Genomic DNA, 70,969 nt, shown 5'->3' on the forward strand with positions numbered 1-70,969 from the left:
GTCTAAAATATCAACGTTTAACCCTAAAAAAGAGATTTACGTCTGAGTTACCAAAAAAAATCATAGATATAATCCATATTTGTTTGGTATTTAAACTTTTTTGACATCGGTCATTTTCTATAAAAAGAGACGTGTCGACAAACAATATTTGTTTATAAAAATAAATATTTTGATATCATTAAAAAATAGGTATAACTATTCTTGAGAAGTTGGGCTTTGCACCCACAACCGATAATATGATAAGATGGGTGTTGGACCCACATCATTTTTTTTTATATTTATTTTTTTGTTTTATTTTTTTTTTACACGCAAGAAAATTTAAATACAAAATAAAATAATGTTATAAATCTAAAAAAAAATTACCTGAGTGCCACTGTATAGGTAAAAGATTGAAATACTCTCGGATTTCTCGAAAAATTACGAAAATGCCACTGCCGGCGCGTGTGGCTCACGCGCAGTTACTGTTGGCGGCGGTGAAATTTTTCGGCGAGATTTTTGGCCAACCGATGGTCGATTCTGGTAGATCTGAAGTCGAGGATTCTGATGGTGGTGGTCTCGACGGCCGTTTATGGCTGACGAAGGAGAATCGACAACTTGAAGCTTCGGTGACCAGCGACGATCGCGACCTTTTTCCGGCCAGATGAGGCAGATAAAACGCTGAAAAAGGCCTAGGTTTTGCTTTATATGATGTTGGTGACCTTTCTGTGGTGTTTTGGAGGCTTGAGATGGCCAGAAATGGGAGATCGGAGGAGAGAGAGAGAGAGTCGTCGGAGAGAGGAGAGAGAGAAGCTCTGGGTTTTACTACGGTGTGAACGCTAGCATGGTACACCGGTGCAGCTGAAGGATATGAGTCGTTTGATATCTGATGAAATGATCGTGCGGCTGTGATTGGCTTGATCTGCAGGTTGATCGGACGGTCCAGATGAGCAGAGCTGTGATCTGGTGTGGCGCGGTTCTCCGAAAGCTCGGTACACCGGGTGACGTGGCGCAATGGGATCAAAGGGCAGATTATTTCAAAGGCAGAGATGGGTTTGGGTTTTGTTATAGTGTGGTAAACCCTATTGTATCTTATTAAATCAAAGGTCTAGAACTAACACTATTGAATCAATGGTTGGGATATTTTTGGTATTTTTCAAATTATTTTTTTTAAAAAAAAATATATCCTACTTTCAAGAAGAAAAACTAAAAAAATATATGAATATTGCACTCTGTTCTCTCTTTCTTTTTCTTTTTTCCCCCTCTACTCTCGTAAGCAGTGAACAACACATTTAATTCAAACCTACTATAATAAATTTCTAAATTATTAATTTTGTTTTATTATATAATAATAAATATTTATATGGGTAAAACTAAAAAACTTAAATCAGTATTAGAAAAAGCCCGTTTCAACCGCTAACACAAAAAAAACATTTGATGAGTATCAACCCGGTGAATCAGGTTTTGACCGAAAAATAATGGTTTGACCCGAAAATGACAGTTTCAACCCAAAACGTCATGAAAACTCATTTTTTATCCTAGTCGACATGGTTTGACCTGTATTAACCTAATGGACTTGGTTTTGATAAAAAATGATAGTTTTGACCGAAAATGACAGTTTTAACTCGAAACGTAATGAAAACTTATTTTTTACCCTGATCGACATGGTTTGACCCGAATTGACCCGGTGAAATTGGTTTTTATGAAAAATGACAGTTCTGATCGAAAATGACGGTTTTGACTTGAAAAGTCATGGAAACTCATTTTTTATCCTGGTCGACATGGTTTGACCCGTATTGACCCAGTGGACTCAGTTTTGATAAAAAAAATAACAGTTTTGACCGTAAATGACGGTTTTGACCCGAAACGTCATGAAAACTCATTTTTTACCATAGTCGACATGGTTTGAACCGTATTGACCCAGTGGACTCGGTTTTGATAAAAAATGACAGTTTTGACCGTAAATGACAGTTTTGACCCGAAACGTCATGAAAACTCATTTTTTATCCTGATTGACATTGTTTGACCCATATTGACCCGGTAAAATTGGTTTTTATGAAAAATGATGGTTTTGACCGAAAATGACGGTTTTAACCCGAAAAGTCATGAAAACTCATTGTTTACCCTGGTTGACATGGTTTGACCTGTATTAACCCAATGGACTCAGTTTTTATGAAAAGATGCGGTTGACTCGAGAAAAATATATTTTTGAATTTTAAACTTTTTTCTTAATTTTTTTGAATTTTTATAAATAATAATAGAAATAAAATAATATTCAAGAAATCTTAGTAAATCAAAAATTGGGTTACAACAGAACGTATATTTCTTAGAAATTTTATGTTCTCTTTCCAACATCGATGAAAGGTTTGCAAGAATCATTGATTGCTTCTTCTTTTTTTCCTTCTTTTGTCCATTTCATTGACAAGGACTCATCAAAAGCTATTTTCTGTGTTTTACTGCTGGCATGATGTTGCACTTGGTATCGACTCAATGGGAGCTGAGAATGGCATATCTTTTGCCAAGAAATGTACCAAGCGCTAAAGGACTTGCTGGTTTTGCACATATCTCTAGAAGTTCAGATTTCCTTCAATACAGCTTGGTATTATACGTCGTGTTTTGCACAGTTTCAATAATGGACTTCAAGATTTTGAGACTTTCGTAGCAGCAGCACCGCAGTATGCTCTACATTACTCCTTTCATTCCATATGTGATAATTACATCTGGAGAATTTAATGATTTCTCGAGAGTCATTTATTAAGATTATAAGTATTAATTAAAGTTGCTACTTATAACTCTCGATGATTATCCAAAAAAAAGTTGCTACTTATAGGGCATTGATTTTTAGACTCCAGCGGGTTAGGATATAAATATTCACATGGACCAACATATATACATAAAAACAAAGATTAAAGTGGTTTTTGATAGTCGTGTGTACAGAACTGCATGCTACTCGCCTTCTCTCTATTACCTTGCCTTGCCTTCAATCCCTTGACCGAACACCATTTAAGTCAGCCAAGAAAGTAGAAACACTGCCTGCATCTTACATGGGATAGTCCTCCTTCTTTCGGGTTCCTTTTTGTTGATAATTATTAGAAACATTTCAAAAGAATCAAAAATGGTTTTGACTGATTAATAAAAAGGGATTAACCATAGTTAATGATGCAGGAGATTTTCATTAATTGCGTGGTTTTATGCTAACAATCTAATTGTTTCTTATCTAAAACTTGTAGAAAATTCTAAAAGTTTTGTTTTTTATAGACATGAAATTTTATATTCGAAGGCTTTTAAGTTGTGATTCAAGATTTATCATTTTTTTCTTAGTAGATCTAAATGATTTTTTTATAAGTTATTTTTCTTTTCTGGTGAAAATTCGTTTGGACAAAAAAAATTATGTTGTTTTCTTGTATATAATTAAGAAGATGAATGATTGCATCTATCTTTGTTTTGAGTAAAGGAGAAGGCCACGTTTTTATTATTATTATTAAAAAAAGGGATGGAATTTGAAGTATCTTGCTAGAGGGATGCCATGGTGTAGCTCAGTGAAGAGTCCCTCGTTTGTTTAGTTGCCTTTTTTTTATTAGTCACGCATTTGCTACTCGTGGCGAGGTAAATCCTCAACTGTATTAGCGAAGGCAGGTAGCAGTCCTCCATGAATAAAGCTTCTTTGAAGACAGTTAACGTTAATACCTGGCCATCAAACTAACACGCATACAAAAAGATAGTTCGGGGGACATAGTTAATCCAAAATTACAGGTAAGATTAATACAAATATTCCTATAAATCTTATCCATAAAAACTGTCCATAATTAATAGGATCAAATCATTGATTTATTCCAATAATAAACGAGGAGCAATTGCATGAAGTTTTGTTGTTAAGCTTCCGTCTAGATTAATTGATGGCTACGAAGTGAAGTTAGATGGCTTCCAGGAAAAATTAAAAGGTTTGGTGCCAGTTAATTAATTAAATTAGCAGGGGGAAAAAATTAATACTTCACATTGTATTGGATATGGCCTCTGATCAAAGTTGATCTGCATACTGTAAAATGATTAGAGGCTGATATAAATTTCAGAATCAAGAAATTAATTAATTATTCAAGATATAAATCTTACTCCGAGATATCATCGCTTTCTTTACCCTTGATTACAACATGGATGATTATATATTTTCTTACAATGATCAATGCAGTTTTTACGGAGAAGACATTAATGGCGCAACCAAATGTGAAGATGTACTCTTTACCTTTGTTACAACATGGATGATTATATATTTTCTTACAATGATCAATGCAGTTTTTACGGAGAAGACATTAATAGTGCAACCAAATGTGAAGATGTACCTTATTTTAAGAGCTCCTGATGCCAAATGCGGTATATATAATACTCGTGAGGCAATATATAACAAGCAAGTAAAAACAACAGAAAGGAAATTTAATTCGGAGAGCGTATGAAAGCAAGTAAAGGGCCCTATATTTCTTACAAATTTTATATTCTCTTTCCAACATCGATGAAAGGTTGGCAAGAATCATTGATTGCTTCTTCTTTTTTCCTTCTTTTGTCCATTTCTTTAACAAGGACTCGTCAAAAGCTAATTTCCGGTTTTTAATGCTGGCATGATGTTGCACTTGCGAATTTACACAGGGGAGATGAATGTAGGAGACTTGAAGGAAAATGTGGGAAAATGTGTCTCTGGTCATAACACGCATAGTTTTTAAATCTTATTTGGCACAATTATTGTGTTATGGGTTGGCTATATTCACCGGATGAATCTAAAAAAAAATAAATTAAAATGCAATGTTTATAGGAAATATCTAATTAATTATAATTCAATATTTACATAAATTAAATTTAAATTTTAAACCAACAATAAAATTTTAATTATATATCCAAAACACAAACCAAATATAAATTCTAAAAATACTAAAAACAAAATATTTAAAAATATAAATTATAAATCAACAACATATTTATTTTTGTGAAATGACCCCATTGAATTTTTCGGTTTCCATAAGAACAAATTTTAATTTAAATATCAATGTAATTGAGCCAATCTTGTTAAGACCTAATAAAATACCGTCATACTTCTTTGTAACTTTATTATCATAATCATTTTTAATCTCATTAATATTTATGAAATCAACATTTAAAATGCAATTAATAAGTAAATATTATGTGTTAAATAATGCTTTGTTTTGAATAATATTTTTCACTAAAATATTAATTATTAATTTTAAAAATTACTAAAATTTTAAATAATTATTAATTTTATAATCCATAAAATTACTTGAGATAAATAGAATAAAAAGTAACATAGCCAAGAATTTTTTTGTCCCTGAGATATTCCTTTCTTGTGACATAGAAAAGCTGTCGATCAATCATTCGATGAAATTACTCTAAAGAAACATTAGTAGCTAGAAAGACACTTTCATCCCATTATGATTATCATGCCTCTCACACGTCTGTTCGTCATAGAGGGACGCTTTCATTTTATTCTAATTATCATGCCTCTTGCACGTCTCTTTATCACCATTAGTTTTAAATCGTTTTTGAAATATTACTATTAAAAATATATTTTTTAAATAAAAAAATTATTATTTTAATATATATTTTAAACCATTATACACCATGCTTACAAGAAACCCAATAGACAACTACTATCCACATACAGTCACACGCACTCCCAAAAATCTCATGTCTGGCTTATAAATTTTCACTAGTTTCTTGGTGAAATTAATTCCTACCATTTATGAGGCATGTAAAAAAAAATTCCTTGATATGCTTGGGACATGGCCAAATCAACTCCACTACTATCTGATGAATGCCACGTCACATATCATGGCATAAATTGAGAGAAAAATGTTAAATTTGCTAACTGTGTTTGACAATTTAATTTTTATTTAGGAAATTGAACTTTAAGATGGTTTTTTATTTCTTTTAAGGTTTATATATTAGTACTATTTTTTTTTTGTTACTATTCAATATAGAATTCGTTCATTAATAGAAAGATTTGGAATTAGTCTTAATTGGGAAGTAGATGGGTCCACTTTACCAATTCAGAGAGAAGTGTCCTGATTCAATGGAAGTTGCTAGGGAGCCCACGCATTCGCCCATGACTCGTTGAAGTGTCTCAGGCTCTCAGTGACGTGAAGTGAGTACTACTGTTCACCTAAAATGTAGTTTTCACATCATGGGCAAGGAAAAAACAGATGAGCCAATTGATTTTGCAACCCAGCCGTGCATTTTTCTAATCTCATATGCAAAAAGAATGGATGACTTCTCCCCAATTTTCTGAACCCAGCCTTGCATTTTTCTAATAACATATGCAAAAAGTCGGATGATTTATCACAGCAGCATTAAAATTATTCTAATGTAGTTATGGTCATATCTTGGCAAATTAATATCAGATGTACACGAAATGTAGAATCTAAATTAAATATATCACAACATCATTCCATTTCCCATGTGCCTAGATTTAGTCGGTAAGCTGTCCTATCTAGATATCAATATTCGTCAATGCAGTAGTTGTGCCTTGTCTGTGCACGAAAATTATTATATAAATACTCCCAATATACAGAGTCATCTTTGTCTTTCGATATTTATCCTTCATCCTTCACAACACATACAAGTGCATGAAATATCCTTCTTTGATTATATTCTCACATCAAATCTTGTGTAACTAATGGAATTGGGAAGTATACTGCAGTTTCTTGATAACAAGACCATTTTGGTCACGGGAGCCACCGGTTATCTAGCAAAGAGTACGCATCTTCTCTCTACCTTTCTCTTTATGGAGATTTTATGTTGAATAATTACCATTTTTGTTTAATGGGTGCAGTTTTTGTGGAGAAAATATTGAGGGTCCAACCAAATGTGAAGAAATTTTATCTCCTTCTAAGAGCTGCAGATGCCAAGTCTGGTACTGAACGTCTCCGTGATGAGGTACTAAAAATGTCCCTGAAATGATAATCAAAGGAATAACATCGAGAATCATTGAATTTCTAACGATTATCCGTGTCCAATTCCACTGCATGAACAGGTCATTGGGAAGGACTTGTTTAGGGTTCTAAGGGAGAAACACGGTGCAGGTCTGCATTCCTTTATATCAGAAAAGGTAACTCCTGTCCCTGGTGACATCTCCCACGAAGACCTGGGAGTGAAAGACTCTTCTTTGAAGGATGAAATGTGGAGAGAAATTGACGTAATGCTTAATTTTGCTGCCACCACCAACTTTGATGAAAGGTAAATAAACAAAACTATGGTAATAATAATCTATGATCTCCTTCTTTATTAGAATGCTAACACAAACTAAGTCTTATGTTTTTTTCTGTATGGACGTGCGTGCTCCTGAAGATACGATGTTGCACTAGGCATCAATACACTGGGAGCCTTGCATGTTTTAAACTTTGCAAAGAAATGTGTTAAAATAAAGATGCTTGTCCATGTATCCACCGGTAAGTACAGTTTAATTTAATTAGACAGCTTCGTCGACTTCTCATTAATTAGTTTACGTTATGTTCAGCTTATGTGTGCGGCGAAGATGCTGGGCTTATACTCGAGCAACCATATCATATGGGGATGGCCAAAAAGGGGGACGAGAAAATTGATATCAACTTTGAAAAGAGAATGGTGCAAGAAAAATTAAATGAACTCAAATTAGAAAATGTTCCAGAGAAACAAATTACTTCAGCTATGAAGGATTTCGGCATTGAGCGGTAGTTCTTTCTTCCTTCTTCTTTTCTTTTCATGTGGCGGGCTATGAAATCTAGATAGATATTCAGTAAGCATGCAAATTAATGAACTCAAATTGAGATTTTCTTTATGTAATTTCTGTCTCTTAATCTGATATTGCAGGGCAAGGCTTTTCGGATGGCCAAACACTTACGTATTTACCAAGGCAATGGGAGAAATGCTGTTAGTGAATTTCAAAGATAGTTTGCCATTTTTTTTTTGAAAGAAGCTGTTATTATTAAGTAATGCAAAATTGTGCAATGCAATCATTACACAGAGAAAAAGTTTGCTGAAATAGCTAGCAAACCTATTTAACATAAACCCTACAAACTCAATAAAAACCTTCCACCATCTGGTTCCTGCATAGGAGCCAAAAGAATGCCCCAATCAACATAATCTGCATTGGATTAAACAAAGTACCGATAAATTATCTATGAGGGTCATAGCCAAGCCACAAAATCAGATATTCTGTGCACTCCTTGTTTAGCGAGATGATCTGCCATGAGATTGCTTTCCCGGTAAGAATGAGAGTAGGTGATTGAATCAAAACATGAAGCTAGCCTCTGAGCTGAAGAGAAGAGTTTATGATGAATCCAAGGCCTATTATAAGAATTATTCATCCAGCTAATGACATTGGCAGAATCAGATTCGATAATAATATGTTTATGATGTAAGAAGCAGTTAGAGGCTGACAATTCGATAGCTTTGACTACTGCTCTCAGCTCAGCTACATTAGAGTCTAAGATCCCAATCGGCATAGAAAAAATACCTAAAAGTATTCCATGATGATTCCGCAAAACACCACCTATTCCGGAGGGGCCAGGTTTTCCGATAGAGGATCCATCAACATTCCATTTGAATCTATTCGTCATAGGGGGAGACCACATAATACCAATCCTCAACTTTTGAGAATTAGTCCACCGAACCAGACCTTCAGCAGATCGAAGCAAATCTGAGGAGGAGTAGGGAAAATCCGGTTCAATAGCCTTTAACCATAAGCAAAGCCGAGTAACAATAAGGAAGAACAAAGTATCATAATCTGGGATCTTCTGCTTAAATATTACATCATTGCGAAGAAGCCACATAGACCATGTCGCAGAAAAGAACAACATCACCCATACTTTTTTCTGAAATTTGCCATAAACCAAAGAGTCCCACTGAGAGAAGAGATTTGCCAAGTTCCTTGGACAACACCAAGCTAAGCCCCACCAATTGATGATTTTAGACCAAATGAGCCAGTGCTTGTAGCAATGAATAAAAAGGTGGTCGACCATTTCTTCCTCAGCCAAGCAGATCGGACAGATTGCAGCTGAGATATCCAGTATGCCTCTTTTAACTAACATGCTGCGGGTGTTGATTTTGTTGATGATGGCCATCCAGCAAAAAACCTCTACTTTAGGTGGGACGAGACCTCTCCAAATCCCCTTAAAGGAGAAGACAGTGTTCAATGGAGAACTAGGAGATAAAAGCCCACATAGAGATTTAACCGAGTATCTTCCTGTGTTATTGGCTTTCCAGACAAGCCGATCCTCTGCTTCTTTGTCCAGTTGCATTCTTGACAGAATAGCGTACATTTGAGTAAGAAGTCCAGTATTCCGGCCTCTCAAATCTCTGATCCAGGAGAAAACCCAGCACCATGCATGACCATCCCACATTCCCATCTTTTCTAGGCTGGCGTCTTTATCATTGGACAACTGAAATAGAGTAGGGAACTTCTCTGCCAATCTGCCATTGCCTGTCCAGTCATCAAGCCAAAACTTAATCCATTTTCCATTGCCAACTAGCATCACAGTGTTATTAGTCACAATATTCCGCAATCTAGAATCTTTGCCACAGTAATTAACAAGCCGAGACCATGTGCTTCCAGCACCTGTGATATGATCCTGCGGTATAAGACTGTGGTATTTAGGATTGTAAATGCTTGTAATCACATCCTTCCACATGCTCGACTCCTCAGAGCCATACCTCCATAGCCATTTGAATAGTAGAGCTTTATTTTTGTTTTTGCAGAGATCCAATGCCAAGTCCACCAGCACTCTTTGGCATCGACACAGTTGGCCAGCCAACATTGCATATAGACTTGCCTTCCTCTTTTCCGGACCACAAAAAGCATCTAAACTTCTTTTCAATTGCTGTTGATACCGCCACAGGCATAGGGAACAGAGAGAGAAAGTAAATTGGCAAGTTGCTAAGAACTGATTTAATTAAGCATAACCTTCCCCCTATCGATAAGAGCTTCCCTTTCCATGCAACCAACCTAGAGCTGATATTTTGAATGATAGGATTCCACATCAGAAGTCTGCAGGAATTTGCACCAATGGGGAGGCCAAGATATTTGAAAGGGAGGTGCCCTTGCTTACATCTTAGTGTCTGTGCAGTGTAATCACACACGTGATCTTCTATACCCACACCAAAGATACTGCTTTTGGAGAAGTTAACTTTCAAGCCTGACATGAGCTCAAAGCACAATAGTATGCGCTTAACATTCTGCATGCTTTCTAAGGAGGCTGAACTAAAAATGAGTGTGTCGTCTGCAAACTGTAGATGAGATAAATGAAAACCAGCCTGCCCGATGCTCACTCCCTCAATCAGCCCCAGATCACACCCTCGTTGTAGCATGCAGCTCAACCCCTGCACCGCAATGTTGAAGAGAAAAGGAGAAAGAGGGTCTCCTTGACGAAGCCCTTTTTCTAAACTGAATTCCTTTGTGGGGGAGCCGTTTACCAGCACAGACATCTTGGCTGTTGATATACATTGCATAATCCAGCCTCGCCATCGACTTCCAAAACCCATACTGGCCATGACTTCATTCACATAGTCCCATAACACTGAATCAAATGCTTTGTGGAAGTCTAGTTTAAAGAGATATCCTTTGCCCTTTTCCTTCTTCATGAAGTTAATTGCCTCGTTGGCGATCAACACACTATCCAGAATTTGCCTTCCTTTTATGAAAGCATTTTGGTGGTCACTGATGACTTCAGGCAGAACTCGTTTCACTCTGGATGCTAGCAGTTTTGAGATAATTTTGTAGAGGCTGCCTACCAAGCTGATAGGCCTAAAATCCTGCAGCTTATTGGCTCCTTTTACCTTTGGGATAAGTGTGACAAAAGAGCTGTTGATGCCTGGAGGAAGAATATTAGTCCGGTAAAATTCATCCACCATTTGAACAATGTCCCCGCCAATGATGTTCCAAGATTTCTTGATGAAGAAGAAGTTGATACCATCGGGACCTGGTGCTTTGTTTCCTTCACAATCCCACACAGCAGTTTTGACCTCATCAGCAGAGAATGGCAGTTCTAAAGCAGTCGAGGACGAGGGCTGAAGCTTTAGGAAATTTAGATTATTGCAGGAGGCTCTTGGTCTATCTGTAAAAGAGTACAACTTGCTGAAGAAATTGAATACAGCCATCTTCACATCACCAGGTTTCGTCAAAGTGGCTCCGTCAACATCCAGAGAAAAGATTTGATTCTTTTTCTGGCGTGTTGTAGCAGATAAATGGAAGAAGCGGGTGTTCCTATCTCCAAGTTTGCACCACTGCACTCTTGACTTTTGATGCCATGCAGACTCTTGCATTCTGTATAACGTTCTAAGATTGGCAGAGATTATGTTGCTTCGGCGTAATTCATCAGCTGATAAGTCTCTACTCTCTCTTTGAGAATCTAGGATGTCTGCTTCAATTTCTAGAGATGAGATCTTGCTAGAAGTGTTGCCCACAACATCTCTGCTCCAATTCTTGCATCTATCTTTTAATAACTTTAAGGCTACAGCCATACTTCGTTTGCCAGAGCTTGAATTTGAGGCTGTATTCCAGTAGAGCTGAACCATCTTCACAAATTCAGAGTTTAGCCACCAACAATTCATCATCCGAACAGGCTTTGGTCCCCAGTTTGTAGAGTCTACCAGCATATGTAATGGTCTGTGATCTGAAAAATTCTTCGGGAGTCCATACAGAGTAGATGATGGAAGATGTTGCAGCCAATCGCCCGTCACAAAACATTCTATCAATACGACTTGCAGCATTTCCTCTAGACCACGTAAACTTCTTTCCATTTAAGGGGAGTTCAATCAGACCACAACTGTCAACACACATCTTGAAACTTAGCATGGAGGATGAGATTTTAGAGCTACCTTTCCTATCTGAAGGGGAGAGAGTTTCATTAAAGTCCCCTGCAAGACACCATGGTTTGCTAATGCTGTTTGTAAAAGACACAAGATAATCCCAGACCTCCTTCTTTAATAAACCATCATTTGGGGCGTAAACCAAAAGAGACCATACATTCCAAATTGTACCGAGACAGTACCCCTTCAATATTTAGAATACGACCATTCATAGCCACTGAACAATTAGAAACACAGAAAGATGTTGTATTCCATATGCAGAGAATACCCCCGGAAAGGCCTAGAGAAGGCACTGCAAACCAGTCCCTAGAATGTCTACCCCAGATTGAGTTGATAGTGCAATCATCAATATTTTCAAGTTTTGTCTCCAGAATACCCAAAATATCTAGATTAAATTTTCTAACAAGAGACCTCGCACAACTTTTCTTGTCTCTACCTCCTATACCACATGAATTCCAAATAATAATACTACTCATCAAAAGGAATAATAACCATACCTTGGACAAGAACTGAATAGTGAGCTCACTATTTCTTCCTTCTAATCCACTCCTCCTGCTCTTTTTCAATAAAACCTTGTAGTGTCTGTGTCATGAGATGGCTGTCCTCATGACTTTGCAATATTGCTTTTCCCACCACCCAGCAAGAGTTCGCTTCATCCCTGGGGTCAGGATGCACAGTCTCAGGTGTTTGTTTGTTAGTTGATGAGGAAAAAAGAACTTGCACACTGCTTGCATCATCCTCTCTAGCTAGGTCCCTTCCAGATCGAATAATAGCATTTCTATTCATGATTCCATTATCGGATACTGAATACTCAGTGATTCCCATCTCAGCTTGTTTAGAGCTTCGATTTTCCATTTTGCGCGATTTTCTTCTTTTGAAGGATGAAGATTTACGAGACAACTTTCTTGCCTTATTGCGTTGGGATCTCCTGTTCTGTAAATTCAAATCACACAGTTCGATTGGATCTGCAATGGAAGAAATAAAGTTGGCAAAAGATGGCCCACTGCTTGGGATAACACTTGATATCTGGCCCATATTGGATGGCTTCTGGATTTCATCTTGGCCCATCATTGTCAAATCTTCGCTAATGCAACCGGTTTGCTGGTCCAGCCCATATTTCTTGAAAAAACATCCTGTTTGTTGCACATCTGTCTCTATGCACTGAGTTGTAGCCACCCCAACATATTCATAAGGAACCAAAGCCAAACGGTTACTATAATCGTACATACAATCGTCTGATGGAGCTGCATGTCTGCAGACCTCCGTGATTTCTGGATGCAGGTACTCCGATGATATGGCAGATGTGAGAGATGCGTTGTCAACCTGGTTCTGGTTATCCCATGCACATAAGAATTCAAACTCAACATTTGGTCTTGTAGCCCTGGGAATTGATACTGCCGGAATAATTTCCACTTCCACTTCCCCTGTTTCAACATCGGATAGCACAGATTCCGTGTAGAGAGAGACATCCATGGAGTGCTTGACTGTTGTGAGTGAGGGGATTAGATCACCCTTAATTTCTTGCAAGCTAACATCGACTTGTGTTCCATCAAGCTCGAGAATCACTTGATCGTGCAAAGGTTCCAACTTTCTAGTATTAATGAGAACTCTGATTCCAGAGATGGATCCCTGACTAACACATGTTGTATCATAGCCAATAATGTTTCCCCAACTCTGCAGGAGAATGTCAATGCAATTTTTGTTCCAGCCTTCCATTGGTAGGCCAAAAATTGCTAACCAAGCGAATCGATCATGAGCTCTAGTGCTTCCTTCCCATTGTCTGAGGTTAGTAAAAAGTGATTGCAATAAAGACCCCTCCTTTGCTTGTTCTTGTTGTACACTCAACCGGTCCACAAAAGTGATGATCCCCTGGCTGGCACCTAAAAATCTGAAGCTCACTGTGTTATCAACGGTTTGTAATATTTTTGCCTCCATGGTTGCGACATCGACATTGGGCAATATATTCCCTACCAAACTCCTATAAAGCCATTCCTTATCTTCATCTGTGGATACATACTGCATCATTCTTCTTTTCGTACTGATCGGATGGGGTTTTGTGTTTGTGAGAACCTCAATAAATGATCTGTTGTCTCGCAACGTAGACTTTGTGTTTTGTGTTTTGACAGGCTTTGGGCTGGGTTTTGGCGATGTAGGGGGAGGCCTAATGGGGTGAAGTTTAGCTGGATTCACTCTCAGCTTATATGTATCAAACCAGATGGTGTTAGCTTGATCGCATAGATCAGATATCGGAACAGGAGATAAGATGTCCACAAAGCCAAAACGTCTTCCAAGAACGGTCTTTCGTGTAGATATAAAGAGTTTGGTAACTCGACCAAGCTTGCAAAATGCTCTTTTCAGATCTTGGTATTCCACCCACGAGGGAAATCTTTCAAAAAAGAGTTTAACTTGTTCTGGGCCATAAGGAGTGATGATACAGGGTGTAGGGTCAGGTGCTTTGAAGATGGGGGCAGAGGATGTAGTAGGGACAGATGCATGGTTCCTGAATGGGAGTTTTTGGGAGGTTAAGGTTGCTATGTTCAGGTGAGGGTGAGGGTGAGGGATGTGTTTGTTATGGTGATCTGATGGTTTTTTTGTCGTGAGGGCGATGGTGGGTTGAGAGCGAATCATGTTGTTCACACGGTTTCTGTTGCTATCATGGAACTAAGTTTCCCAGCAGTAGCTAGATGCAGAGCTGGTTAAAACAGCTTAATATCTCTTAACTGCCTCTCTCCTTCTTAGAAGCAGAAACCCAACTGGACGAAACACCAACACTGGCATCTCCTTCGCCATATAGTTGCTTCTCTGTTCGGCTGTCTCTAGGGGAGGAGAGTGGAGGCTGGCCTGGTAAGCTGATGAACCAGATCCGAAATCGAAACCAGCTGGGAAAGAATTCCTTTATTGCTGATGTGAAGGCAGGTACTGATGGCGATGAAGATAACAAGATCCAATTGAATCAAGCTACGATGCAGGCGGGATTGGACCTGGAGCTTCGATTAGGGTCCGATCCACACGAATCATCTACGAGGTCGAGTCACAGAGAATTCCTTTGATCATAGTGAGCTGCCAGATGTTCGGGATTGTTTACTGGATGCTCCTTTGCTCAGTGTTTTACGAGCAAAACTCCAGATATTGATGTCACGCAGCGAGAGAAGCTGATCTGCTGCTTTTTCCTTTGGATTCACCTTCTTCTTCTCCTTTACAAGCGGCTCTGTTGGTTCGAAGATGGAGGAGAGAGTGGCTGGGAGGCTGATTTGGTGGTCGGTGGAGCCCGATCTTTGCTGCGAGGACACTGCAGTCAATTAGTGGAGGTGGAGGTGGAGGGCAGGGAGGAGGTGGTGGTGGTGGATCTGGATTAATCAAGAATGATCCATCCTTTTTTAGTGATGAAAATAATGTTGGAATTTTATATAGATAGTTTGCCATTAGTAATTATACGCCCCACCATGGTAGCTAGTACTTACAAAGAGCCATTTCCTGGTTGGATTGAAGGTGTCAGGTGAATTTATTCATTAACGAGTATGTGCGTGTGTGTGTGTTTAGATTTTCTAAATCTCTTATCTCAAATTAACCTCCATGTCTTGCCTCTTAACAGAACTATTGACAGCATAATTGTGGGCTACGGTAAAGGCAGAGTTACATGCTTTATTTCCGGTCCACGATCAACTCTTGACGTGGTAATAAGATCACTCTCCCTTTCTCCTGTCATAAAAAATAAAAAATGATAAGACTTGTAAAAATCAATGGTGGTCTTAATTGAGAATTATTAGAATTTTAGAACTAACGTTTTCTGAAAATGCAGATACCAGCTGACATGGTTGTCAATGCCATTATAGTTGCCATGGTAGCACGCGCCAAGCAGCATTCGGAGATCATTTATCATTTGGGTTCTTCGTTCAGAAATCCTGTAAATTTCTCGAATCTTCATGATTTTAGTTTTCGCTATTTCAGTGAACATCCATGGATTAATAAGGAGGGGGACTCAGTAAAAATTGGCAAAGGAATTGTTTTGAGCAGCATGTCCAAGTTCTACACGTACATGGCCATTCGTTTTCTCCTGCCACTGAAGGTTTAATTTTGCTGGATCTTAATTAAACTTCATTGAGTTAATTATTCTATTTTCCTTCTCATTTTTAAAAATCTATTTTCACTGATATATTTTGTGTTTTTTTTTTCTTTTTAATTCATAGGCATTGCAATTGTTCAACACTTTGTTGTTTAAAAAATATCAAGACTTGTACACCGTTCTTGATCGAAGAGTAAAATTGGTGATGCGATTGGTAGACCTTTATAAACCTTATGTGTTCTTCGAGGGCATGTACGTGCATTTTTTTTTTTTAGTTCAATTAATAATTAATGTTTTTTATATAATTTAATTGACAAAAACAAATATTTTTTATTTTTTATACAGATTTGATGATATAAATTCTGAAGAGTTGCGGATAATATCCAAGAAAACCTGCCATGAAACAGATATCTTCGATTTTGATCCTATGAACATTAATTGGGAAGATTACATGATAAATGTTCACATTCCTGGTCTTGTTAAATATGTGATGAAATAATTATTTTAAAATTATATACATATTTTTAAAAATTTGTAATGATTATGTTATTTTCAATTTTCCATGCAATGGATTTATGATTGGCAATTCACATTATCTGTATGACAAAGACAAATTAAGGAAATTTGATTTCAATGTTTGTAATAATCTAATTTTGGATTCTCCAAAATTTTCTTAAATGTTATTTTATTTCTATTTCTATTTATAAAAATATAAAAAATAAGAAAAAGATGAAAATTCAAAAATACATTTTTCTCAAGTCAAACGCCTTTTTCTATGAAAACCAGGCCCATCGCGTCTAAAAGTAATTGTAAAGCCACAGAGTTCTATGCTGAGAGAGTTATATTTATAAGTAATATGCAAGTATAGTTACAGTAGGAAACAATAAATGAATAATGTAAATCTATCTGGCTATATTATCTCCTACAATTATGGATAGTGACGTGCTGTATCACATCCCTTATCATCCCCCCGCAAGTTGAGTGTGGGATTAATACGAACACGAAGCTTGGAGTGAAAGAATGTGAACAGTGGCCGAGAGAGGTTTTTTGTAAAAATGTCAACAATTTGCGGTTTGGATGGCACAAATTTAGGCTGAATGGTCCCTGATGCTGCTAGCTCACGAATGAAGTGATAGTTAAGAGCGATGTGTGAGACTGGATTGAGAGTAAGGAACAATGCACTTTTGTTATCACAGAGGAGTAATGGCCGGTGTGATAAGAAAACATTGAGATCACAAAGAAGATGAGTTAGCCAGACAACTTCAGAAGCCGTGTGAGCCAAGGCACGATACTCATATTCACAACTTGAACGAGAAACAATGGGTTATTTCTTAGCACTCTATGATATGAGATTGTCACCCAGAAAGATTGCATAACCAAAGGTGAAGCGACGGGTGTCAAGGCAACCGGCTTAATAAGCGTCAGGGTAAGACCAGTTGATGACAAAAGAGAGAAGGAGAGACCATAGTGAAGAGTGCCTTTAACATACTGAAGGATGCGTTTGAGGGCTTGGAAATGGGGCACTGTAGGGGATTGCATATGCTGACTTACATAATTTACAACATACATTAGATCAGGATAGGTGATCGTTAAATATTGCAGAGCACCTACCGTGGAATGAAACAATGTCGGATCATGGAAGGCATCACCATCGCTGGAAAATTATTGTGAGACAACCATGGGAGTTGGCATTGGCTTGCATTCTAGAAGCTGAGCACAGGCAAGAATATCATAGGCATATTTTGCTTGACTCAAGAAGAGGCCATTTGCAGAGGAGGAAACCACCAAGCCTAGGAAATAATTCAATGTGCCTAAGTCTTTCGTGGCAAACTCATGATGAAATTGTTGAATGAAATGCTGGAGGAAGGGAATATTGTTGCCAGTAAAAGCAATGTCATGAACGTAAAGCAAGAGGTAAAGCATGATGTTGAAGCGAGCATAGACAAAGAGAAAGGGGTCTGCAGTGCTGCATGTGAAACCAAGTTGTAGTAGAAAAAAAACTGAATCGATGAAACCAAGCTCGAGGGGCTTGCTTCAAGCCATATAGAGCCCGTTTTAACTTACATACATGATGATGAAATCATGGATTAGCATAGCCGGGGAGTTGTTGCATATAGACAATTTCATTTAACAGACCATTAAGGAAGGCGTTTTTGACATCTAGCTGGTGGAGAGTCCAGTGAAAAAAGACTGCAAGTGAGAGCACAAGGCGCACAGTAGAGGCCTTAAAAACAAGGCTGAAGGTGCTATGAAAATCCAAACCAAGAAGTTGGGAATAACCTTTAGCAATAAGGCGTGCTTTGAGATGATCAATAGTGCCATCATCTAAATATTTTACATGGAAAATCTACTTTAAACCAACAATGTTTATGTGAAGTGGACGAGGAACCAAGTCCCATGTGTCATTAAAGGAAAGGGCATCCAGTTCTTCATTTATAGAAGCAACCCAACCGGGGTGTTTAGAGGCAGATGAAAAACTTTATGGTTCCTGTTTAGTAAGCAAGGCGTGGACCAATGGTGAAGGCAGCAAGGTGTAACATATGAGTGATGTTTGGGCTTAAAGACACCAACCTTAACTCTAGTGATAATTAGATGAAGATTATTAAAAGCTCCAGAAAGAAGTACAGATTGGTCTGATGGCAAAGAAACAATAGAAGTGGCTTCTATTACAACAGGGGAAGCAACTGTTTCGTTTAGAGAAACACCTGTGGCAGTAGGTTCAGAGGATAAATGCTGCACAAAATCATTGACAAGATCAGTGGTACAAGGAACACAAGATGATATAGAAGGTGCAATAGGAAGTGATGGAGAAGTTTTCCAATTTGCAGTAGAAATAGCGGTGACACAGGTTCATTAAAAGATGAACTAATTAGGGATATGAGATCACATGAAGAGGATGTATTAGTAAATGGAAAACTAAGCTTATCAAATCGGGCATAACAAGTGATGTAAATACACTGTGTAGAAGGATCAAGACATCGAAACCCTCTGTGAGACATGTTATAGCCAAGAAAAAAACAAGCAGTGCTACGTTGAGCAAATTTACGAGGTGCGTGATATCATAAGCAAGGAAACACACAACAACTAAAAGGATGGAATTCAGCATACACGGGTGGCTTACCAAATAAAATCTCATAGGGAGAAAGGTTGTCAAGGATAAGTGAGGGAAACCCATTGATGGTAAAAAAAAAAAAAGCAGTATTAAATGTGTCAACCTAATGTGATAAAGGAACCTGAGAATGGAATAACAAGGCTAGAACAATTTCAGTGATATGGTGATATTTACGTTCAACACGATCATTTTAGGAAGGAGTGTATGGACAAGACATTTGGTGAGGAATGCCGGAAGCATGGAGATGAGATTGGAATTGATTGCTTGTAAATTCAGCTCCCCCATCACTTTGAAAGGTTTTGATCTTACAGGAGAACTGAACCTCAACAAGAGTTTGAAATTGCTTAAAAATCATAAAAGCTTGAGATTTTAATGTCATGGGATAAAACCAAATGAACCAATTCTGGGTTATTCCCAAAAAATAACTTTTTTTTTCAAAATAAAAATCAAAAAATAAAATAAAGGCTGGTAACATGGAAAAAGCAGGCTGGGGAATCAAACTGCTATTTTTAAAGGAAATTGAAGGCCTAATTGTACTCCATTATGCCAAAGAATTGAGGAAAAAAATGCAAATTCAAGGTCAAATTAAATGATTATTGGACGGATTTGCATAAAAATTAAGTCCAAGGACATAATTAATTTTTTAATAGGCAAATTTGATTTAATCATAGGTCCAATTGAAGGATTTAATTAAGTACAAGAACTTAATTATACTTTAAATGGGTCAAATTAATTTTATTTGGGGCTTAATTGGTGAAAAATCAAGTTTGGGAGCTTAATTTGGGCTTAATTGAGAAGATTGGAATTTTAAGATACTAAATTTAATTTTTACCAAGTTAATTGGTTGAAATTATGGGCCAAATTGGAAGCAATTGAAAGTTTGATGGTCAATTAGGAGTTAAATTGACAAAATCCGAGACCAAGGACTATATTGCAAAAGGCGCGTAAATCCGAGGATTAAAAAATAATTTCACAGGGTCTTAATTGCATTAAATAAAAATTTTAGGGTCAATTAGGGGGCTCCATTGAACAAAATTGACAGATGGAGGACTGAAATGAAATTTGGCCAAAAAACTATTCATTATCTTCTTCATTTTTTCTGAAAAAAGCTGGTCCGGTTACCTACTTTGTAGCTGAATTTAATGTACCTACCAGCCATCAAATTTGAAAAATCTTGCACGCCAATGATCCCTTGCAGTTTCTTTATAGCTTCAAGTAAACAATTCAGTCTGAATGGCAGCAAGACGACATCGGCGCCGGCCTAAACATGCCAACTCAGACAGCTTTTGATGCAGATTTGACAGTGCACAATGCCTACTTTAAGCCAACGGTTGGGATTCTTCCCAACAGAATCAAGGGCTGAAATTTTTTTCTTGTGTAGACGAGATTACCCTCTTCCACCGCCTATAAATAGTGACGGATTTGACGGCCTGAGAGAGGTGAAAATTGGGTTCAAACTCGGCCAAAAACCAGCCTTTTGCCCCATTTCTGCAGTTTTTTTTTCCTCCCTCTCTCCCTGCCGTTCCAGCTACCATCCAGAGCCACCACCACCCTCATCACCGGTCTTCACACCATAATCTCCACCACATTAAGCCAATGAAACCACCAGCCAAACACCAAGAGCCACCGTTGGTTTCTCTCTCCTCGCTGCAGCCCCTCCTGAGCGTTTCTTCTTCTGCTTCCTGTGCCGCTTAGCCACCATTTCTGTCACAGCCTCAGCCATCGTTTCTACCACCAACCGACAACCAAGCAACCACCGTGATCTTCTTTATCTTCTCCTTTCAATGTTTCTCTCTCCTCTGCAACTTTTTTCTCTTCCTCCAATAGCCGACGCCGGCCTCCACCGCTGCAACCACTAGCAGCACACCATCATCCTCGGCCAGACCACCACCATGCTAGGTTGTCCGCCCTCTCTCCCTTTCCCCTTCTTCTTCTTCTTCTTCGCTGCCCCTATTCAGTAAATAGTGGGCGTGAATTATAATTCACGTCCACTGTTCATGCAGTGCACTATACCCTCCTTTTTTTTTTAAATCCAAAAATTTTCAAAACAATCATTTCAAAAAAATTTTGATTTTCTCGCATATTTTTCTACGAATATTGCATAATATCGGGTTGTATATTTACACTGTAAATTACAAATCCAGTATTAAAATACTGGTTTTCTCCAAAATATTTTTTAAAAATAAAATAATTTCAAAACATTTGCAAAAAATAAAAAAAATATATTTGTTGTGTACGGCCAAATCCTAAAATTTTTCCAAGCATATTTTTCATAAAAAACAAAAATTACATTTTTCAAGTTTTTTTTAAAATCCAAAAATGGATATCGTAACTAGTTTATGATTATCCATTAGGATTTGGCTAACATGTCAAAAATCTTTTTCTAATTTTTGTTTATTTAACAAAAAGATTTTTTTATTTTTATTGGGGAAATGAAAATTTTATTGGAGTCGCCATCTAGTAATTTGAGGGAACTAGAAATCCCAAATTAAACACTGGTTCCAGAGATTCGGGTACTGGGTTAGTTATGATTAAAGGAAGGTCGACACCACCCTTAAAACATCCTTTCAAAAGAAAGGTTACCCTTACTTGTGTGTTTTTTATTTGATTTAAATGCTATTATATTTCGAGCTTATTTGCAATTTTCTTTTTCAAAATAGTTAACGTCGGTCCCTAAAAATAGGAGACGCGTTAAAAAAATGACATCAGTCCCTAAAAATAGAAGACTTGTCTAAAATTATATCGACGTTCAACCCTAAAAAGGAGAATTGCGTCTGAGTTACAAAAAAAAATAAATTTATGGACATAATCCATATTTGTTTGGTATTTAAACTTTTTATTTGACATCAATCCTTTTCTATAAAAAGAGACGTGTCGACAAACATCGTTCATAGAAGATGCGTTAAAAAAATGGCATCAGTTCCTAAAAATAGAAAACTCGTCTAAAATATTGACGTGTCAACAAACAACGTTCGTAAGAGAAAATCACATTTTTTTTAAAATGATTTTGGGGTTTTTTTTATTTTTTTATTTTTTTTAAATATTATAATAAACACACACACACACACACACATATATATATATAATTCACGTCCTGCATGAACAGTAGGACGTGAATTATAATTCACGCCTACTGTTCACACAGGAACAATAGGGAAGGAAGAAGAAGAGGAAGGGAAGAAGAAGAAGAAGAAGAAGAAGAAGAAGGGTGGCTTACCTGGCTGAAGGGTCGTGGCTACCGTCACTATTCTGGCTGAGGAAGGTGTGTTGCCGGTGGTTGCAACGGTGGAGCTAGAGGAAGAGACGTTGATGGCGTCGGTTTCCTGTGGCAGAGGAAGAAAGAAGAAGAAAAAACACGCGGGAGGGGCTGTAGCGAGGAGAGAGAAACCAATGGTGGCTCTTGTTGGTCGGCTGGTGGTTGAGTTGGCTTCCTGTGGTGTAGATGATAGTGGGAAGACCGGTGATGAGGGTGGTGGTGGCTGAAGGCCACGGTGGAGAGAGAAAGAAAGAAGAAATGTGCAGAAACCGGAAGAAAAAACTGGTTTTTTGGCTTATTTTGGACCTGATTTTCTCTTCTTTTCAGGCCATGAAATCCACCTCTATTTATAGGCGGTGGAAGAGGCAATCTTTTCTACATTGAGGAAAAATTTCAGCCCTTGATTCAGTTGGGAAGGATCCCAACCATTGGCTCAAAGTAGGTATCATGAGTTGAAAATCTGCAGACAAAAGTTGATTGAGTAAGTCTCTTTAGGCTGTCACCAGTGCTAATATATTGTCCTTTAGCCCAACCTGATCACATGAGGTTGTAGCAAAACTGCAGAGGATCCGTTTCATATAATATTTGTCAAATTTGGTGGACGTTAGGTACATTAAATGCAGCTGCAAAGTAGTCAACCAGACCAGCTTTTTCAGAAAAAAAATAAAATCTGCAACAAAAGCTGATTGAGTAGGCCTATTTAGGCTGTCACCAGTGCTAATATATTGTCATTTAGCCCAACCTGATCACATGGGGTTGTAGAAAAAATGCATAGGATCCGTTTCATATAAGATTTGTCAAATTTGGTGGACGTTAGGTACATTAAATGCAGCTGCAAAGTAGTCAACCAGACCAGCTTTTTTAAGGAAAAAAAAAAAAAAGATAATGAACAGTGATTTTTGGTCAAAGTCCATTTTAGTCCTCTCTTTTTCAATTGAGCCCTAATTGACCCTAAACCTTTTTATTTAATGCAATTTGGCCACTAATTAACTTGGTAAAAATTAAATTTGGTCTTTTAAAATTCAGATTTTCTCAATTAAGCCCAAATTAAACTCCCAAACTTAATTTTTCACCAATTAAGCCCCAAATAAAATTAATTTGACCCATTTAAAGTATAATTAAGTCCTTGCACTTAATTAAATCCTTCAATTGGACCCAAATTAATTCTTAAACATAATTAAAATTTAATTTGGCCTATGATTAAATCAAATTGGCCCATTAAAAATTTAATTATGTCATTGAACTTAATTTTTATGCAAATTCATCCAATAATCATTTAATTTGACCTTGAATTTGTATTTTTTTTCTTCATTTTTGGGCACAATAAGGTACAATTAGGCCTTGAACTTTCTCTAAAATTGCAGCTTGATTCCCCGATTTCCTTTCTCCACATTGTCAGCTTTTATTTTATTTTTTTATTTTTATTTTTGAAAAAGAAATTGATTTAATTTTTTTTTTTTTAGGAATAACCTAGAATTGGGTTATGATAACCGACATGGTTTGACCCGTATTGACCCGGTGAACTCGGTTTTGATCAGAAATGATGCGGTTGACTCGAGAAAAATATATTTTTGAATTTTAAACTTTTTTATTAATTTTTTTGGATTTTTATAAATAATAATAGAAATAAAAATACATTCAAGAAAATCTGGCTGAATCCAAAATTGGGTTACAACAGTCCTGACCCCCCGCGACAACAACAACCACGACCCCTTTAGCCAGGTGAGCCTCCCTTCTTTTCCTTCTTCTTCTTCTTCTTCTTCCTTTCCTACTGTTTGCTGCATGAATAGTAGGCGTGAAATATAATTCACATCCTATTGTTCATGCAAGACGTGAATTGTGTGTGTGTGTGTGTGTATTATAACATTTAAAAAACATATTTTAAAAAAAAAAGTGATTTTCTCTCATATTTTTTTTTATTAATTTTGCATAATATCGGGTTATATATTTACATTGTAAAATACAAATCCGATATTGAAATACTGGTTTTCTCCAAAATATTTCTCAAAAAAATAAAATTCAAAACATTTTTAAAAAACAAAAAAATATTTTGTTGCATACGGCCAAATCCTAAAATCTTTCCAAATATATATATATATATATATATATATATATATAGCATCTTTTTTATATTTTAAAAAAATTAAAAAATGGATATTATAACCAGTTTATGATTATCCATTAGAATTTGGCTAACATGTCAAAAATCTTTTTTCAATTTTTGTTTTAGGATCTAGATGTAGACTTTAATATTTGTGAGATGTAAAATTACACGATAAAGTACACCCTCAGGTATTAAAGATACAAGGTGTAAATATATACGATGCTAAAATTCAGACTTTAGAACGGTTAGGATTTAACCCGATAAGGTAGAGACTCTCTCATGAAGAGAGATCTGCCTTGAGCCTTAGAAAAGACCAACGGATAGAAACCCAACTTAGAAAAAACAATCAAACAACAATGCAGCTTACCTTAGGTAGGGTGCACTAGGGGTGATGTGTCTTCCCCTTGCACAACCAGTCCCTTACTCAGACTCTCATAGACCATAGGTTCCTAGTGACCATAATACTAGGTGGCGACTCCTAAACATTAATCATAATTTTATGATTAAATCAAAAAACCGTTCCCAACACACCACACCTCACATAGGAGGCACGACAAAGAGCCTTCACCGTCGCCAAACGACGTCGCGACCCACGCAACAGGATGGCGACTCCGCTGGGGATCACCTTGTCTGGTCGGACTAAGCTTTGCTAGTTTGATTGTTTGCCTTTTTGTTGGTCTTTATTTTTAACTCATATTTTTATTGCTTTAGCATGCTTTTTAATTTTACAAATAAACCCAATTATAGGTTAGATAGGGAGTAGTGGTCTGCCTCATGACTTTCAGTCGGGGTTAAGATTCGTAAAACATCCAACTATGAGCTGAGTGTTTACTTGGTAATGGCGGTCACATTGTGCCCCAACCATTCCTTGTAAACCCCTACACTACCTTCACGTGAGGTGGCCACTAGGCAGTTCATAGACCTTTTTAAAACCAAGTAGAAAGCCTACCCATCATGTAATGACCTAAAACCTTCCTTTAGAGCATGAACTCCCTAGTTATTCATTCTGCATAGGTTTTTGGCATTCCTACCCAATGTGCATATATATACATTTGCATCCACTCACATACATCCATCCATTGTAAGTAACATACATACATGCAACAGGTTGAAATATAGGTCCCTAAAAAGCCTACAACACCCAACTCCAAGCAAGAAACATGGAAGGTGAAGAGCATGCTCACCGTGACACCCATTTCCAAGAAGAGCTAGAATCTCTGAAAGAAAGCGTGGCTCGCCTCACTAGCTTACTCGAGCAAACACTTAGAAATGCTTATAGTGAATGTTCTTTTAACCGACCAGCTATTTTTGTTCAGCCTCCGGCAACAACTCAACCCAAAAAAACATTAAGTGAACATGGTCAAAAACCTCCTTATAATGCAGCATTTGTGCATTTAATACCATCAGCACCTGCCCTCCAGTCATAATTCCATTTGTTTTAGACTCTTCTTATTTTCCCCTCGTGTTTATGAATGACAGTTGGTACATATGGGGCCTTTTTGGTTGTTTCTATCTATTCAATTCACATAAGTGTAACTTTGGTTGCAGAGAAGCAGACGAGTCTCGTTTACGAGAAGTATGTGAGAGCTTTCTTGGACCTCCTACTGGGATGGCTGAATCTACATCTTCAGATACAAAAATGGTGTCTTGGGATCCTTGTGTGCTTGTAAGGCCTTTTCTCAGCATATTGTATTCTGTGATGGTTACTCTACAGTATCTCTCTTGCATGCTTTACATTTGATTACATGTTGAGCATTCTACATTCAATTGCTCTCTTCTGCTTGTGTATAGAAACTTTATGCTTCAATCCAATACTTTAACGGCATGACAAAAACTCCTTGGGGGCATTTCTCCTTGGTTTTCTCCCTTTTATTTCTTATTTTGTTTTTCTTGCCATTGTCTATTGATGTTTATAACTCTGCAGGGAATGAGAAAACACAAACTCTTAAGAGAAGATATTCTTCCTGCAATGGCATCAAACAGAAAAGTCCAACGTTTACTAAATGAGTTCATGGATCTCTTGTCTGAATATGGAAGTGTAGAAACTAACCAAAAAACCCCCGTGCTACGAACTACATCTCAACAAGCAACCAGTCAAATGAATTGTGATCCACCAGTAACAGAGCAAATGGACACTGCCCCACAAGCAATAGATCATACAAACGCTGCCCAACCAGCAAAAGATCATGAGGACCCAACCCCCATTATAACTGATGAAGCAGACCATATTCCGCTGGCTGTTGATGAAGTAGATTTGTGCCCGATGGTAACAGATCAAGTTATTCAGGATTCACTTGACAGAGAAGCTGGTTCTTGAGTTCTGCTTCTAACCAATAGGATTAATGTTAATGATATTAGCAGACTGACACATGGCGTTGCAGAAGTGGATATGGGTGCATATATGGGTCATGATTCATCTTGTCATCCACATTTTCCTGGTCAAACGAAGATAAAAGGTCCATGGTATTGGAGAGAAAAAAAACTCATTGTAGTGAATTGACTGGGGCATCTCTTTTAACTCTTCTTTGATGCTGTACCCGGGTATGTAACCAAAAAAATCTCATATTCAGTTAGCTAACTTTTATTTATTTATTTTGGCCACTTACAGCTTTCTGTAACCAATTTTCTTATTCCTTGTACAAGTTTAAGCATGATGTTAATTAGATCTTCATTTAGAAACTCCCATCTCTAAGATTGAAAGGATGGGCCCTCCTGTTTTCAGCTTTTATACTTGCTTTCTTCTGCTGTTCTTGTGATGCATTTTCAGTTTACTTCTGCATGTATGGCTGTAGCCGTCCTGGATCACGCAGGTAGTTCATGTTCTTCCCTTATTTCTGACGTTTTTTTCTTTCACTTTTAATTTGCTTGGAGAGATCTATGACGTCAATACTGTGTTTGAACACGACATGGCGTTAGCATTTATGCCTGCAGCCACTGTTTTAGCTGCTGCATTGGGTCTAAAAATGGCAGAGGAGGGGTTGCCGATTTGTAAATTCGTGCTCTTTCGGCGGCCCTTTGAAGAATGTAAAGCAATCCGAGGGTAAAATAATCAGTTAGAGTTGATTCTTCTGTAAGAAAACGCAACCTGCTCAATTCCCACTCAAATTTTGAGCTTTGAAGGGTGTCGTCTGGATGATATCTTTCAAAGTCAAAATCTTGTAAAGACGTGTGTACAGACGCCAATTACCCGCTTCCACTCAAATCTTAGCCTTGAAGTGTCCGCCCGACAGCATCTAATTTTACTTTCAGTGTCAGAACATGTAGACGTGGGTCCTGTATTCATTTTTCATATCAATTTTAATATATTAAAATTAAATACCTTTTAAATTAAGTTTAAATAAATCATATTTATTTAACTTTTTATTTGGTATTCTCATAATTTTTATTTTCTAGATACTTTTTAAAAATACAACGTATTGATATATCTTCAAAATCATTTTTGACGTGATCTCTAGTAAAATTCAAAATAATTACGTATACTGATTATATGAAGCCCGTTGAGCCTCTAGGGGTTGTAGAGGCATGTATATAGAAAGCATGGAAATTATTTATTTTCGGACCTGTGAACTCGCTAACTACTCGTAGTCGTAGGTGGAGAACATAAATTAGACACAGCAACCCAACGGTGCATTAATGACAAGAGTTTATTTAATAAAGTTATGTATAAGTTTCTAATAATAAAAACAAACAGTACTAAAGTTTCATATTGTCAGCAAAATCTTGAAATTAACGTAGCAAAGAAAAGTTCTTTCCCAATGATTAAAAAAAAAGAAAAGAAAATAAAAAAACTATAATTTTCTCATTCATGCATGTCCAAAGGAAAAAAAAGAAGACCCGAGGGGGGCTTGGGGTGGTCAATTTGTTTTTTCTCATTTCATGTCAATATCTTAAAATCATAGATAAAACTGGATAAACCTTTTAATCAAACATTCAAATTGAAAGTTTCAAACCTATTTTTTATCATAAACTTCTGATTAAAATAACATAAATAAGTGAACCAATCTCTCTCATGCATCTAAGATCTTGATAGACTTGCAAGTGATTGTATTTTTGCATGTGTTAGAATTAAAAGTTAAAATTCTGAATAATCAATATATTATGAATACATAGTCTTAATTTAAATATAAATAAAAAATATATAGATTAAACTGAAAGTACTATTCTATCCTTAATAAATTAGACTACATAAATATTATTTAACATCTCACCTCAAACTCACAATGTGGCAGCTACAAGCGTCGAGAGTTTGCAAATCAGAAAATGAAAATGAGAGATGGAATGTGTCTTGGTAAAGAAATCTGTAATCTGCAAGGAACAAAAGGCAAAGTAATGGTGCCATGCTTGAGATGATGACGAATAAGATGACAATCAATCTCAATTTCGCTTATGAAAAACCAAGTTATGAGCAATTTGAATAGAACTCTGGTTGTCACAATACATATGAGTAGGATGAAAAAAGAAAACTCCCATATCAACAAGTAACCAAACAATCTCTTTGGTGGTAGATGCCATGGCACGATATTCTACTTCGGTGGATGATTGAGAAACAATAGATTGTTTCTTGCTCTTCCAAGAAATAAAAGAATCACCTAAAAAGATACAAAACCCGGTAACAGACTTGCGATCTGTGGGATCACTACCATGATCAGCATCAGAGTATGCACGCAACTTTAAGGAAGAGGTGGATGAGAGTAAAAGACTTTGAAAAATTGTACCCCGAAGATATCGAAAAATACGAAGAACAACTGTCTAGTGAACAGTAGTAGGAGAAGCAACAAATTGACTAACAACATGAACAACATATGCAATATCTGGACGAGTAATGGTGAGATATACCCAACTCCCAATAATAGTGTGGTATAAAGTAGGATCTATCAAAGGTAAAACCATTAGAAGAAGAGTACCTTGCATTAACCTCAATAGGAGTATCTACAATCTTGTTATCAGTAAGTCTAGCCCGCTCAAGAATATCTGCAACATATTTCGACTGAGAAAGAAGGTAACCTCTAGATGAGTATGTTACCTCAATACCCAACAAATATCGAAGATAACCCAAATCCTTCATTTCAAATCGTCTAGCCAACTCTATCTTCAAAACTAAAATATCATCAATGTCATCACTAGTAATAATCATGTCATCAACATATAATTGAGATCAAACACAAAAAGAAGGCTAGAATTTTAAATAATCAGTATATTATGAATGCATAGTCTTAACCTAAATACAAATAAAGTATATATAGGTTAAACTGAAAGTACTATTTTACCCTTAATAAATAAAACTAAAATATTATTTAACAAACATCCTCACCCAAGAAACCAAGATGTTAAAAAAAAAATTGCAACATCTAAATTAATAAAAAAAAAAATGTAAGGAAAGGTAAAAGTGGATCATTGAATGGGTGCTTGATGCATTTTGATCTTTTAAGTAAATGACCTAAGCAATCTACCAAAGAAAAGGATAGCGCGTGCCCTCCCTCATAAATGTCCTGCCCCCCCTCTCGCCACCTTGCTATATCAAACATGAAATATTGGTGCTAGATTTTGGCAAAATAATTTGTGTTTCGATTCATTTCAACATACAAGAACACCCAAATTAAACACAAACTTTCATCCCTATCTCTCTCTCTTGCAATGGAGTTTGGAAGTGTTGTTCAGTTTCTCGAGGACAAGACCATTTTGATCATGGGGGCAACTGGGTTTCTAGCAAAGAGTAGATATCTTCCTCTTTTTTGTGTTTTTTCCTCTATTTTTTGAGTAAGGCATCATGAATGGCTATAACTTTTCTTACAATAACTGCAGTTCTTTTGGAGAAGATCTTGAGAGTCCAGCCAAAAGTGAAGAAGATTTACCTTCTTCTAAGAGCTGCGGATGCCAAGTCTGCTTCACAACGCTTACAAAATGAGGTACACAATATAATAAAACTTGAGGGAATAAAAGGCAAGAGAAGTAAAAATGAGAGGAAGGAAACTAAACTAGCAAACTGCAAGAAAATAAAAGTACTGCATGGTCTAATGCTTACAAATTATGGAATTATCGTTTAGATAGGCCAACACCATAAATAGATATATTGGGGATGCATATTCCTTGAAAGTACTTTTGTTACTAAAAGTGGAAAACATATGAGGAGGTAGACATTTGATGTCATTCATTGATTAAGAGCCTTGGAAATACATACAGCTCTTCTTTCACGAATCAATCTGAATTGGGATAATGTTCTATGTCTATTCTTTCACAAATCAACTGCTCGGATCCGTTCCTTTCATGTTAGGTTCAGCTACACTGGTATGAATAGTAAGGAGTGTATTACAACTTGAAGTAATTAATAGGTGTTGTTGCTACCCAATTTTTGACGCATGTTTTTGATATATTTTCAAAAAAATCCAAAAATAGAGAAAAACAATGAAAATCCAAAAAATATGTTTTTTAATATATTCTTGTTATTTTAGCATTTTTAACGTCGTCTAAAAAATGATTTAAATTTTTAAGGGTCTTTTGAACGCGTTCAACTTTTCACGCGTCCTTTTTAAAATCATTGATTTTCCTCATTGAGTCATATTGCTCGTTTTCAAAAAAATAAAAAAAAATAAGAAAAATCAAAATTTACAAAAAGAAGGAAGTTGAGGGACCAAGTTGAAAAACCTAGCAACATTTTGCCTATAAATACCAGTCTTCTCAACACATTTTAAAGGGGGGTAATTTTGAAACAACAGAAAAATACAAAGGAAAAACATAAACCCTAAAACACAAAGACACAGCCGCCCCCCACCCTTTGCTTTTCTTTTTTTCTTTCGACAGCAGCCAAACAGGCCCTCCCCTGGCTTGAATTTTTTTTCTCCACACCGGAGCCCCCATTTCTTCTCCCTTACTCGACCAAGACCTCCTCCGATTAAATGTTTATAGTTTTTTTAATGTAATGCTATAAAATTAATTTTTAAAAATACATCAAAATAATATTATTTTATTTTAAAAAAATTATATTTTACATTAGTACAATTAAAAAAATTAAAAATAATTTTAAACAATAAAAAAATATTAAATCTTCGTACGACACTTTAGTGATTGTTCACCTAGTACCATTATTAAAGAGCAAGAGTCACATCGATGATGGCCATTGTAAACGGACCCAAACGCTTGAAATATAAAATGGAGTTGAAAAGAGCTAATGGGACTTTCAATTTTATGATTGTGACTATGAACTGAAGGTTAAGGGAAGGAAAAAAAAAATACTGCATTCAAGTTTCTTACCAACCAAAGAGGAGCGGAGCTGATAGTATTTAATAGAAAAAACCAAAATTAATATAATAAAATAATTAAAAAAATTATCTATTTAAAATAAAAAATATTATACTATTCCAGATCAACCCTTAACCTCAGTGACTAAGATTTCAAAGTGTTTAAAATGTTTTGCAGAGGTCGGGCCCTGCTTGCCTCCCCCTACTTCCGTCCCTGCAACCAAACTCCTTTATTGCTTTCAATCCTTCCTTTGTTTTGATATCAATAAATTAAATGTTCATACGACAGATCACCTAACTTGTACCACGTAGTATTTTTCATCAATGAGCTCAGCCTTGATAACATTTAAGGACCATGACCAAACTGGAACTACCCCGTCCTCCTGGGCTTCAAGACCCCCTGCCCTAAACATATTGAAAAGCTGGCAGAGACCTAAACCTAATAACATAGATACGAACTTGTTCTTGTTCGGATGTGAATTATTGAAGGCCATTTCTTTTCTTTTTTAATTTAAAGGGGGACAACACTGCAGTTCCAGACTTCCAGCCGAGGGAAATTCTTGTTTCTCATAGAATGAAATAGAATACAAACAAACAATTTCTCAAAAAAAAAAAAAAGGAACCCTTCAACATATAATGATATGGATTTTGAAAAATATAGATACTAACTTGTTCTGAAAAAGTGATATGTGCTAGATATGGATTTTGAAAAAAAAAAAAAAAAAAACTGACAAAATTAATGGCATTTAGGGCTAGGGTGTATGGATGGCCAAACACCCATGTATTTACAAAGGCAATGGGAGAGATGTTTGTAGGACACTTGAAGGAAGATTTATCCATGCCTACTCCTGTTCTTGCCCATCGCTCTCCGTTTAATTGTTTATTTCAACGGTTTCCTGATTATTATTTTTTGCGTACCTTTGAGTGTTTCTGTTTTTCTTTTCTGCATCCATATAATAATCATAAATTGGATTTTCGTTCCTCTCCGTGTGTGTTTTTTGGATATAGTTTCTCGCATCTTGGTTATCGATGTCTTGACATTGCATCTCACCGTATTTATATTTCCCATCATGTCCGCTTCCATGAACATGTGTTTTCATTTGATAATTCTAAACAGATTGCAAAGCTCTCCACCAAAACCCTCACCCCACCCACTACTGTCACCCTCCCAAATTTGCTACACCACCCACCACCACCCACTTTCACTAGCCACCCAAACAGCCCACAACACTCCGCTCTGCCACTCCAAACAGCCACTCGACCACAGCCTCCACCCATCTCTTGGCCATCATCCCATGCTTGTTTATCTAACCCTTATGGTGCAGGTTCAGATCGTCAATTGGTCTCCTCTCCTCATAGTCTTGGGGCACTTTCTAGTCCCTCCTCTGCTTTGCCCTCCCTAGCCAGCACTCTTGCAGCTTTAGACTCTATTCCCAGCCCCTCCTCTGCTGACAATCTTGTGCTTGAGGATGCTTTTTTATCATCCTCTCCCGCTGGTCTGCAACTTATGGTTGATTTGTCTTCTTATCAGCTGCCACAGGTCTCCTCGCTACAATCGCCTTCCCCTGCGTCTCCACCACCAGCATACAACAGACATCCTATGACTCTTAGACCGCGGCAGCCGAAGACAGCTAGTCTGGCTGCTTCCGCTGCCACCACTTTTACCTCCACACAGGTACTGTATTCTCCCTCTTCTGAGCCTTTTTCATTCTTTGATGCTGACCGGTATGCAGTTTGGCATAATGTTATGTGTGATGAGATCGCCGCTTTACGCGAAAATCACACTTGGTCTTTGGTTCCATTTTATCCTTCGATGAATGTTGTTGGTAGTAGATAGGTATATCGGATCAAACATCGTGTTGATGGTAGTATTGAGCGCTATAAAGCGCATCTTGTTGCTATAGGTTTTACCCAGCAGAAAGGTATTGATTATTCTGAAACCTTCAGTCCAGTTATTAAACAGGCCACTGTTCGATTGGTTTTCTCTATCACGGTTTCGCGAAATTGGAAGATTCATCAGCTTGATATTTATAATGCTTTCCTCAATGGTGCTCTTATTGAAGAGGTCTACATGAAACAACCTCTAGGTTTCGTTGACTCTTCTCTTCCATCTCATGTGTGCAGATTGCACAAATCATTATATGGTTTGAAACAGACACCGAGAGCATGGTACACTTGTCTAAGTGATTTTTTGCTCTCCATCGATTTCCGAGCTTCCAAGGTTTACACCTCCCTGTTTATCTTATCTGATGGTACTAATATCTTTTATCTCCTGGTGTATGTTGATGATATTCTACTCATGGGTAGCAACTCTGCTATGCTCTATCACCTTATACAGTTACTCAGCTCTGAGTTCAAGCTTCGTGACTTAGGTGTTGTTCATTACTTTCTGGGTATTGAAGTTCAGTCTACCGGTATAGGTTTAATGTTGCGTCAACATGAATATATTCTTGACATCCTCACCCGAGCTAGTATGACTTCCTGCAAACCAGTTGATACTCCAGTCTCCCTTTCGAAAGTCATTTTATTACCGGATCATTCATTCTCTGATCCTACACGATTTCATCAAATCGTGGGTGCTCTTTAATATCTTACCTTCACCCGTCCAGATATATGCTTTGATATTAACAGAGTCTGTCAGTTTATGCATGCTCCTACAGATTCTCATTGGGCCACTGTCAAACGTATTTTACGTTATCTTAAAGGTACAACATCTTATGGTTTTCATATCACTAGAGACTCCTCTTTTGCTCTACGTGGCTTTACAGATGGTAGTATTGATGATCGCAAGTCTACGGGCGGTTATCTTGTCTTTTTTTGTCAGACGCCGATTTCTTGGAAATCCGACAAGCAATGCACTGTTGTTGTTATCATTACAGTTACTGCAGTGTTCTGCTACCTCTATATAAATAGGAAGGTTGGCTAAGGCACAACTCAACACATTCCATTATTCTCAACTCAATGAATGCTTAAAAACATATGTTCTCATGTAACATGCTTGGATCCAGGGTTAGTTTTAGAGAAGAGAAGAGCTCCGTCTTCATTAGCGTATCCTTAAAAAAGAGCTCAATGTCATGGACTTAATCTAAAAAAAAAAAAAAACCCAATTACATGAGCTCGACCTAGAAAAATAGCTCAGCTTCCATGGATTCAGTTACATTTTAGGTTCTACTCTTATTATACCTTTAGGTATGTAAAAATCATCTAAAAACCTGATATATTTCTATTAATATAAAAAATATTTATCTCTCATTAATACATATGCTATAGATATTTTCTCTTATTAAAATTATTAGGAAAAAAAATAACACTTTAGTCCCTTCTCTCCATAAAAAGATAAGACTCGTGAGCTATAAATACACCATAAATCTTTCAAATACTAATTTCTGAATCTTTATTCTCTATTCCATATTTATTTTTAAAAAAGATACCTACTTAAGCATAAGGGAGTCCTCAAACTCATAAAATAATATTTTTTTTATTGGTATCAGTCACCGGTCACCTTGATTAAGGAGAATTGATCAGATTCTCAGATCCAAGAGATTAACTAATTATCCAAGATATAAACTTTACTCCTAAGCTACATGAAATTTTGGGACATCATCGCTTTCTTTACCTTTGATTATAACTTGGATGATTATATCTTTCTTTACCTTTGATTACAACATGGATGATTATATCTTTTCTTATAATGATCAATGCAGTTTTTATGGAGAAGACATTAATGGTGCAACCAAATGTGAAGAAGATGCATGTACCTTCTTTTAAGAGCTCCTGATGCCAAGTCTGCTACGCAACGCTTGCAAATTAAATGTGGTATATATAATACTCGTGAGGCAATAACAAGCAAGTAAAAAACACAGAAAAAAAATTTAATTTGAGACTGTACGAAATTAAGTAAAGGACCCTGTCGATACATGACGTCGGGCGACGACTCCGCTTTTTGTTTTTTATTTAACAAAAGATTTTTTTTTTGTTGGGAGAAATGAAGATTTTATTGGAGTCGCCATTTAGTAATATAAGGGAACTAGAAATTCCAAATTAGATACTGGTCCCAGAGATTCGGGTACTAGGTTAGTTATGATTAAAGGAAGGTAGACATCACCCTTAAAACATCCTTTCAAGAGAAAGGTTACCCCTACTTGAGTGTTTTTATATTTGATTCAAATGATATTGTATTTTGAGTTTATTTGCAATTTTATTATTATTTTTTAAAATAGTTAACGTCGGTCCCTAAAAATAAGAGACACGTTAAAAATGACATCAGTCCCTAAAAATAGGAGACTCGTCTAAAATATCAACGTTTAACCCTAAAAAAGAGATTTACGTCTGAGTTACCCAAAAAAAATCATAGACATAATCCATATTTGTTTGGTATTTAAACTTTTTTTACATCGGTCATTTTCTATAAAAAGAGACGTGTCGACAAACAATATTTGTTTATAAAAATAAATATTTTGATATCATTAAAAAATAGGTATAACTATTCTTGAGAAGTTGGGCTTTGCACCCACAACCGATAATATGATAAGATGGGTGTTGGACCCACATCATTTTTTTTTATATTTATTTTTTTGTTTTATTTTTTTTTACACGCAAGAAAATTTAAATACAAAATAAAAAAATGTTAGAAATCTCAAAAAAAATTACCTAAGTGCCACTGTATAGGTAAAAGATTGAAATACTCTCGGATTTCTCGAAAAATTACAAAAATGCCATTGTCGGCGCGTGTGGCTCACGTGCGGTTACTGTTGGCGGCGGTGAAATTTTTCGGCGAGATTTTTGGCCAACTGATGGTTGATTCTGGTAGATCTGAAGTCGAGAATTCTGATGGTGGTGGTCTCGACGGCCGTTTATGGCTGACGAAGGAGAATCGACAACTTGAAGCTTCGGTGACCAGCGACGATCACGACCTTTTTCCGGCCAGATGAGGCGGATAAAACGCTGAAAAAGGCCTAGGTTTTGCTTTATACAATGTTGGCGACCTTTCTGTGGTGTTTTGGAGGCTTGAGATGGCCAGAAATGGGAGATCGGAGGAGAGAGAGAGAGAGTCGTCGGCGAGAGGAGAGAGAGAAGCTCTGGGTTTTACTACGGTGTGAACGCTAGCATGGTACACCGGTGCAGCTGAAGGCTGTGAGCCGTTTGATATCTAATGAAACGATCATGCGGCTGTGATTGGCTTGATCTGCAGGTTGATCGGACGGTCCAGATGAGCAGAGCTGTGATCTGGTGTGGCGCGGTTCTCCGAAAGCTCGGTACACCGGGTGACGTGGCGCAATGGGATCAAAGGGCAGATTATTTCAAAGGCAGAGATGGGTTTGGGTTTTGTTATAGTGTGGTAAACCCTATTGTATCCTATTAAATCAAAGGTCTAGAACTAACACTATTGAATCAATGGTTAGGATATTTTTGGTATTTTTCAAATTATTTTTTTTAAAAAAAAAACAATATCCTACTTTCAAGAAGAAAAACTAAAAAAATATATGAATATTGCACTCTCTTCTCTCTTTCTTTTTCTTTTTTCCCCCTCTACTCTCGTAGTCAGTGAACAACACATTTAATTCAAACCTACTATAATAAATTTCTAAATTATTAATTTTGTTTTATTATATAATAATAAATATTTATATGGGTAAAACTAAAAAACTTAAATCAGTATTAGAAAAAGCCCGTTTCAACCGCTAACACAAAAAAAACATTTGATGAGTATCAACCCGGTGAACCGGGTTTGACCGAAAAATAATGGTTTGACCCGAAAATAACAGTTTCAACCCAAAACGTCATGAAAACTCATTTTTTACCCTAGTCGACATGGTTTGACCTGTATTAACCCAGTGGACTCGGTTTTGATAAAAAATGACAGTTTTGACTGAAAATGACAGTTTTAACCCGAAACGTAATGAAAACTTATTTTTTACCCTGATCGACATGGTTTGACCCGAATTGACCCGGTGAAATTGGTTTTTATGAAAATTGACAGTTCTAATCGAAAATGACTGTTTTGACCTGAAAAGTCATGAAAACTCATTTTTTATCCTGGTCGACATGGTTTGACCCGTATTGACCCAGTGGACTCAGTTTTGATAAAAAAATGACAGTTTTGATCGTAAATGACGGTTTTGACCCGGAACGTCATGAAAACTCATTTTTTACCATAGTCGACATGGTTTGAACCGTATTGACCCAGTGGACTCGGTTTTGATAAAAAATGACAGTTTTGACCGTAAATGACGGTTTTGACCCGAAACGTCATGAAAACTCATTTTTTATCCTGATCGACATTGTTTGACCCATATTGACCCGGTAAAATTGGTTTTTATGAAAAATGATGGTTTTGACCGAAAATGACGGTTTTAACCCGAAAAGTCATGAAAACTCATTGTTTACCCTGGTTGACATGGTTTGACCTGTATTAACCCAGTGGACTCGGTTTTTATGAAAAGATGCGGTTGACTCGAGAAAAATATATTTTTGAATTTTAAACTTTTTTCTTAATTTTTTTGAATTTTTATAAATAATAATAGAAATAAAATAATATTCAAGAAATCTTAGTAAATCAAAAATTGGGTTACAACATAACGTATATTTCTTAGAAATTTTATGTTCTCTTTCCAACATCGATGAAAGGTTTGCAAGAATCATTGATTGCTTCTTCTTTTTTTCCTTCTTTTGTCCATTTCATTGACAAGGACTCATCAAAAGCTATTTTCTGTGTTTTACTGCTGGCATGATCTTGCACTTGGTATCGACTCAATGGGAGCTGAGAATGGCATATCTTTTGCCAAGAAATGTACCAAGCGCTAAAGGACTTGCTGGTTTTGCACATATCTCTAGAAGTTCAGATTTCCTTCAATACAGCTTGGTATTATACGTCGTGTTTTGCACAGCTTCAATAATGGACTTCAAGATTTTGAGACTTTCGTAGCAGCAGCACCGCAGTATGCTCTCCATTACTCCTTTCATTCCATATGTGATAATTACATCTGGAGAATTTAATGATTTCTCGAGAGTCATTTATTAAGATTATAAGTATTAATTAAAGTTGCTACTTATAACTCTCGATGATTATCCAAAAAAAAGTTGCTACTTATAGGGCATTGATTTTTAGACTCCAGCGGGTTAGGATATAAATATTCACATGGACCAACCTATATACATAAAAACAAAGATTAAAGTGGTTTTTGATAGTCGTGTGCAAGGTTGTTAAAATCGCGATTTTAACACGGCACGGAAAGCCGTTCATAAACTCGGATCGTAAAAACGGATCGTAAAATCGTAAAATCATAAGGAATTTTAAAATACATTAAAAAAAATTTATGCTTTAAATAAAAATTCATACATAACAATTCGTCCAATTAATTCAGTCCTATAATACTGAAATAACATTAAATTCAGTCAAATTCAATAATTTTCAGTCCAATTTTCACCCCATTAATTCAGTCTTATAATACTGAAATGGCATTACATTCAGTTCAATTCAACATTTTTCAGTCCAATTTTCACCCCATTAATATTTAACATTTTTTCAGTCCAATTTTCACCCCAATTCAATCAATTCAGTCCAATTGCAACCCAATTCAATCAATTCAGTCACCCCAATTCAATCAATTCAATCCAATTTGGTATGTAGAAGAATTCTGGAATCAATTCCTTGACATCAGACGTGTTTCCTTTCCCTGCTGCACTTAACCAAGTATCTCGAATACTGTTGAAAAGACGATCAGCATGATCGAACTGACCACCCTGCAGCTTTTGATTCTCTACAATGAATGGTGGAAGGCGTAGAAGGTAGAAGAGAACAATTCCAGCACTAGAATAGTGAGAGCCATAATGAAATTTTGGAACCTCTGGATCATCCCAGGTCTCGTATCTGAATAGAAAACCGAAAGGTAAATGACAGAATAAATGGAAAGCAGTAAAAATAATCAGTGTTATACACATGAGGACTGACCTTTTCCTAAATTCCTCTTCTCCCTCTCGCGGCTGCTGGTGAAGATGATGATGATGAGCTGAACGGCTGCTGGTGAAGAGGCCCGACCGCCCGATGTCGCCTGCTGCTGTTGAAGATGGGAAAGAAAGGAGAACGTTGTCGGTGTGCCGCTGTTAATGAAGACTGCAGAGGAAGCCCGAAGCCGTGAGCTGTTGAGGAGATCGTTGTCGACTCGTCGCGTTTAAAATCACGATAACCAGAAAAGGAAGTCGCGACCATGAGCACTGAGGAAAGAGAAGGAGTGAAGACTGGAGTCATCGGATCGTTGTCGCCGCCCGATAGGGATTTGTTCTGTTGGAATTGGAAAGATGGGAAAGTAACAATTGCAATTCAATTGTGATCTGTGAAAATGCTGCAGAGTGAAGAGTGAAGAGTCACGTGAGTCCGTGACTGTGCAGGATTATCTAATAGGCATCTGACAGCTGTCTAGGAGGGGGATTTTGTTCCAAGGCCTCATTTTGTCAAAATCACAAAATCGGTCCTGAAATCGCGATTTTACGCGATTTCATCCGATTTTTGCGATTTCACTCGATTTCAACCCGATTTTACCCATTTTCGATTTTTTCAAGCGATTCAACCCGTAATACATGTTTTGACTCGTAAAATCGTATGATTTTACGAGTCAAAATGCGATTTTAACAACCTTGGTCGTGTGTACAGAACTGCATGCTACTCGCCTTCTCTCTATTACCTTGCCTTGCCTTCAATCCCTTGACCGAACACCATTTAAGTCAGCCAAGAAAGTAGAAACACTGCCTGCATCTTACATGGGATAGTCCTCCTTCTTTCGGGTTCCTTTTTGTTGATAATTATTAGAAACATTTCAAAAGAATCAAAAATGGTTTTGACTGATTAATAAAAAGGGATTAACCATAGTTAATGATGCAGGAGATTTTCATTAATTGCGTGGTTTTATGCTAACAATCTAATTGTTTCTTATCTAAAACTTGTAGAAAATTCTAAAAGTTTTGTTTTTTATAGACATGAAATTTTATATTCGAAGGCTTTTAAGTTGTGATTCAAGATTTATCATTTTTTTTCTTAGTAGATCTAAATGATTTTTTTATAAGTTATTTTTCTTTTCTGGTGAAAATTCGTTTGGACAAAAAAAATTATGTTGTTTTCTTGTATATAATTAAGAAGATGAATGATTGCATCTATCTTTGTTTTGAGTAAAGGAGAAGGCCACGTTTTTATTATTATTATTAAAAAAAGGGATGGAATTTGAAGTATCTTGCTAGAGGGATGCCATGGTGTAGCTCAGTGAAGAGTCCCTCGTTTGTTTAGTTGCCTTTTTTTTATTAGTCACGCATTTGCTACTCGTGGCGAGGTAAATCCTCAACTGCATTAGCGAAGGCAGGTAGCAGTCCTCCATGAATAAAGCTTCTTTGAAGACAGTTAACGTTAATACCTGGCCATCAAACTAACACGCATACAAAAAGATAGTTCGGGGGACATAGTTAATCCAAAATTACAGGTAAGATTAATACAAATATTCCTATAAATCTTATCCATAAAAACTGTCCATAATTAATAGGATCAAATCATTGATTTATTCCAATAATAAACGAGGAGCAATTGCATGAAGTTTTGTTGCTATGCTTCCGTCTAGATTAATTGATGGCTACGAAGTGAAGTTAGATGGCTTCCAGGAAAAATTAAAAGGTTTGGTGCCAGTTAATTAATTAAATTAGCAGGGGGGGAAAAATTAATACTTCACATTGTATTGGATATGGCCTCTGATCAAAGTTGATCTGCATACTGTAAAATGATTAGAGGCTGATATAAATTTCAGAATCAAGAGATTAATTAATTATTCAAGATATAAATCTTACTCCGGCATATTATCGCTTTCTTTACCTTTGATTACAACATGGATGATTATATATTTTCTTACAATGATCAATGCAGTTTTTACGGAGAAGACATTAATGGTGCAACCAAATGTGAAGATGTACTCTTTACCTTTGATTACAACATGGATGATTATATATTTTCTTACAATGATCAATGCAGTTTTTACGGAGAAGACATTAATGGTGCAACCAAATGTGAAGATGTACCTTATTTTAAGAGCTCCTGATGCCAAATGCGTTATATATAATACTCGTGAGGCAATATATAACAAGCAAGTAAAAACAACAGAAAGGAAATTTAATTCGGAGAGCGTATGAAAGTAAGTAAAGGGCCCTATATTTCTTACAAATTTTATGTTCTCTTTCCAACATCGATGAAAGGTTGGCAAGAATCATTGATTGCTTCTTCTTTTTTCCTTCTTTTGTCCATTTCTTTAACAAGGACTCGTCAAAAGCTAATTTCCGGTTTTTAATGCTGGCATGATGTTGCACTTGCGAATTTACACAGGGGAGATGAATGTAGGAGACTTGAAGGAAAATGTGGGAAAATGTGTCTCTGGTCATAACACGCATAGTTTTTAAATCTTATTTGGCACAATTATTGTGTTATGGGTTGGCTATATTCACCGGATGAATCTAAAAAAAAAAAAAAAATTAAAATGCAATGTTTATAGGAAATATCTAATTAATTATAATTCAATATTTACATAAATTAAATTTAAATTTTAAACCAACAATAAAATTTTAATTCTATATCCAAAACACAAACCAAATATAAATTCTAAAATACTAAAAACAAAATATTTAAAAATATAAATTATAAATCAACAACATATTTATTTTTGTGAAATGACCCCATTGAATTTTTCGGTTTCCATAAGAACAAATTTTAATTTAAATATCAATGTAATTGAGCCAATCTTGTTAAGACCTAATAAAATACCATCATACTTCTTTGTAACTTTATTATCATAATCATTTTTAATCTCATTAATATTTATGAAATCAACATTTAAAATGCAATTAATAAGTAAATATTATGTGTTAAATAATGCTTTGTTTTGAATAATATTTTTCACTAAAATATTAATTATTAATTTTAAAAATTACTAAAAATTTAAATAATTATTAATTTTATAATCCATAAAATTACTTGAGATAAATAGAATAAAAAGTAACATAGCCAAGAATTTTTTTTGTCCCTGAGATATTCCTTTCTTGTGACATAGAAAAGCTGTCGATCAATCATTCGATGAAATTACTCTTAAGAAACATTAGTAGCTAGAAAGACACTTTCATCCATTATGATTATCATGCCTCTCACACGTCTGTTCGTCATAGAGGGACGCTTTCATTTTATTCTAATTATCATGCCTCTTGCACGTCTCTTTATCACCATTAGTTTTAAATCGTTTTTGAAATATTACTATTAAAAATATTTTTTTAAAATAAAAAAATTATTATTTTAATATATATTTTAAACCATTATACACCATGCTTACAAGAAACCCAATAGACAACTACTATCCACATACAGTCACACGCACTCCCAAAAATCTCATGTCTGGCTTATAAATTTTCACTAGTTTCTTGGTGAAATTAATTCCTACCATTTATGAGGCATGTAAAAAAAAAATCCTTGATATGCTTGGGACATGGCCAAATCAACTCCACTACTATCTGATGAATGCCACGTCACATATCATGGCATAAATTGAGAGAAAAATGTTAAATTTGCTAACTGTGTTTGACAATTTAATTTTTATTTAGGAAATTGAACTTTAAGATGGTTTTTTATTTCTTTTAAGGTTTATATATTAGTACTATTTTTTTTTGTTACTATTCAATATAGAATTCGTTCATTAATAGAAAGATTTGGAATTAGTCTTAATTGGGAAGTAGATGGGTCCACTTTACCAATTCAGAGTGAGGTGTCCTGATTCAATGGAAGTTGCTAGGGAGACCACACATTCGCCCATGACTCGTTGAAGTGTCTCAGGCTCTCAGTGACGTGAAGTGAGTACTACTGTTCACCTAAAATGTAGTTTTCACATCATGGGCAAGGAAAAAACAGATGAGCCAATTGATTTTGCAACCCAGCCGTGCATTTTTCTAATCTCATATGCAAAAAGAATGGATGACTTCTCCCCAATTTTCTGAACCCAGCCTTGCATTTTTCTAATAACATATGCAAGAAGTCGGATGATTTATCACAGCAGCATTAAAATTATTCTAATGTAGTTATGGTCATATCTTGGCAAATATCAGATGTACACGAAATGTAGAATCTAAATTAAATATATCACAACATCATTCCATTTCCCATGTGCCTAGATTTAGTCGGTAAGCTGTCCTATCTAGATATCAATATTCGTCAATGCAGTAGTTGTGCCTTGTCTGTGCACGAAAATTATTATATAAATACTCCCAATATACAGAGTCATCTTTGTCTTTCGATATTTATCCTTCATCCTTCATAACACATACAAGTGCATGAAATATCCTTCTTTGATTATATTCTCACATCAAATCTTGTGTAACTAATGGAATTGGGAAGTATACTGCAGTTTCTTGATAACAAGACCATTTTGGTCACGGGAGCCACCGGTTATCTAGCAAAGAGTACGCATCTTCTCTCTACCTTTCTCTTTATGGAGATTTTATGTTGAATAATTACCATTTTTGTTTAATGGGTGCAGTTTTTGTGGAGAAAATATTGAGGGTCCAACCAAATGTGAAGAAATTTTATCTCCTTCTAAGAGCTGCAGATGCCAAGTCTGGTACTGAACGTCTCCGTGATGAGGTACTAAAAATGTCCCTGAAATGATAATCAAAGGAATAACATCGAGAATCATTGAATTTCTAACGATTATCCGGGTCCAATTCCACTGCATGAACAGGTCATTGGGAAGGACTTGTTTAGGGTTCTAAGGGAGAAACACGGTGCAGGCCTGCATTCCTTTATATCAGAAAAGGTAACTCCTGTCCCTGGTGACATCTCCCACGAAGACCTGGGAGTGAAAGACTCTTCTTTGAAGGATGAAATTTGGAGAGAAATTGACGTAATGCTTAATTTTGCTGCCACCACCAACTTTGATGAAAGGTAAATAAACAAAACTATGGTAATAATAATCTATGATCTCCTTCTTTATTAGAATGCTAACACAAACTAAGTCTTATGTTTTTTTCTGTATGGACGTGCGTGCTCCTGAAGATACGATGTTGCACTAGGCATCAATACACTGGGAGCCTTGCATGTTTTAAACTTTGCAAAGAAATGTGTTAAAATAAAGATGCTTGTCCATGTATCCACCGGTAAGTACAGTTTAATTTAATTAGACAGCTTCGTCGACTTCTCATTAACTAGTTTACGTTATGTTCAGCTTATGTGTGCGGCGAAGATGCTGGGCTTATACTCGAGCAACCATATCATATGGGGATGGCCAAAAAGGGGGACGAGAAAATTGATATCAACTTTGAAAAGAGAATGGTGCAAGAAAAATTAAATGAACTCAAATTAGAAGATGTTCCAGAGAAAGAAATTACTTCAGCTATGAAGGATTTCGGCATTGAGCGGTAGCTCTTTCTTCCTTCTTCTTTTCTTTTCATGTGGCGGGCTATGAAATCTAGATAGATATTCAGTAAGCATGCAAATTAATACTCAAATTGAGATTTTCTTTATGTAATTTCTGTCTCTTAATCTGATATTGCAGGGCAAGGCTTTTCGGATGGCCAAACACTTACGTATTTACCAAGGCAATGGGAGAAATGCTGTTAGTGAATTTCAAAGATAGTTTGCCATTAGTAATTATACGCCCCACCATGGTAGCTAGTACTTACAAAGATCCATTTCCTGGTTGGATTGAAGGTGTCAGGTGAATTTATTCACCGAATAAATAAAAAGATTTTCCAAATCTCTTATCTCAAATTAACCTCCATGTCTTGCCTCTTTAACAGAACTATTGACAGCGTAATTGTGGGCTACGGTAAAGGCAGAGTTACATGCTTTATCTCCGGACCACGATCAACTCTTGACGTGGTAATAAGATCACTCTCCCTTTCGACTGTCATAAAACTAACGTTTAGAATTATTAGAATTTTAGAACTAACGTTTTCTGGAAATGCAGATACCAGCTGACATGGTTGTCAATGCCATTATAGTTGCCATGGTAGCACGCGCCAAGCAGCATTCGGAGATCATTTATCATTTGGGTTCTTCGTTCAGAAATCCTGTAACTGTCTCCAATCTTCATGATTTTATTTTTCGCTATTTCAGTGAACATCCATGGATTAATAAGGAGGGGGGGTCAGTAAAAGTTGGCAAAGGAATTGTTTTGACCAGCATGCCCAAGTTCTACACGTACATGGCCATTCGTTTTCTCCTGCCGTTGAAGGTTTAATGTTGCTGGATCTTAATTAAACTTGATTTAGTTAATTTATCTATTTTCCTTATCACTTTTAAATGCTGTTTTCACTGATATATATTGTGGTTTTTTCCTTTTTAATTCACAGGCATTGCAATTGTTCAACACATTGTTGTTTAAAAAATATCAAGACTTGTACACCGTTCTTGATCGAAGAGTAAAATTGGTGATGCGGTTGGCAGACCTTTATAAACCTTATGTGTTCTTCGAGGGCATGTACGTGGATTTTATTTTTAGTTCAATTAATAATTAATATTTTATATATAATTTAATTGACAAAGAAAATATTTTTTTATTTTTATACAGATTTGATGATCTAAATTCTGAAAGGTTGCGGATAATATCCAAGGAAACTTGTTATGAAACAGATATCTTCGACTTTGATCCTATGAATATTGATTGGGAAGATTACATGATGAATGTTCACATTCCTGGTCTTGTTAAATATGTGATGAAATAGTTATTTTAAGATTATATTTTTTTCTTTGAAAATTTGTAATGATTATGTTATTTTCAATTTTCCATGCAATGGATTAATTTATGATTGGCAATTCAATTATCTGTATGACAAAGACAAGTTAAGGAAATTTGATTTCAATATTTGTAATAATCTAATTTTGGATTCTCCAAAAAATATTTAAATGTTATTTTATTTTTATTTTTATTTGTAAAAATTCAAAAAAATAAGAAAAAAAATGAAAATTCAAAAATACATTTTTCTTGAGTCAACTGCCTTTTTCCATGAAAACCAAGCCCATCGAGTCTGAAAATAATTGTAAAGCCACAGAGATTCTGTGCTGAGAGAGTTATATTTATAAGTAATGTGCAGGTATAATTACAGTAGGAAACAACAAGTGAATAATGTAAATCTATCTAGGTATATTATCTCCTACAATTATGGATAGTGACGTGCTGTATCACATCCCTTACCATCCCCCCCGCAAGTTGAGTGTGGGATTAATATGAACACGAAGGTTGGAGTGAAATAATGTGAACAGTGGCTAAGAGAGACTTTTTGTAAAAATGTCAGCAATTTGCAAGTTGGATGGCATAAATTTAGGCTGAATGGTCCCTGATGCTGCTAGCTCACGAATGAAGTGATAGTCGAGAGCGATGTGTTTTGACCTTTTGTGTGAGACTAGATTAAGAGTACGGAACAATGAACTTTTGTTATCACGGAGGAGTAATGGCTGGTGTGATAAGGAAACATTGAGATCACGAAGAAGATGAGTTAGCCAGATAACTTCAGAAGCTGTGTGAGCCAAGGCACAATACTCAGATTCACAACTTGAACGAGAAACAGTGGATTGTTTTTTAGCACTTTATGATATGAGATTGTCACCTAGAAAGATTGCATAACTAAAGGTGGAGCGATGGGTGTCAAGGCAACCAGCCCAATCAGTGTAAGGGTAGGCAGTAAGATCAGTTGATGATGAAGAAGAGACCATAGTGAAAATGCCTTTAACATACCAAAGGATGCGTTTGAAGGCTTGAAAATAGGGCACTGTAGGGGATTGCATATGTTGACTTACATTTATAGCTTATGTTAGATCATGAAGGGTGATCGTTAAATATTGCAGAGCGCCCACCATGGAACTAAACAACATGGGATCATGGAAGGCATCACCATTGCTGGACTATTGTTGTGAGACAACCATGGGAGTTAGCATTGGCTTGCATTCCAAAAGCTGAGCATAGACAAGAATATTATAGGCATATTTTGCTTGACTCAATAAGAGGCCATTTGCAGAGGAGGAAAGCTCCAAGCCTAGGAAATAATTCAATGTGCCTAAGTCCTTTGTGGCAAACTCATGATGAAGTTGTTGAATGAAATGCTGGAGGAAAGGAATATTGTTGCCAATAACAATAATGTCATCAACATAAAGTAGGAGGTAAAGCATGATATTGGAGCGAGCATAGACAAAACGAAAGGGGTCTGCAGTGCTGCATGTGAAACCAAGTTGTAGCAGAAAAAAATTGAACCGATGAACCAAGCCCGAGGGACTTGCTTCAAGCCATATTGAGCCCATTTTAACTTACAGACATGATGAGGAAATCGTGGATCATTATAGCCAAGGGGTTGCTCCATATAGACAGCTTCATTTAACAGACCATTAAGGAAGGCATTTTTGACATCTAGCTGGTGGAGAGGCCAATGACAAGAGACTACAAGTGAGAGCACAAGGCGCACAGTATAGGCCTTAATGACAAGGCTGAAGGTGTCATGAAAATCCAAACCAGGAAGTTGGGAATAGCCTTTAGCATTAAGGCGTGCTTTGAGACGATCAACAGTGCCATCAGCTAAATATTTTACATGGAAAATCTACTTTGAACAACAATGTTTGTGTGAAGTGGAAGAGGAACCAAGTCCCATGTGTTATTAAAGGAAAGGGCATCCAGTTCTTCATTCATAGTAGCAACCCAAACCTGGGTGTTTAGAGGCGGATGAAAAACTTTATGGTTCTTGTTTAGCAAGCAAGGCGTGGACCAATGGTGAAGGCAACAAGGTGTAACATATGAGTGATGTTTGGGCTTAAAGACACCAGTCTTAGCTCTAGTGATCATCGGATGAAGATTATTAAAAGCTCCAAAAAGAAGTGCAAACTGGTCTGATGGCAAAGAAACAACAAAAGTGGCTTCTGTTACAGCAGGGGAAGCAATTGTTTCATCTAGAGAAACACCTGTTGTAGTAGGTTCAAAGGATAAATGCTGCACAAAATCATTGACAAGATCAGTGGTACGAGGAACACAAAATGATATAGAAGATGTAATAGGAAGTGATGGAGAAGTTTTCCGATTTGCAGTAGAAATAGCGGTGACAACAGGTTCATTAAAAGATGAACTAATTAGGGATATAGGATTACATGAAGAGGATGTATTAGTAAATGGAAAAATAATCTCATCAAATCGAGCATGATGAGTGATGTAAATACACAGTGTAGAAAGATCAAGACATCGAAACCCTCTATGAGACATGTTATAGCCAAGAAAAATACAAGCATTGCTATGTGGAGCAAATTTATGAGGTGTGTAATCTCGTAAGCAAGGAAACACACGACAACCAAAATGATGGAATTCAACATACACAAGTGGCTTACCAAATAAAATCTCATATAGAGAAAGGTTGTCAAGGATAGGTGAGGGCAACCGATTAATGGTAAAAAAAAGTAGCACTAAATGTGTCAACCTAATGTGATAAAGGAACCTGAGAATGGAATAACAAGGCTAGAACAGTTTTAGTGATATGGTAATATTTATGTTCAGCGCGATCATTTTGGGAAGGAGTGTATGAACAAGACATTTGGTGACGAATGTCGGAAGCATGGAGATGAGATTGGAATCGATTGTTTGTAAATTCAGCTCCCTTATTGCTTTGAAAGGTTTTGATTTTGCAGGAGAACTGAACCTCAACAAGAGTTTTAAATTGCTTAAAAATCATAAAAGCTTGAGATTTTAATGTCATGGGATAAAACCAAATGAATCACGAGTTGATCACAATGTTCTTTAAAGTAACGAGAGTACTCAATAACACTGCGAGACCCTCGTCTTAAATGTTGCAAGTCATCTTTAAGATGAATTTCATAAATTTTGGATCTATGACTAAAGGATGATTCAAGTGCAATCCATACTGCATGAGAAATGGAGAGACCAAGAACTTCATCCATGGCCTCCTCGGTTAGGGATGAAAGGAGTATAAGTAGATGTTGGTCTTCTGATTTCCAAATGGCATGTTTGGGGTTGGGAATACTGATTGAATTGAAAAGGATGGATTCTAGGGGCTCATGTAAAGTAACCAAGTAGATTTTGAGAGTTTAGAAATGGCAGAATCTGATTTTGCCAGAGAAGATAGTTGGTAGAATAAAGTTTGATGGTGATAATATAAAACATTGTTTGAATAAAAAAAAAAAAGAATTAAGAGCAGTTGAAGCCATTGGATCGGTGGATGTTAATCCTAAACTACTCTGATACCATGTAAGTAATTGTAAAGCCACAGAGATTCTGTGCTGAGAAAGTTATATTTATAAGTAATGTGGAGGTATAGTTATAGTAGGAAACAACAACTAAATAATGTAAATCTATCTGGCTATATTATCTCCTACAATTATGGAGAGTTACGTGCTATATCACATCCCTTATCAAGGTTAATACAAATCAAACAATGTTGGTTGGGGTAAAAAATAAGTTTCATGTCATTTTGGTTCAAAATTGAGTCCATCGGGTCAAAACTGAGCCCTTCAGGTCACTACGAGTCAAACCATGTCGACCAGGGTAAAAAATAAGTTTCAAGTCAATTTAGGTCAAAATCGAGTTTACCAGGTCAATACAAGTCAAACCATGTCAATCGGGTAAAAAATAAATTTCAGACCATTTTGAGTCAAAACCGAGTCCACCGGGTCAAACCATGTTGATTGTGGTCAAAATTGAGCTTTCAGGCCATTTCAAGTTGAAATTGTTATTTTCGGTAAAAACCCGGTTAACCGGGTTGATATGTTCAAAAAAATATTTTTTTAGTGTTTAGAATTTATTTTTTTTTATTATCAAAATTGATTTTTAAGGGTTGAACCAAGCTTTTTCTAATACTGATTTGATTTTTTAATTTTATCAATATAAATATTTATCATTATATATAATAACATAAAATCATTAAGGCAAAAGTTTTTATTATAGTTGGTGGTGTAGTTGGTGCGGTGAAAGTTTTACTTTAAAACAGATTTGTGTCTCCTGGTCATTAAATTCCCATGTCCCCTCATCATTGGCTATAAAAAGCCAGTAAAATTTTGCGAAGAGTGGAGGGGAAAAAGAGAAAAAAAAAAAAGATTATGATATTACTATTGATGTTTTTTTTTTCTTCGTGCGAGTAAGATATTGATTTAAAAAAAAAAACAATTTGAAAAATACTAAAAATATCCTAACCATTAGATCTAATAGTGTTTAGTTCTGAACCTTTTATTTAATAGGATCTAATAGGGCATACCACACTGGATTAAAACTCAAATCCATCTCAGCCCTTCAAACAATATGCTATTTCTTCTTGTCGTGCCACGTAACCTAGTGTACCAAGCTACTGGTACACCTCACCACACTACAACAAAGATCAGTCCATCAGGACCGTCCGATTAACTTTTATATCAAACCAACAGCAGCCAAAGGATCAGCTCATCAGTAATACAGCGGTACCTGAGCCTTAGGTGCACCGGTTTACTATGTTAATGTCCGCACTCTAGTTGATCTCACTGATTCTCTCTCTCCTTCAGCCAGCGATTCTCTCTCTCATCAGATCTCCCATCTCCAGCCACTTAAAGACTCTGGACCGCCACAGAAAGGTTCTTCACCTCCTCTTGAGAAAAACCCAGGCATTTATCATTGCCTTCAGCGTCGAATCTTGCTGGGAAAACGCCGCAACTTCTTTGGCCACCTGAAGCTTCAAACCGTCGATTATCTCTCATCAACTATCAACGGCCATCGAAACCACCATCATCAGAATCCTCTCCCCCAGAATCTACCCTTTTGGGCTAGAATCACATGAATAATTTCACCCCTCTAGCAGTGGCCGCGCTTGAGCTACACGTGCCACCAGGAGTATTTTTGTTATTTTTGAGAAGCACAAGGGAATTTTAGTCTTTTACCTATACAGTAGCACTTATGTAATTTTGGGGATTCCTAGTGATATTTTATTTATTTTGTATACAAATATCTGAAATAAATATTAAAAAAAATAACAACATGGTCCAACACCTATTTTATCCCGTCATCGTTTGTGGGTCCAAAACCTAATTCTCAAGTATGAATTTTGCTCATTTTTTAGCGATACCAACATGAATTTCTTCTTTAAAAATAAATATTATTTGTTGATATGTTTTTTTTTAATAAAAAAAAGGATTGATTTCAAACGTTTAAAAATAAAATATGGATTATGTCCATTATAGGGATCGATATTAACTATTTTTAAAAATAAATTGTAAATAAACTCAACATATTGTAGCATTTGACTTTTAAAAGGTGAGTTTTTATTTAATTATTTTATTTTAAGAATTAATCTTGTAAAAAGATGGATAATGAAATTTGGTTATGCTACGGTTTATTTTACAAAAATATCTCATTCTCTCCTCTTTCTTTTTCATTAGAGCTATCAATAATATTTCTTTTATCGTTCATTGTTTTTTTAAGAAAACTCTGAAATCATCATTTTCTTAATTTTGGAAGCCTAAAATTTTGAGACTTCCTGTCTGATTTCGCTTAAACAAACATGAAGAATCTATCTTCTTTTTGTAATTTCATAGGGTTGCTTAGTTTTTGGTTTTGAAATTTGAACAGGCTTTATCCACAGTGAGTTCACAAATCCGTGCATGCATCTCGCTTGGACAAGGCCTCCACGTATACCTCTTTCAATCACATCACAGTGGGCCGTATAAATAAAGATCAGTTAGTTATTCAAACACTGACTTTGAATTTTTTCATAGCTGTACCATCTCCGTCTCTTCACCCCATCGCATCACACCATCTAACACCTGCCCCATTAAATTAAAATGAATTTTTTTATTTCATTTAAATCTCTAATTTTTTTATTTTTTTTTTATCCACTTGAACCTTAGACGAGAATAACGAGTCCTCGACCTGTGAAGTGGTCCTTTCGTGAGTTTCCCTTGTTGTTCTTGAAAAGTAGGCAGATGACGGTACAGACAGAGAGGCGATGTGGTTGGGTTTTTATACTCTGTTTTCAACGTTGTTGGGATTGTTTTTTATTTAAAAATATATTAAAATAATATATTTTTTATTTTTAAAAAATAATTTTTAACATCAGCACATTAAAATAATTAAAAAATATTAATTTAAAGTAAAAAAAATAAAAAATATATTTTTTTTTTTCAAAAATATTTTTAAAATACAAAAATAAATAAAATCTTTATATTAACATCAGAGATTGTTGTGGATGGAACAGAGACAGAGAAGGGCAGAAGCGTGGCTGATGTAGGTGGTTAATGGTAGTAGTTGAGGGTATGTATTCTTGACGGAGACTTCCCGTAATATCCTCCTCGGTTCACTGCTCTCTTCTTGATGCTACGCTGTTCTGTTCAAGATTGAAGACCACTTGACACGTGTCATCCTTCCAGAAAGGAAGTCTTCTCAGCCGTCCACATAGGCCTGACCTTTTCTTGATTAATCTTGGCCATACGCCTACAGAGTACAGACCAACTCTTTGTCCTTGAAGGTGTTTATTTTCTGTTTCGTGCCTTGCCATTTTCCGTCCACTTGAGGGGCAAATGTCCTTTTCCATGGCAGCACCATTTACTCTCCAACTGCTAACCATTACCAGATTGATTGAGATTGAGATTTTATTGCTGGTGTTGTTTTTATTTTATTCTCTATGTTAAAAGTTATTGGATCTGACCAGTTCACACGTTAATCAATTCCAACAACTGTTGGTTTTATTGTTCATCAGAACATAATAGTATCGGGCCCTACTATCCAGATTAACCCATCAATGTTAGCTCTTATTATTCAGCAGGGCCTACTAGCATTGAGTATATCTAATTCATTAAAAAATCTTGGAGTATCGGGTTAATGAACTTAGATGACCAGATAAAAATCTGATAGAGATATTTTTAAAAATATATATGTTTTTTCTTCTATTTAGATACCTTTATTTTTTATATTTTTAAATTGATAGCTAACTCATTTTAAAGTTTATTGTATAAATACTAAAAAAATATTTTATTTTTTCAAAGTAAGATTTGAAACCCTTTAATATATATACTCTATGTTCACAAGAAAAAAAATATTTTTTTTCAATGTGAGATAATAAATTTTTTTGGTTTAAATTCTTCGATTTAAAAGAATAAGATAGTGTATTTTCAATATGAAATAAAAAAAAATATTTTGACATAATTTTTTAAGCTTAATTCTTTACAACATGTATAATTTATATTCACATGGATTGTTTCTTAATGTTTCTCAATACTATTGGGTCTAGCTAGGCTATCGGATATTTTCAATTTTATTTTCCAACCTTGTTAATTTTTATTTTTCTTTTGTTTTAATTTTTTTCACATATGGTGAAGAAAAAACAAACTAATAAGATTTTTTTATTATATAAAATTTATGTAATTAAAATTATGTTAAATTTTTTTTATTAAAACATATTTATTTGCACAAGATGTGAGTCGCTAGCGGTGGCCCTATTGTGAAGGAAGGTTAAGCGATGATCATTTTGACATCAGTATATTAAAACAATCTACAAACACATTAAAAATTATTTTGAAGTAAGGAGAAAAATAAAAATAAATTTAAATTTAAAAAAAAACTTTTGAAAGTAAAATAAAAAACATGGTATAAATCCTTGAGTGCATTTAGTTTTACACTTTAAAATTGTTTTTAAAAATTTTTATATTTTTTTATTTATTATAAATTATTTTTTTTCGGTGTTTTTATAATATTTTGATATGATGATATCAAAATTAAAATTTTAAAAATAAAAAAAAATTATTTCAATATATTCTAAATCAAAAAAATATTTTAAAATATAATTACTATCATAATAACAAACAATCTCAATATGTGTGTGTGTATATAACTATATATATATATATATATATATATATAATTGAGTTGTGGCCACGTGGGTGCTTCCTAGATATATACCGCGAATCAATTCTGTGGTTTATAGGATCACCATCACATTCAACACAAATCCCCATTGATTATGCCACTTTTTTTTAATTAGCGGAGAAAATAACATTATTATCAATTACATCAAAAGTTCCCTTTCTCCTTCTCAAGTAGAAGCCAACGCAGTCTGGCACTCCAATTATCATTTTATATACACATTATGCCAAGTTTTAAAACCAATATCCACCAATAGACAATTACTATCCACACAGAGTCACAAGCACTCCCAAAATTCTCATGTCTGGCTTATAAATCTTCACTAGTTTTCGGTGGAATTAATTCCTTCTATTTATGAGGCATGCAAAAAAAAATTCCTTCATGTGCTTGGGTATGGCCCTATTAAAGTGTCCTGCTCTCAGTGCCGTGAAGTGAGTACTACTGTTGACCTAAAATGTAGTTTTCACATCATGGGCAAGTAAAAAACAGATGAGCCAATTGATTTTGCAAGACACCTGAAAAAAAAAAGGTGTTCAAAATCCAGAATGGATGACTTTTTCCCAGTTTTCTGAACCCAGCCTTGCATTTTTCTAACCACATATGCAAAAAGTCGGTTAATTTATCACAACAGCATTAAAATTATTTTATAGTGTTCACGTACTTTTGCTCACATCTAAATTAAATATAGTACAACCTCGTTCCGTTTCCCATGTGCCTAGATTTAGTCGGTAAGCAGTCCTATCTAGATATCAATATTTGTCAATACAGTAGTTGTGCCTCCTGTCTGTGCACGAAAATTATTATATAAATACTCGAAGTATATAGAGTCATCTTTGTCTTTCGAAATTTATCCTTCACCCTTCAAAACACATACAAGTGCATGAGATATCCTTCTTTGATTATATTTTCACATCAAATCTTGTGTAACTAATGGAATTGGGAAGTATACTGCAGTTTCTTGAGAACAAGACCATTTTGGTCACAGGAGCCACCGGTTATCTAGCAAAGAGTACGCATCTTCTCTCTACCTTTCTCTTTATGGAGATTTTATGTTGAATAATTACCATTTTTGTTTAATGGGTGCAGTTTTTGTGGAGAAAATATTGAGGGTCCAACCAAATGTGAAGAAATTTTATCTCCTTCTAAGAGCTGCAGATGCCAAGTCTGGTACTGAACGTCTCCGTGATGAGGTACTAAAAATGTCCCTGAAATGATAATCAAAGGAATAACATCGAGAATCATTGAATTTCTAACGATTATCCGGGTCCAATTCCACTGCATGAACAGGTCATTGGGAAGGACTTGTTTAGGGTTCTAAGGGAGAAACACGGTGCAGGCCTGCATTCCTTTATATCAGAAAAGGTAACTCCTGTCCCTGGTGACATCTCCCACGAAGACCTGGGAGTGAAAGACTCTTCTTTGAAGGATGAAATGTGGAGAGAAATTGACGTAATGCTTAATTTTGCTGCCACCACCAACTTTGATGAAAGGTAAATAAACAAAACTATGGTAATAATAATCTATGATCTCCTTCTTTATTAGAATGCTAACACAAACTAAGTCTTATGTTTTTTTCTGTATGGACGTGCGTGCTCCTGAAGATACGATGTTGCACTAGGCATCAATACACTGGGAGCCTTGCATGTTTTAAACTTTGCAAAGAAATGTGTTAAAATAAAGATGCTTGTCCATGTATCCACCGGTAAGTACAGTTTAATTTAATTAGACAGCTTCGTCGACTTCTCATTAACTAGTTTACGTCATGTTCAGCTTATGTGTGCGGCGAAGATGCTGGGCTTATACTCGAGCAACCATATCATATGGGGATGGCCAAAAAGGGGGACGAGAAAATTGATATCAACTTTGAAAAGAGAATGGTGCAAGAAAAATTAAATGAACTCAAATTAGAAAATGTTCCAGAGAAACAAATTACTTCAGCTATGAAGGATTTCGGCATTGAGCGGTAGTTCTTTCTTCCTTCTTCTTTTCTTTTCATGTGGCGGGCTATGAAATCTAGATAGATATTCAGTAAGCATGCAAATTAATGAACTCAAATTGAGATTTTCTTTATGTAATTTCTGTCTCTTAATCTGATATTGCAGGGCAAGGCTTTTCGGATGGCCAAACACTTACGTATTTACCAAGGCAATGGGAGAAATGCTGCTAGTGAATTTCAAAGATAGTTTGCCATTAGTAATTATACGCCCCACCATGGTAGCGAGTACTTACAAAGAGCCATTTCCTGGTTGGATTGAAGGTGTCAGGTGAATTTATTCATTAACGAGTATGTGTGTGTGTGTGTTTGTTTAGATTTTCCAAATCTCTTATCTCAAATTAAGCTCCATGTCTTGCCTCTTTAACAGAACTATTGACAGCTTAATTGTGGGCTACGGTAAAGGCAGAGTTACATGCTTTATCTCCGGACCACGATCAACTCTTGACGTGGTAATAAGATCACTCTCCCTTTCGACTGTCATAAAAAATAAAAAATGATTAGAATTGAGAATTATTAGAATTTTAGAACTAACGTTTTCTGGAAATGCAGATACCAGCTGACATGGTTGTCAATGCCATTATAGTTGCCATGGTAGCACGCGCCAAGCAGCATTCGGAGATCATTTATCATTTGGGTTCTTCGTTCAGAAATCCTGTAAATTTCTCGAATCTTCATGATTTTAGTTTTCGCTATTTCAGTGAACATCCATGGATTAATAAGGAGGGGGAGTCGGTAAAAGTTGGCAAAGGAATTGTTTTGACCAGCATGCCCAAGTTCTACACGTACATGGCCATTCGTTTTCTCCTGCCGTTGAAGGTTTAATGTTGCTTGATCTTAATTAAACTTGATTCAGTTAATTTATCTATTTTTCTTGTCATTTTTAAATGCTGTTTTCACTGATATATATATTGTTTTTTTTTTTTTTCCTTTTTAATTCACAGGCATTGCAATTGTTCAACACATTGTTGTTTAAAAAATATCAAGACTTGTACACCGTTCTTGATCGAAGAGTAAAATTGGTGATGCGGTTGGTAGACCTTTATAAACCTTATGTGTTCTTCGAGGGCATGTACGTGCATTTCATTTTTAGTTCAATTAATAATTAATATTTTTTTATATAATTTAATTGATAAAAACAATTTATTTTTTATTTTTTTACAGATTTGATGATCTAAATTCTGAAAAGTTGCGGATAATATCCAAAGAAACCTGTCATGAAACAGATATCTTTGACTTTGATCCTATGAACATTGATTGGGACGATTACATGATGAATGTTCACATTCCTGGTCTTGTTAAATATGAGATGTAATAATTATTTATTTTTTTGAAAATTTGTAATTGTTATGTTATTTTTAATTTTTCATGCAATGGATTTATGATTGGCAATTCACATTATCTGTATGACAAAGACAAATTAAGGAAACTTGATTTCAATGTTTATGTTAATTTGTGTTGAAATGTGTGGAGCCAACTAGGTCATGCATGCCACTTGGATATAGTGGCTAAAGTAATTTTGAAGTGGTATTTTATGGATTTGTTGTCCCTTATTAAATTATTATTTAGATTACACTTTTATGATATATTGTTGTCTTAATTTGTTTTTTTTTATGTATTTCATGATTTATTATATTTTTAATATTTTTAACTAACAGGATTCTTTTTTTTTAAGAGAGAACATCTTAGCATTGTTAAGAAAATTACTGCATCTTTTGGATGTCTATAAGCAAATTATAGAATGATTAAAAATATTTTTATTTATTTATTCTGTTTTTAATCTTTTTTAAAAAGATTCAATTGAAATATTTATTAAAAAAATATATATTCTATTGAAACATGTGTGATGGAAAGATAATCAGGACCATAAAAAGGTTAGTTTCTATGAGAAAAATTCATCCAACAATATATATTTTGTATTTAATAATAAAAAATCATCGAAGAACATATATTTTCCAAAAGGTAATGCAATAATCACCTCAATTAACTTATTAGTTTTTTTAATAATAAAAAATCATTGAAGAACTTATTAATATTTTTTAAAACTAAAATATTCTTATAAAACTGCTACTAAACTCTGTTTCTACACTCTGAAACTTCTTCTTCTCTTTTTCATAGCTGTACCATCTCCGTCTCTTCACCCCATCGCATCACACCATCTAACACCTGCCCCATTAAATTAAAATGAATTTTTTTATTTTTTTTATCCTCAATGTGAACTTAAACCTTTGACGAGAATAACGAATCCTCAACCTGTGAAGTGGTCCTTTCGTGAGTTTCCATAGTTGTTCTTTTTTTAAAAAAAAATTTATATGGATGTTCGGATCAACTTGCGCACACCATGACTAATCCCACAGCTTACTAAACATCCTGCAAATCCAGTGAGCATGTAAGATACTGCGGGGTGACAAGCATACACAATAAAATTTAAACCCATGATGTAGAAAAAGAAAACATATTCCTTCAACAGCCAGGCAAGACCTAAACGTGAGTTTCCCTAGTTGTTCTTGAAAAAGAAGGCTGAAGATGGTAAAGACAGAGAGGGAGATGTGGTTGGGTTTTTATAGCGTGTTTGAAAGTTTGGGTGTAATTGGTTTTTAAAATATTTTTTATTTATAAATATATTAAAATAATGTTTTTTTTTTTCTCCAGACAGGAAGTCTTCTCAGCCGTCCACATAGGCCTGACCTTTTCTTGATTAATCTTGGCCATACGCCTACAGAGTACAGACCAACTCTTTGTCCTTGAAGGTGTTTATTTTCTGTTTCGTGCCTTGCCATTTTCCGTCCTCTTGAGGGGCAAATGTCCTTTTCCATGGCAGCACCATTTACTCTCCAACTGCTATACCATTACCAGATTGATTGAGATTGAGATTTTATTGCTGGTGTTGTTTTTATTTTATTCTCTATGTTAAAAGTTATTGGATCTGACCAGTTCACACGTTAATCAATTCCAACAACTGTTGGTTTTATTGTTCATCAGAACATAATAGTATCGGGCCCTACTATCCAGATTAACCCATCAATGTTAGCTCTTATTATTCAGCAGGGCCTACTAGCATTGAGTATATCTAATTCATTAAAAAATCTTTTGTTGTCTTCTTTATTTTCTATGTTAAAAGTTGTTGGATGTGGCTGTCAAGCCAGATCCAAATCAATTCTAACAGAACTTCTCATGCTTAGCAGGATTTAATAATATTAGGCTCTACAGCCTCTACTACCCCGATTAACCCAGCAACATTAGGTCTTGTTATCTCAATAGCGTTGGACATGTTTGTTTCATTTAAATTTTCAAAGTAAACTGGTTAACCTTTCGAGTTAACTTAGAACTCGAGTGACCAGGTAAAAACCTGATAGATATATTTAAAAAAAAAAAATTATATTTTTTCTTCTTGACTCCTATTTTTTTATATTTTAAATTGATTACAAGCTCATTTCAAAGTTCACTATATAAATACTATAAAAATGTTTTATTTTTTCAAAGTAGAATTTAAAACCCTTTAAAATATATATATATATATATATATATGTTCAAAAGAAAAAAATTATGTTTTTTTAGTATGAGATAATAAATTTTTTTTATTTAAATTCTTCAACTTAAAAAAATATTAAGATAATATCTTTTCAATATAAAATAAAAAAAATATTTTGAAATAATTTTTAAAAATTAATTTTTTCAATGTTTTTAATATGGATTGTTTTTTTAATATTTTTTAATGTTATTGAATCTAGTTAGGTTAGTAGATATTTTCATTCACCATTTTAATGTCAAACCTTCTCACTCAACTGTTTTAAAGTCTGGATGTAAATATTATTAATTTGGGAGCCAAACGTTTGGCATTGTTACGTACGATATTGCTAACTTCTTAGGATCAAGAACCTGATGTGATCTATAAGCTCACCATATAGCTAGATTCTTATACACACACACTCAAAACTATCTATAGAATTTCATTATATATAGGTATATAACTACAAAATAAAAATAAAAATATTATCATAAATATTAAATTAAATAACATAAAAGTGAAATAAATATTATATATCAACTGATAATAGTAATAAATAAATAATTAGTAAGATATATAATTTGAGATTAAGGCGGATATTGTCGATAATAAGCGGCCTTAAAGAGAAACAAGCTGGAAGCAACTAACTTGCACTCTTTCTTCCCATGCATCAAGGATTTTTGAGGTATAATCTGAAAATTACGGTTTAGTATATGATTTCCCCTCTGTTGACTACAGTTGTGGTCCTGGTAAATGGAGACCCTTTTTCTTTTTTTAATAGGAATTATGTTCTGTAATGTGGTGTGCAAGGCTAGTGTCCACAAGTAGTAAACATTATGTGTCGCGTGGGGAGTGGCCAATGAGGACCGGGAAGTCGGAATCTCATGGAAAATGGAAGTGCTGAGTCAGCATAACAATTGAGCAACTCTTCTAAATTTCACGTGAAATCGTGATATTGGTATTCGTTTACTGTATTTTACAAATTTGCTTAATTTTATATGAGTTTGACTAAATTTGTTGATTTTATCTGTTTTTAAATTTTAATCTTGATTTTACATATTTTATATTTTACGAGCAACTATAGTTTCGGCCGGCCCTCCTTTACCTTGAGTAATTTTAAGGCCAAGTACTTTTCTTTGAAGTGGTTTTTTTTTAAAAATAAAATTTTAAAAAGTAAAATAATTTTTTTTATATTTGTTAGTACCATGAAAAATAAATTAAAAACACTTTCTGGTTATGTCATATAAAAATAAGTCGAAAATAACTTATTAATATTTTATTTTATTTTCAAGTTTATTAAAATAATGAGAAACAAATCTTACAAATTAAAACTTTGAATGAGAATAAAATTAAAAAAAATATAACTTCATAAATTATCTCAAATAAAATAAATAACAATAATTAAAAAATAATAAGAGAAAAACAAATAACAATTATAAAAATAATAACCAAAGTCAATATAAAAATCAAATTAAATTAAATTCTAAAGGATAAAATTAAAAAAAATCAAAATAAAATATATAACAATTAAAAGTTTGAGGTTCAAATTTGATATAATAAGTAAATAATATGAAATTTTTAATTTTTTTTATAACTTCTAAAAAGTATTTTTTCATCTAAAATAAAAAGAAAAACACTTTCATGAAAACAAAAACAAATTTTTTTTAACTAAAAAGTGTTTTCAAATGACTATTTTTTTTAATGACAAACAAAAATAAAAAAGATTGAAAAGTTATTTACAAAAATCACTTTTCGAAACAAAGAAACAAAATACCTTATATTTTGACTCTAAAATTAGTAAATCTTAACTTTTCCCCCTTTTTAATTTGACCACTAAACCTCCGCCCCTGGGCACATGTTCTATATAAATCATAAGAAAATATACTTTTACTTAACAAACGCATAGTAAACTATCTTCTCTGATCTAATGGAGTTGGGAAGTGGAGTCCAGTTTCTTGAGGAGAAGACCATGTTGGTCACTGGTGCAACGGGGTATCTAGCAAAGAGATTGCATGCATCTTCTCTCTTCTTTTCTCTTCATTGAGATTTTATACATGTTAAAGGCATGGTTAATGATTTTTTGTTTGATGCAGTTTTCGTTGAGAAAATATTGAGGGTCCAACCGAATCTGAAGAGATTTTATCTCCTTATAAGAGCTGCAGATGCCACCTCTGCTAGAGAACGTCTCCATGACGAGGTACTAAAATGATTATCAGATTAGGAATAACATGGAGAATCATTGAATTTCTAACGATTATCAGGGGCTAATTAATTCTACTGCATGAACAGGTCATTGGGAAGGATCACTTGTTTAGGGTTCTAAGGGAGAAACGTGGTGCAAGTCTGCATTCCTTTATATCAGAAAAGGCAACTCCCGTCCCTGGTGTCATCTCTGACGAAGACTTGGGCGAGAAAGACTCTTCTTTGAAGGATGAAATGTGGAGAGAAATTGATGTTGTGCTTAATTTTGCTGCCACCACGAACTTTGATGAAAGGTGATGACGGGCCGGCAAGCAATTGCACTCCTAATGTTTTCTACTCTAATAACTAATTGTTAATTCAAAACTAAATTTCTTTTATGGCTTGTGATATTATAAAGATACGATGTGGCACTAGACATAAATACAATGGGAGCTCTGCATGTCTTGGATTTTGCAAAGAAATGTGTTAATATTAAGATGCTCGTCCATGTATCCACTGGTAATTAAGCACAAATTTGGATACCTCTCTTTAACTTGTCGACTGCTTCTATTTTTGTTGATTTCCATTCATTCATGATGACCAATTGGCCTCCTTTTCCTGTTACTTTCGTCTTTTATGGCTGTAAATGTTATGTGAAATTATGAATATCCTTATGGCATGATCACAGGCACAATTGGATGATCCTATAACTTTTTGAATTTGTTTGCCTTTGAAAATTAATCATATGTGAAGCTATTACTCTCTCTCTCTCTTTTAAAAATGTATATTGCAATTTTTATTTTGTTAATTGTAGCAATTAAATTGATTTGTATTAGCAGTCTTGTGCTTTTTCTCAGCTTATGTGTGTGGCGAAGATGCAGGAATAATATTGGAAGAGCCATTTCCCATGGGAAAAGCCAAGAAGGGAACCAATAAATCAGATATTGGTATTGAAAATAAATTGGTGAAAGAAAAATTATATCAACTCCAATTAGAAAGTTCTCCAGAATGTGATGTTAGTTCAGCGATGAAGGATTTTGGCTTTGAGCGGTAATGTATATATGCTTGTTTTTGTTGTACGTTGCTGTTGTTGTTATTTAGGAGGAATAAAAGAAATCTCTAATAATAAATGGTAAACTATACTTTAGCCACTATATATTTAGCGATCTTCACTGTGGCCCTTATGATTTAAATCCCTCTTGTTTTCAGAAATTCTCATTGTGGCCCCTGGTTGTTAACTACCTAAGAAAGTCCACCTTTTCATCTCATAGTTTTTTCCCCTTCTGGGGTGATAACACTACATAAAAGCTACTAAAACTGACAAATCCATTGAATCCCATTAGCTAATGACGTATAAAATCTTCTTAAGAACTATAGGATTAATATTAAAAAAAATTATTAATTAATTCAAGGATAAGTTTCATTAATTAATGGTAGTGTGGTTTATTGACTTTGATTATACTGTTGGGAGTGAGGGCTAACTAATAAGTTTGAATCTTGCCTTAAATAATATATTACTCAATTCCCTAAACAAATAAATATGTGGAACGAGGACCTAATTACTATAGACGATTCTAATTTATCTTATATATATAATCTAATTAACCTCTCTTGCCACACGTAAACAGGGCAAGACTTTATGGATGGCCAAACACTTGCGTTTTTACAAAGGCAATGGGAGAGATGCTTCTAATGCATTTCAAGGATGATTTACCATTAGCCATTATACGTCCCACCATCGTATCCAGCACCTACAAAGATCCATTTCCTGGCTGGATCGAAGGTCTAAGGTATTATTTATTACGTATAATTAAGAAACAATAATTTCATATATGCTCTTCATGTCACTAATGGGCAACGTGCATCAAATGGCAGAAATATTGATAGCTTAATTGCTGGCTATGGAAAAGGCAGCTTGAAATGCTTTATTTCCAATCCAAAATCAGATATTGATATATGTGGTGAGACGAGAATTGTTGAATGATTTCTCCTCCTGGACTGATTTCTTAATTGATCTTACTCTCCAGGAACCCAACTAAATGAATACGTTATTTTGCAGATACCAGCTGACATGGTTGTCAATGCTATTATCGTGGCCATGGTAGCACATGCAGGCCAGAAAACTTCAGGAATCATTTATAACGTGGGCTCTTCGTTGAGAATTAAACCCCGTAAAACTTACAAATCTTCATGATTTTAGCTTCCGTTACTTTAGGAAAAATCCATGGATTAACAGAAAAGGAGCAAGATTAAAAGTTAAAAAATTGGCCATTTTAACAAGTATGGATAGCTTCCAAGCATACGCGGCCATTCGTTTCCTGCTTCCTTTGAAGGTTAATTTATTGATTTGCTGTAATATAATTCCATTTTACTGTTCCAAACGATCTTAAACAAACTGATTATCGTACTGATGTTTTTTTTTTTTTTTTTTTTCTATCCTTCTTTTCCTCCCAGGCATTGCATTTGGTGAATATGGTGTTGTTCAGAAAACACAGAGATGCCTGTGCTGTTCTTGATCGAAAACTCAAATTGCTAAGGCGATTGACGGACCTTTTCAAGCCCTATGTGCTCTTCGAGGGCATGTACGTGATGTTCTATTCAGGCTGTTGTATTCCATCGTATTGTTTTGATAATTGCATTGACGAAAACAAATTATTGTCTGCAGATTTGATGACAAGAATTCAGAGAAGTTGCAAATAGCATCAAGAAAGACTTGTCCTGAAACAAATGTCTTCAACTTTGATCCTACGAGCATCGACTGGGAGGATTATATGATGAATGCTCACATCCCCGGTCTCGTTAAGTATGTGATGAAATAATTATAAGAATGATTATATATCGTGCTTTGGAAAATCCTTACCTATTTTTGATGATGCCGCGTTTCAGTCATTTGATGTAATGATGAATATTTATGCTTCTAATTAGGTTGTATGGAAAATGTGTGGACTCTCTAGTTTATGTATATTGTAGAGATTTTGTGACGCCGGCGTGTAGTCGAAGATAGAAAACTAGAATTTCTCAAATCTTAAGTTGCAATTCTAAATCATATAGAAAATCTATATTTTATAAGTTTTGAATAATTTCTAAAACAATTAAAATATAATCTCTAAAATTATAAATTCGACTTCAAGGGTTTCTTTTATTATTATTTTTTAATCCTTTTTTTCATGACACAGCTAGCTCACTGCTCGCGACTCAGACCTTTGATAAGATATGATAAACATGGAATTCAACCAATGCTTTGAAGGTAGAGTAGTTTGAAACGGTCGGGCTCGTCCTTGTATGTTTCTTGACTGGCCAATTCGATTGTCCACCTCTGCTCTTGCTCGGAAAATCCTCGCATTTCTTATTGGCTGGTTAAGCAGAATGGCATTGCATTTCCAATGTGACGGAGGATGCGTGCAAGATAATGCTCATAACCTAACACAGACGATATACAGCAGTAGTAAAGGGGAAAGACGGGCAATTGAGAGGAGATACACTTCTTGAAAAGATTTTGCAACTTAGTGTTAATCAGAAGAAAAATCATCATCTCTCACCAGGAGAAAGGAACCGAACCGATAGCGCTCTCCATTTATGGAATCAGCTGGTATCTGTAGAGTGTTCTTTTCCATGTGTTGTTAGTGTACAGTACAGCACTAGTTACAGCTTACAAGCCAAAGATTAACTTCACAGGGTGGATGGGCACTGGGAATTTCCAAATAGCATGGCAGGTGCAAAATTTCTATAAGCTTACAACGGGCCAATTTATTCTACTGATGGCGCTGGTCACGAGGAACATGTAGATACGAAGGAGATGGGGACCTCTCTTTCCTTTTGCACGTCAGTGCTGTGATTTTATTATCAGATTCTTGAAAAGAAGCTTGGCTCTGGAGTTTATTTTTGCAACTTGTTAGACTTTCTGGTCTGCCAAAGCTCAGTAACTTACTATTGCAGCAAATATCATTACTGTCTTTTGACCCTTCCATGCACGAATCTTCTTCAAGAGCATCACAAGCTCTTGGCCGGGAAACGCACAGCCAGCTTTGAGGAGAATCATTACCATTGCCTGCTACAGGCACATGCCATGATCCATTTTCTGATTCCTGAACCCAGAAAACTGGCATCTCAGCAACACTAAACTTGTAATTATAAAAACGGAAGAATAAGGAGGAAAACTTTAATTTAAAATTAAGCAAACTTGAAGACTAGCAGTCTGCAATTCTGCATCCGTATTGGCCATGTTAGAGACAATACCTGGATGACTACTGAAAACAGAGGTGGCATTTGAAGTTCCAGCTTCCCTTTGACAAAAGTATATCGAACCTGAAAACAGGAATGAAAAAAAGTTAGATCCATCCATAAAAATGTCACCAAACGCTACTAAAACCAAGGAGTGCTATGCAAGAAAAAAAATTCAGAACAAGGACACACTTAAAAACAACTATGGACAATGGACTCTCTTTTAGTTGCCGATTGATTTTTTGAAGGTGAAGCACTCCTCCACACACCCAAATGGTGTTTGAATGATGTTTCATAAAGTTATGAGTTAAAAAGAAATCAAAACTACTAGTTTATTCATCCACGGATAGAAATATATCTAAACATATAATCCACTTATAGATACAGACTGAACCTAGATGATCCTTATTCCCTAAACAGTAGGCATTGCCTTCTTCGCAAGCATATGACAATAAAAGTAAACCTCATAAAAGCCTACATAATCACATGTAAAGAGAAATGAAATGATTTATCTAATACAAGACTACTGGACTGACCAAATAATAGTTTGATTGGACCTTGTAACCAGTTGCAACTGATATTCCTGGGTGCATCAAGTCAGTTAGAGGTTCATTGTAGACAAATTACATTCAAACTTATTGTCCAAAATATTCCAAGGCTATTAACACAAATCTCAACGCCACAATGAATATTGATGAAAGAAAAAAAAATCCATCTTCATTTACAAAACACTAATTAACCAAATGACTAAAACAGACATTAATATTGATGAATGCTACAATTCTTAGTGATAAAAATGACAGTTAAAGTAATTTTAGAAAACAATAATTATGGGAAACACTATGTGTGTGAAACAAAAGCAAAACAATTACTCAACTCATCATATAGGTTTGAATATGGCCTAGTCCTAGGTTTCAAAAGGGATATTTAACAAGTCCAAAAAGATGTCTCCAACAAAACGTTCCACTACACTACTATAAATTTACAATGAACAAGTAGATGCCTGCATTTTCTAGAAATGGTCACTTCACCATACTTTCTTAAAAGGAATGGATGTTAATAACAACATCCAGGAAATGAGATTAACAGAGGGTATGCATTGGACAGGATTATGACAAGCACGTACTTGATGTCTTTCTTTCCACTTGATAAAGAAGTCACTTCCTAGTAGTTCGAAAATGTGATCTCGCATTTCATCGTTTGTCACTAGCAAGCATCTAAGTTTGACAGCAGCATATAGCCAATACCTGAAATATAAAATGACTCGTTAATAAAATACACAAACGAATAGAAAAGCTTTTTTAGGAAAATGGAGTACATTCATCCAATCATATCAGCACTGTGGAAAGATCATATTTGAAAATATTGCATCGATCAATTAGTGACTTGGATAAATAATAGTATGAAGTCCACAAAACAGGCGAAAGGAAATTTTACAACAAACAATCCTTCAATGATAGAGATAACCACACACACAGAAGAGCTAGTTCTGGAAGTCTATACCAATCATCATTGGAGCCTTGAGGCGTGGTATAAAGAACATCCTTTTCTATCCACTCTTGAATCAGCTCTCTAGTGGAAGGATTCTGTAGGAGTGCTCGAATACGCTTATTGTGCATAATAATAAGTGGCCATTTTTTCCCGCTCTGATTGTACAGGTCTTTTACAACAGCATCAAGCTGCTCTATTTCAATTTGTGAAAACATATAGCAAATGAGTTAGACAAATTAGCAGTTATCAAAGAAGCATACTTAATGGAAGAGAAAACAAATGTAGTACCAATTCAAATGCACAACTACAACCTGAGAAATGCTAAATCCGCCTTCTGCAAAATTCTGCTGATAAAGTCCAATATTTGCTCCATCTACTATTGCTTCATAGTCGGCATGTTCTTCTAGCCAATTCTATTGTATAATATATTGAAAGCAATGAGAGAGAATATCAATAAGTTTCAACAGATAAGAGCAACAACTTTTTTCCCAAAAAGAAGTGCTATTTAAATTTTGTATCTTTTCTAAATTATCGTGGAATTTGAAATTTTCTATGAAAACACAATAGCATTTGCACAATAGCTAGAAGAGATCACCAATCTAAATATACAAAAATCACAATTTTAAACCAAATTTGAACCGTGCATGAAGAAGCTCCTAATAAAACAGCATCATGATAAAGGACAGTAAGCATGTCAAAACAATGGCTAAGGTACTATACCAACATAACAAGGCATAACTATATCTACACATGAAGAAAACGCTCAACAACTATCACCATTCACGTGTATATGCCGAGAATGTTCCGGATAAAAGACTGGCAGTGACTCGGATCGAAAAAGGAAAAAGATTGACAACGACAACAATTACTCGATGAAAAAAACACCAACTCAACCATGTCACTCGCAGTGAGTTCACCAAGTTACTCACTCAATCTCTCTCTCTCTTTCTTTATTAATTTTTTTTTTTTTCCCTGTATTCGAAGTCCTCAATCTTCATTAATCATCAAATTCAAAACAAACCACATTAATACAAACAAGAAAAATCCAATGAAAATAGACAATCATCCACAATGAATCAGTAAATCAACAAAAACCAAGTACAGAAACAAACACTACCATCACTCACCTGAAACTCGCTAAAATTAGCCTTAACCTCCCTTTCCATAGCCAATCCAGCAACAGATGCAGCAAACCTCTCGGTTTCATCATCATCAATATCAACAGAAACCAGCTGCTCCCCGCAACAACAACACTTTCCACCAACATCCACACTCCCTCTCTTCAGCACCCACTTCCCTTTCCCAATCCATCCCAGCCCATGCCACCCTCCCCCATTCCTCGAAACCGCCTCTCTCATCAAATCCACATCCAATTCCACCCCACTACCCTCAAAAACCGCAAACCAATTCTCAATGACCTTCGCGGTCTCTCCTCCCACACACCTCACCATCTTCCTCAATTTCTGCAAATACCCATAAACCCTCTTCTCATTTCTACTCTCTACACTAACTTTCAACAATGCCGCAATCTCGCCCTCTTCTAAACCCACCCCCATACTCCCCATATGCTCCTCCACTTCATAAGCCTTATCAGCCTCCAACTTCTCACAGAAACAAAACAATGCAGGATCGTAAGTCCTCAACCTTGGCAATTCATTATAAGCCCCAACATTTTTAACCAAGTCAAAAGCATAATCACCATCTCCTTTAGCAGCAGCTAGTCTAGCAACAGCTGTGATTGAGGCTTCATTGGGTTTGATCCCATTAGACACCATGTGATCAAATATTCGAAACCCACATTGTAAAGCCAACTCTTTCTTCGATGGGTCAATGAGGGATACTGAACAGAGGTAAAGGAGAGTGTTGAAGCTGTGTTGATTGAGACGAGTGTCTTGGGATATTGCCGTGTCGTAGAGGGAAATAGCAGAGTGTAAGTCTTTGGATTTTGAATAAAAATTGAGGTTGTAGTTGAATTGCGATTCTGGGGTTTGGTTTTTTTTGGGTTTCTTTTTGTTGGATGAGGAAGCCATAGCCATGGATGGAATTCTCAGAGCAAAGACGAGGACTGTTATTCAACAACCCTAGACGTTGAAAAACCCTATAGACTATTTTGGAATGGGCCTGAGAAACCCCATAGAATATGGATCTGGTCTGGTCTAGAAAACCCTTATAGACTATGTTTAGTACAGATTTAAGGAAATAAAAGGTTTTGTGTTTTGAAGGTTTATAAATATTGGGCTAGGTTTTAATTAGACTGGATCTTGATCTCTCTTTTTTGGGCTCAATAGGCCTGGGCCCAATGAAAAAAATATTGACAAGTTGTTGGTAAGGACTTTTCAATTGATAATATATAGTATATACAAACAAGGCACAATTTCCAGTCCAGAGCCATCGACACTTTTACAAGGTGTAAATCAAATCAATACAGAGCATATCTATAAATCTATTGAACAAATTTATTAGTATAGTGTCCAATAGGTTAACATATTGATTCTCGAATCAACAAAAAAACTATTATATTCATGAATTTAAATATAATATAAAGAGCAACACCACCTTTATACATCATCAATGTTTTAAATTGTAGTTTTTTATTTTAATTTGAGGAAAAACAAATCACCCATAATCCATATCACAAATCCCATTTAACATAATAAATACTGAGGTAATATTTATTTATTTTCTTGAGATAAAATATATAGAGATAATGGATATAGAAAATACATGTTTTCCTGTATTTTTTTATTTTAAAATTATAAAAATTAACTCAAAAACTTAGATAAATTTATTTTATATCATAATTTCTATTTTTTTAATCAAATAGGTTATATATATATATATATATATATATATATATATATATATATATATATATATATTATTCTACTAATAAAGATAACCATGATCTGAGTGTAAATAGGTTTTAGATATATTTGACATTGTGTTTTGAAGTGTTTTTAAAAGAATTTATATTTTTATTTATTTTAAATTAATTTTTTATATATATTTTTAGATTATTTTAATGTGCTATGTTATAAATAATTTTTAAAAAATAAAAAATATATATTATTTTAATATATTTTAAAAAATATTTTAAAAATTAATCAATAT

At 35.2% G+C, this 70,969-nt stretch overlaps 6 protein-coding genes, 1 long non-coding RNA gene and 1 pseudogene across 8 annotated transcripts; 6 read left to right on the forward strand and 2 right to left on the reverse strand.

Annotated features, from left to right (window-relative positions):
* Positions 1-6,573: 6,573 nt before the first annotated feature.
* LOC118045480 (alcohol-forming fatty acyl-CoA reductase-like) lies at positions 6,574-8,087 on the forward strand. Its single transcript, XM_035054131.2, has 6 exons — positions 6,574-6,731; positions 6,809-6,912; positions 7,010-7,212; positions 7,324-7,424; positions 7,493-7,685; positions 7,825-8,087. Exons 1-6 carry the CDS (start codon positions 6,653-6,655, stop codon positions 7,922-7,924), a joined length of 780 nt encoding a protein of 259 aa, XP_034910022.2. The 5' UTR covers positions 6,574-6,652; the 3' UTR covers positions 7,925-8,087.
* Positions 8,088-15,182: 7,095 nt separating this feature from the next.
* On the forward strand, positions 15,183-16,473 carry LOC140955968 (alcohol-forming fatty acyl-CoA reductase-like). The gene is made up of 5 exons (XM_073411490.1): positions 15,183-15,316; positions 15,413-15,494; positions 15,620-15,886; positions 16,008-16,135; positions 16,229-16,473. Exons 1-5 carry the CDS (start codon positions 15,183-15,185, stop codon positions 16,380-16,382), a joined length of 765 nt encoding a protein of 254 aa, XP_073267591.1. The 3' UTR covers positions 16,383-16,473.
* A 9,335-nt stretch (positions 16,474-25,808) lies between these two features.
* LOC118045552 (uncharacterized) lies at positions 25,809-27,103 on the forward strand. Its single transcript, XM_035054216.2, has 2 exons — positions 25,809-26,021; positions 26,280-27,103. Exons 1-2 carry the CDS (start codon positions 25,824-25,826, stop codon positions 26,670-26,672), a joined length of 591 nt encoding a protein of 196 aa, XP_034910107.2. The 5' UTR covers positions 25,809-25,823; the 3' UTR covers positions 26,673-27,103.
* Positions 27,104-38,970: 11,867 nt separating this feature from the next.
* Positions 38,971-40,174, reverse strand: LOC140955919 (uncharacterized). Its single transcript, XR_012170679.1, has 2 exons — positions 39,542-40,174; positions 38,971-39,460 (listed from the first exon to the last, which is right to left on the reverse strand). It is a non-coding gene; the product is annotated as an uncharacterized lncRNA (long non-coding RNA).
* A 3,704-nt stretch (positions 40,175-43,878) lies between these two features.
* LOC118045481 (alcohol-forming fatty acyl-CoA reductase-like) lies at positions 43,879-46,427 on the forward strand. The gene is made up of 10 exons (XM_035054133.2): positions 43,879-44,058; positions 44,136-44,239; positions 44,337-44,539; positions 44,651-44,751; positions 44,820-45,012; positions 45,150-45,311; positions 45,394-45,475; positions 45,564-45,830; positions 45,949-46,076; positions 46,167-46,427. The coding sequence occupies exons 1-10, from the start codon at positions 43,980-43,982 to the stop codon at positions 46,318-46,320; spliced, it is 1,473 nt and encodes a 490-aa protein (XP_034910024.1). The 5' UTR covers positions 43,879-43,979; the 3' UTR covers positions 46,321-46,427.
* An 8,474-nt stretch (positions 46,428-54,901) lies between these two features.
* LOC118045482 (alcohol-forming fatty acyl-CoA reductase-like) lies at positions 54,902-57,909 on the forward strand. The gene is made up of 10 exons (XM_035054135.2): positions 54,902-55,473; positions 55,551-55,654; positions 55,752-55,954; positions 56,066-56,166; positions 56,235-56,427; positions 56,567-56,728; positions 56,828-56,909; positions 57,010-57,276; positions 57,402-57,529; positions 57,622-57,909. The coding sequence occupies exons 1-10, from the start codon at positions 55,395-55,397 to the stop codon at positions 57,770-57,772; spliced, it is 1,470 nt and encodes a 489-aa protein (XP_034910026.1). The 5' UTR covers positions 54,902-55,394; the 3' UTR covers positions 57,773-57,909.
* A 3,983-nt stretch (positions 57,910-61,892) lies between these two features.
* LOC118045483 (alcohol-forming fatty acyl-CoA reductase-like) lies at positions 61,893-65,167 on the forward strand (annotated as a pseudogene).
* A 102-nt stretch (positions 65,168-65,269) lies between these two features.
* On the reverse strand, positions 65,270-69,963 carry LOC118045484 (proteinaceous RNase P 2). 2 transcript variants are annotated; one of them, XR_004686990.2, is made up of 7 exons: positions 68,986-69,963; positions 68,170-68,271; positions 67,871-68,046; positions 67,494-67,614; positions 66,383-66,451; positions 65,686-66,231; positions 65,270-65,566 (listed from the first exon to the last, which is right to left on the reverse strand). XR_004686990.2 is itself a non-coding variant. In XM_035054136.2 (6 exons), the coding sequence occupies exons 1-6, from the start codon at positions 69,892-69,894 to the stop codon at positions 65,899-65,901; spliced, it is 1,710 nt and encodes a 569-aa protein (XP_034910027.1). In that variant the 5' UTR covers positions 69,895-69,963; the 3' UTR covers positions 65,608-65,898. The 2 variants fall into 2 exon arrangements, 1 of the variants encoding a protein (XP_034910027.1); XM_035054136.2 differs by lacking the exon at positions 65,270-65,566 and having other exon boundaries at positions 65,608-66,231.
* Between the last annotated feature and the right edge of the window lie 1,006 nt (positions 69,964-70,969).

This window comes from Populus alba, chromosome 9 (genome assembly GCF_005239225.2).
Source record: "Populus alba chromosome 9, ASM523922v2, whole genome shotgun sequence".
Taxonomy (NCBI): Eukaryota; Viridiplantae; Streptophyta; class Magnoliopsida; order Malpighiales; family Salicaceae; genus Populus; species Populus alba.

What these genes read in the sequence shown, in the direction of transcription:
- LOC118045480 (XM_035054131.2), top strand. Translation starts at nt 6,653, where the DNA reads ATGGAATTGGGAAGTATACTGCAGTTTCTTGATAACAAGACCATTTTG. An exon ending in CACCGGTTATCTAGCAAAGA is followed by an intron (nt 6,732 to 6,808) that starts GTACGCATCTTC and finishes TAATGGGTGCAG; the next exon opens with TTTTTGTGGAGAAAATATTG. An exon ending in CTGAACGTCTCCGTGATGAG is followed by an intron (nt 6,913 to 7,009) that starts GTACTAAAAATG and finishes CTGCATGAACAG; the next exon opens with GTCATTGGGAAGGACTTGTT.
- LOC140955968 (XM_073411490.1), top strand. Translation starts at nt 15,183, where the DNA reads ATGATCCATCCTTTTTTAGTGATGAAAATAATGTTGGAATTTTATATA. An exon ending in GGTTGGATTGAAGGTGTCAG is followed by an intron (nt 15,317 to 15,412) that starts GTGAATTTATTC and finishes GCCTCTTAACAG; the next exon opens with AACTATTGACAGCATAATTG. An exon ending in TATGTGTTCTTCGAGGGCAT is followed by an intron (nt 16,136 to 16,228) that starts GTACGTGCATTT and finishes TTTTTTATACAG; the next exon opens with ATTTGATGATATAAATTCTG.
- LOC118045552 (XM_035054216.2), top strand. Translation starts at nt 25,824, where the DNA reads ATGAATGACAGTTGGTACATATGGGGCCTTTTTGGTTGTTTCTATCTA. An exon ending in CTTGGGATCCTTGTGTGCTT is followed by an intron (nt 26,022 to 26,279) that starts GTAAGGCCTTTT and finishes ATAACTCTGCAG; the next exon opens with GGAATGAGAAAACACAAACT.
- LOC118045481 (XM_035054133.2), top strand. Translation starts at nt 43,980, where the DNA reads ATGGAATTGGGAAGTATACTGCAGTTTCTTGATAACAAGACCATTTTG. An exon ending in GTTTTCTCCTGCCGTTGAAG is followed by an intron (nt 45,831 to 45,948) that starts GTTTAATGTTGC and finishes TTTAATTCACAG; the next exon opens with GCATTGCAATTGTTCAACAC. An exon ending in TATGTGTTCTTCGAGGGCAT is followed by an intron (nt 46,077 to 46,166) that starts GTACGTGGATTT and finishes ATTTTTATACAG; the next exon opens with ATTTGATGATCTAAATTCTG.
- LOC118045482 (XM_035054135.2), top strand. Translation starts at nt 55,395, where the DNA reads ATGGAATTGGGAAGTATACTGCAGTTTCTTGAGAACAAGACCATTTTG. An exon ending in CACCGGTTATCTAGCAAAGA is followed by an intron (nt 55,474 to 55,550) that starts GTACGCATCTTC and finishes TAATGGGTGCAG; the next exon opens with TTTTTGTGGAGAAAATATTG. An exon ending in GCTTGTCCATGTATCCACCG is followed by an intron (nt 56,167 to 56,234) that starts GTAAGTACAGTT and finishes CGTCATGTTCAG; the next exon opens with CTTATGTGTGCGGCGAAGAT.
- LOC118045484 (XM_035054136.2), bottom strand. Translation starts at nt 69,894, where the DNA reads ATGGCTATGGCTTCCTCATCCAACAAAAAGAAACCCAAAAAAAACCAA. An exon ending in CTAATTTTAGCGAGTTTCAG is followed by an intron (nt 68,272 to 68,985) that starts GTGAGTGATGGT and finishes ATTATACAATAG; the next exon opens with AATTGGCTAGAAGAACATGC. An exon ending in CAAGGCTCCAATGATGATTG is followed by an intron (nt 67,615 to 67,870) that starts GTATAGACTTCC and finishes TTTATATTTCAG; the next exon opens with GTATTGGCTATATGCTGCTG.